At 33.0% G+C, this 72,089-nt stretch overlaps 5 protein-coding genes across 7 annotated transcripts; 2 read left to right on the forward strand and 3 right to left on the reverse strand.

The window, feature by feature from the left end:
• Nucleotides 1-8,622: 8,622 nt before the first annotated feature.
• Nucleotides 8,623-21,323, forward strand: SUVR5 (histone-lysine N-methyltransferase SUVR5). 3 transcript variants are annotated; one of them, XM_039025377.2, is made up of 11 exons: nt 8,623-9,226; nt 10,529-10,831; nt 10,952-11,062; nt 12,308-12,418; nt 15,653-18,418; nt 18,844-19,005; nt 19,446-19,562; nt 19,685-19,788; nt 19,872-20,009; nt 20,464-20,551; nt 20,760-21,323. In XM_039025377.2, exons 1-11 carry the CDS (start codon nt 8,729-8,731, stop codon nt 20,841-20,843), a joined length of 4,482 nt encoding a protein of 1,493 aa, XP_038881305.1. In that variant the 5' UTR covers nt 8,623-8,728; the 3' UTR covers nt 20,844-21,323. The 3 variants fall into 3 exon arrangements, with proteins under 3 accessions (XP_038881305.1, XP_038881307.1, XP_038881308.1); XM_039025379.2 differs by having other exon boundaries at nt 19,685-19,782; XM_039025380.2 differs by having other exon boundaries at nt 8,679-9,226; nt 10,524-10,831.
• Nucleotides 21,266-23,045, reverse strand: LOC120072858 (transmembrane family 220 helix protein). The gene is made up of 3 exons (XM_039025382.2): nt 22,846-23,045; nt 21,832-22,170; nt 21,266-21,531 (listed from the first exon to the last, which is right to left on the reverse strand). Exons 1-3 carry the CDS (start codon nt 22,934-22,936, stop codon nt 21,455-21,457), a joined length of 507 nt encoding a protein of 168 aa, XP_038881310.1. The 5' UTR covers nt 22,937-23,045; the 3' UTR covers nt 21,266-21,454.
• Nucleotides 23,046-27,509: 4,464 nt separating this feature from the next.
• LOC120073152 (BTB/POZ domain protein) lies at nt 27,510-32,148 on the forward strand. The gene is made up of 3 exons (XM_039025805.2): nt 27,510-28,225; nt 28,366-29,694; nt 30,790-32,148. Exons 2-3 carry the CDS (start codon nt 29,059-29,061, stop codon nt 31,762-31,764), a joined length of 1,611 nt encoding a protein of 536 aa, XP_038881733.2. The 5' UTR covers nt 27,510-28,225; nt 28,366-29,058; the 3' UTR covers nt 31,765-32,148.
• A 6,398-nt stretch (nt 32,149-38,546) lies between these two features.
• Nucleotides 38,547-44,269, reverse strand: BLH4 (BEL1-like homeodomain 4). Its single transcript, XM_039025844.2, has 5 exons — nt 43,987-44,269; nt 42,606-43,891; nt 41,188-41,573; nt 40,031-40,091; nt 38,547-39,250 (listed from the first exon to the last, which is right to left on the reverse strand). Exons 2-5 carry the CDS (start codon nt 43,788-43,790, stop codon nt 38,780-38,782), a joined length of 2,103 nt encoding a protein of 700 aa, XP_038881772.2. The 5' UTR covers nt 43,791-43,891; nt 43,987-44,269; the 3' UTR covers nt 38,547-38,779.
• Nucleotides 44,270-69,559: 25,290 nt separating this feature from the next.
• On the reverse strand, nt 69,560-71,083 carry LOC150037294 (uncharacterized). The gene is made up of 3 exons (XM_090311952.1): nt 70,651-71,083; nt 69,873-70,382; nt 69,560-69,735 (listed from the first exon to the last, which is right to left on the reverse strand). Exons 1-3 carry the CDS (start codon nt 71,081-71,083, stop codon nt 69,560-69,562), a joined length of 1,119 nt encoding a protein of 372 aa, XP_090168078.1.
• Nucleotides 71,084-72,089: the final 1,006 nt, after the last annotated feature.

Below are 72,089 nucleotides of genomic sequence, written 5' to 3' on the forward strand. Positions count from 1 at the left end.
TTTTTCCCCTTTTAATTTTCCCTTTACTTCTTAAAGAGAGAAAGAGAGATAAAGAGTATGAACAAACAAGAAATTTGCTATGGCAAGCAAGTCTCTGATCTCTCATATTATTCTGTTTAATGTTAAGAACAAAGTCAAAATCTGGGGAATTGGGCAGTGGCCTCATGTGGGTATTAATCTGATTGGTTAATACTTCAAAATTTATATTCAAATCTGGCAAAATAGTTGGGTTTGTATACTAATTACTCCAACTCCACATGATAAATTTCCACCTAATTTACTATTGATTCATATGTATATTTTTGTAATAGTTTGGGATAACCAATCGTGTATTATATTGTCATCTTTCAATAAATACATGCGAGACTTTTGGCCCACCGATTTGCAAAATTGATGTTAAATAACTCAATTCCACAAATTTCAGTGATTTTTTTAGAATAGATGATATTATTATACAACAACAAGAAGGATCTCATAGCCTAGGATCAAGGCAACAAAGCAACAAAGCACAAACAAATACAAGGCAACAAAACACAAACAAAGCCAATAAGAAAAAACTTGAACAAACCAAACATAAACGTAAAAAAAACCCCAAAACACCATAGAAAAAGCCAGAGAAGAGAAACCAAAACCCCACAACTAAGGACAACAACAAAACAGATAGCACAACAAGTTCAACAAGAAGAAAAGTAACCATAAACACACTAGATAAGACCAAAAAGATCAACCCGTCAAGAAGCAGCTCAAGCACGAACCGTAGAAATCATAAGCCAACTTCGACTTTCTAACTCCAATTCCAACATATTAATTCTAGATTTCAAAACTCAACTCTATTCCCTAATAGCCTATCATAGTTTTTCTCTCTTTTTTTTTCACTTAAAAGGATTCTTATATATCTATGACTTTTTTCTCAGATGATGCTAAATCATAACAATATCCTTAAACTTTGTTTTTGTTTAAAAAATATCCCTATGCAATATTACCCTTAAACTTTGTTTTTTTCTTCTAAGTATCCTTGATATGTTTGAAATATTTACGAGAGTTAGAAGGATAATATTATAATTTTGAAAAATACAGGTATATTTTATAAACAAATGACAAAGTTTAAAGATATTATATATATATATATATATATATATATAAAATTAAACATAAATGGTTAATATATGGAAATTTGGTGGCACATGCAGTGTAAGCAATGAGAAGTTGGAGTGAAGTAAGTTAGAGTAAAAATGAAAAAGAAAATAAAAGGTTATGAAGAAAAAGTAAATGAAAATGGGAAAAAGAAAGAAAGAGTATTGATTGAAAGAGGAAAAAAAGGTGGGTATGGTATTAGAGTATATAGTATAGAGTATAGAGTCCCAACATAAATGATATAATATTAAAGAAAAGTTGAAAACTTTTCCAAATGCATTTGGACAATCAAGTCAATGCCAATCATATCCAGCAAAAGGCATCTCTATCTCTTTCTCTTTCTTCTATCTAAAAAAATGGAGGCAAGTTTAAATGGCTCCAACAGCATATGTTAATGTCAGAAAATGACCATATAGTAGGACATGGACATCCTCTTGCATTCTTACTATATCCTTTGTTTCATTTATCTCAAGAAAATTTTCACGCATCAAAAAAATATCAAATTATTTATAATAATAATAATAAAATACTTATTAATATTGATATATTTCTATCGACATCTATTACATAATATCAATAATAGATTAGACTTCTATCATTTTCTATTATTGATAGACACTGATAGACTTCTATTACTCTCTATCAAAGAAAATTAAATTTTGTTATTTTATGTAAATAGTTTATTCTTTTTTTTTTATGTAAATCTTCCTATATATAGAAAGAATCAACATTATGTTTTATGTTTTCAGGTTTATTGAGTTCGGTAAATATATGTTTGGCAGATAACCCGAATTCTATTTCTGAATTTCAGATTATGTGGTCCAAACAGTGAAAATTCTGAAAACAATATTTTTATGTTTTTATTGTATACAGATTTTGAATTCCAATTTTTAAAATGCATAATTATACTAGATAAAGATAAAACCTTTAGAAATACAATATATCGTGCTAAACTCAATTCATTTTTTAAAACATATAATATGTATTTTGTAATGTATTATATATTTTTTAATATTACAAAATAATAGTTGTATAGTTTTTTCAACATAAATCATGTTCGTGAATTAATTAATGATAATTTGTTGTCAATCAAATATTAGTGGATAACTGTAACTAATTTTATGATTTATAAATATATAGTATCAAATATATTTTAAATAATTCTTTAAATTAGAATTCAATTTTTGAATTTGCTACCAAATAATATCTAAAAATATGAAATACGACTATGTTTTCATTGAATTGCTTGTTTTCAAATTCTCTACCAAACAAGTCTTTAATATTCTTTTGATTTTGGCTTTAGATCTTTCAATTTTAAATTATCAATATTAATTCTTGAAAATAAATTGGCCTATTATTGAAGAAAAAAATATAGTTATAGTATTCAACTCTCCAAGTTCGATGTTTAATCTTGGGCATAAAAAATTGGACTAAGCTATATGAAAATTTTAGTCGGCTTCAATTTTGCTTTTAAAATGTTCAATATTTTATCTAAATGTCTATAATAACGTGCACAAATTTCGACCAAACTATATGAGAATCATAGCTGGTTTCAATCGTGTATTTATTTTATATTTTAAAAGTTTGAATGTTACATTCTATTTTTAAATTCATCCGAGATTTAAAAAATACAGTTAGCAATTTTTTGTTAAAAATGTATGACACAATGTACAAAATGAGAAGCACAAATTCAAACCATCCAAATTATATATATATTTATTTTCTAATGGGTAATTAAAAAAAAAACTTAAATCATAAATTTGGACGAAATAATTTTAAAAGATTTAATTTAATTATAATCAATTCAGTTTCTACATTCTTCATATGTTTTGATTTTATTTTCAATTTAATCTGTATAGTTTCATTTTTTTTTTAAAAAAAATAGTATTTATGGTTTTGCTAAGTTTTTTCTTTTTTTTTTTTTGTCTATATATTGTTTATTGATAATTATCTTTCTCGTTTGACACTTTTTAAGTAACTGTGTTAGTAGTTTATCTTTGAGATTTAACTAAAACTTAAGGGTGGAATTGAAACTAAACCAAATAATAGAAACCATAATAGATACTTCAAATATCAAAGGAACATAATGATAAGTTCAAATTGTGGAGAATAAATTGAATCTTGTAAAATTATAGGAATTAAATTATAACTTTATCTAACTCATATAGATCGACATAAATATGCAATTGAACTAAAAAAAAAAAAAAAAAAAAAAAGAAAAAGGATTGAAATAGATTAAAATTGTCATATTAATCCCACTCCGTTATCATCCCTATCAATATCATTATTCATTACGTATTGGAAGTGTAGTGAAAAGAAGAAAAAAAATGTAGATTTATAAATGACACTACAAATACAAAGTCATGTGAAAATTTCTAACACTACGAAATTACTATATTTCATTTGTTCACAGAACATGATGGTCTCCATAAACTATTTTATATCATTGACGACTCACATTATTTTTGAAAAGATGTTGACGTAACAAACAATAAGTTAAAGGAATATTAACACTCAAATATTATAAAAAATGGGTCGATACCTCTTCTAAGAATGATTTGAAACATCCAAGAGGTCGTTAATTAAATAAGAATATTTTTCCCCACAGTCATAGGGTTGAATCTTGTGGTGAATTTAATTATGTCAAAAAAGTGTGTGGCTTTATTGAAGTTTGGCAAATGAACCTTTTTTTTTTTTTTTCTTTTTCTTTTTCTTTTTCTTCTCTTAAAAAGTCTATCACACAGAAGACAGATCACTAAGCACATTTCTTTCATCTTTTCTTTCCCCCCATCATTTCTCTTGTGTGTAGCACTACATGGACTAAAGCTTGAAACACTATTGATGAGTTTCACAAATTCCCCACTTTTATTTCATAAAGAATTCTAATGTTATGTTTCTAAAAAAAGTCCATTGTTTTGCCCAAATTCTTATTGACATTTGTAAAAAACGGCTTTGTTTGATTATATTTTTCTCATTTATTACATTTTCAAGTGTTTAATTTAAAAAATAAATCATTTTAGATAAAATGGAGTGTTTAGCAACCACTCAAAACAATTTTTAAGTGTATCTTAATGATCAAATGTTATAAAAATATTTAAATAAAAATAATTTTTTTAAAAAAACATTTTTTTCATTAAAGAGTTAAAATTAATTTTGTCAAGTTTAAAATTACTTCAAAATCTGTCTATAAACATTCAAAATCATTTTAATATTTAATCTTGTACTTTTAAACGTGATTTTCATACTATCGAAAATATAAAACTCATATGCTAATGCTGATTGAAATATTGTGTATTTATCAAAGTATTGGAAGTATGGAGTAAATTTTATAATATTTTAAACAAATAACCAAAAAAAATAAGAGAGAGAGAAATTGAAGCTACAATTTTTGAGTAGGAGTGAAGCCAGGAAAATTCTTAAGAAGGGGGAATATTTTAGACTTGAACATTTGTATATTTCAATTATGAAAATTTAGAGTGGACAAATTAGAGAAAACTACAAAAATTATAGATATTCTTTTATTTATTTATTGAACTGAATTATGACAAAACTAAGTGCATTCCTTCCTCTCTGCTTCACCCGATTTAAAGGAGGCAGTATTTAATTTGCTTCATCGTTTGAATTATCAATAATGCAAGTGTTTTTTTTTTTTTTTTCAGATAATAAAAAAACAATAATGCAAGTGTGAATTATTTTTATTTATAGGTTGATTTTATGAGCTCATTTGGTTATTATTATTATTATTTTTTTTGTTGAGATTAGGATTCTCTCATTATTATTTGTTGTACTAAAAAATGTGAATTTATTAATCTAAACCTAACTCAACTAATTTAACTATATTCTAACTAAGTTGTAGAGTTTAAAAATTGGATTTTAATAGAAAAAATAATAAGAAAGAGTACATCATTATTGTAAATTAATTAATTTTTTCAATAATATTTTGACGAATCAAAACTATTTGGTTTTTTTTTTTTTCTAGTTTGTGTCCAATAGATCATTAAATTTTGAAACATGTGTTCTTACAATTTTTATTTGTACTTAATAGGTTAACGGAATTTTAAAAGTATTTTATATGTCTTTGAACTATATTTAATGATCATTTCGCACTTACTTTTTTTTTTTAGAAAAAAACAGAAAAATTAATTGATATATTAAAGGTAAAATTGTTTTTTTTGGTCAAAATAAACCAAACCTTGAACTAATTTTGGGTTGAATGGACTCACAAATTTTAGAAAATGTCGAATTGGTCAATGATCTATTAAAAAATCGTAAACCCAACTTTTTTTTATTAAAAAATCTTAATTTCAAATTTACTTATTTGTTTAGTTATCGTTTCACAATTATTTTGTTTTTTAAAATTAAGTATATGGACACTACTTCCACCTCCAACTTCTTCTTTGTTAGGTACTTTTTACTGGTTTAAACCAAACCAAATTTCAAGAACTAAAAAAAAGTAGCTTAAAAAAAGTTATTTTTATTTTTGGAACTTGGCTAAGAATTTAGCTATTGTACTTAAGAAATATGTAAAATATTGTAAGAAATGTGAATGAAATATGCTTAAGGTTAGATTTTTAGTTTACTAGTGAATTAATAACCATGTTGATAATTTTAGCAATAAGTGGTAGATGCAAATTTGGTATATGTTAGGATAAGTGTTTTTTTTTTTTTTGTCTAAAAAGGAAAGTACCCATTTAGGTAACAATAATCTTATTATTATTTTTTAATCTTTTATTATATAGATGTAGGAGAACTTAAACACGGATTCCTTGATCACTAATACATTCGTATACACCTTGAGTTAGATATATTTGAGATTAGTATCTATTATTCACTTAATTATGAATTTTTTTCTTGTTTTAAAACATAAATCCATGTGTAATTATATGATCTTAATTTAATTAAATTTGAAGAATAGTCATGGCAAGCAAATGAAAGGAGTGAAGCCCATACAAATTTCCCCTAACTTTTTACACACTCAATTGTGTTTTGGAAGCCCCTCCAAAAATTATGCAATTTTGACATATATAGCATGAATGGTTATTGGTTTCTTCACGGTGAAATGCAAGGTGAATGATAATATATTTATTGACATAGGACCCTAGCTGCCTCTTATTTCTAGACTACTACATGAAAACCTAGGTGCCTTTCATATTTTTAGTATTAGAATAATGCATCATACCTAGTAGAAATAAGATATTTTTAATAGATTAAAATAGCTATAGCATATCGCAACCACACAAACTCCTAAGCATAACAAATATTTTGATGCTACCAATTGGTGTTTTTGTTATCGCTCCATTTGGGATTGCTATAACTTTTGAAATAATTGTTGTCAGCTTCAGATGTGAATAAAAATAAAATAGTATTTGATAAATTTTAATTTCAAATTAAAAAAAACTAGTTAAAATATTTGGTAAATTAATACTAAATTAGCGAACAAATAAGTCAAATGAGTTTATTATTTCAATTATTATCATATTGTTATAATTTAAATATAATATTTTTACTTAAAATTTTATATGATTTAAATTCCAATTAATTATGTGTAATATAGATTATTCGATAAAAGTTTTTAAAAATAATTGTTCTAATGATATTGTTAATATATATATAAATCGTTGGGAAAGTAACACATTCTTAAGAAAGTTAAATCTAAAACATGTATTTATAAACTTTCATAGGTTAGTTAAAATTTAAAAGTGATTATGGTAAATTAATAAATAAGTTATTTTACCAAACATGATATGCGGTTAAGATTTTTTCTTCATCAATTTTTATGCAATCCCAGATAAAGCTCAAACCACTTCTTTTGATCATCTTTCATCTTCGTAAATCTGATGAAATGTCGAAGTCCTTTTTCAACCAGCATTTTACGTTGTCAATATTAATACTCGGGTCAACATACTTGTATATTTTAAATGATAACAAATTACAATATAAGAAACAAAATGTTGAGTAGGATGATACAAATCGACCATCCTTAATTGACCATAGGCTTACCCTCATAAAAAAAGAAAGAATGGAAAACCCACTTTTCTATCTATAAAGGTACATAAATTAACACTCTTGTGACTTTTGCTTGGCATTTTAATCATTTGTTTTCCCTTTTGCTAGTTGTAAAGTCAAGTTGAATCATGCATCTTTTTGCATTCATTTAAATGCATATTCTTGTGCAACTTCATGACTGTTAACCCTAGCAGAATTCACCCTTTTCCAACCACTATTATATGCATATCATTTGCTAGGGTTGAATATATAGGAGATACCCATTTTTTCCTACTTTTTTTGTTCTCTCCAATTTTACTTTTAAATTGTTGCCTAAGCCATATTCTTTCATTCACATTGGCAACCTTATGACATGGTTTCATTGAAATTTTATACCATGCATGCATTATATTGAGTTATTTGATTTTATTCCAATCATTGACAACAAAAAAACAATTTGTATCACTATTCCTATTGTCTAAGAATTAAATTATGATTCTATAGTTAAAGTAAACTATAATTTCTTTGGCATTTTTTAGTTGGGCTTTTATGAACCTATTTTCACTATAAAAACCCAATTAAGTGATTTTACCATTCAAAATAGCTTTTTTTTTCTTTTTTCTTTTTAATGGTTGATTAATATTTTTTTACGATCCATTACTGAATATAAAATATAACTACTCTTAAAAACCTTGAAATTATTGAAAAATATAACTCAAATAGTTAATGTACATATGATTAAAATATCTGCCTCTTAAAGAGATGAGTATGATGTTTGAGTCTTGTTCTTTCACCCATTGTACAAGAAATTGTAATTCAACTACAAGAAAGTTAGGGTTGAAAATTATAATGAGGTGCGGCTTTCCCCTTTCTTGATTGGTTGTCTTTTGTAAATAATCTGGACGGTTGAGATTGATTAGCCCTTATGACATCTTTTAATAAAAGGTATTTCTTTCAAATGCATATCTCCCTCTTAATTTATAATCTAATATTTTAGAAAAAAAAAAATCAAACCCTACAACAAAATTCATTCAAAGAGGGTTCATTTATTTGTTTTTTTTTCCATCATTAATGTTTGAGTTGGCTTAAGTTCTCTCAAGTATGAATTGAAATGTATAATTTAAATATAAGTGAATGAAACATTTAAGTTAAAAATTACTTTTTTTCCTTAATTTTTTTTAGAAATAACGATTTAGTCATTTTACTTTAATTTATAATGATTTAACTATTGTAATTCAAATTTATAACGATTTAGTTTATATTAAGTAAAATCTCATCAAACATCAAAGTTGTATGTATAAGAAAATTTCGAGTAAATGTATCTAAATTGTGAACAAGGATTGAATTGATACTTATTAACAAATTGTTGTAAAGTAAATCGTAAGAAATTGTTAACAAAAAATTGAAGGATAAATATGAGTTGTTAGAGAGAGGTAAAACTAGAAAAGAGTATTTAAAAGAGAAAAAGGGTAAAAGTGGAAATAAGAAATTACAGACATAATGGTGACACCGTTGGGGAAATTGGGTTATGAAAAAGAGTTGTATTTTGGGAGGAATGAGCAAAAAGGAGTAGAGATAATGGTAATTACAAGCTTCTTAAGTTACGATTATGGAAGTGGTTCCTTTGTCGGATGTTCAACATGTTGAAGAAGAAGACTCTGATTCTGCAAAGATTTCTGGAACTGCTTTGTTCTATGACGGACAATCTAACAACTGCATCGATCGTCAACAACAACCAGCGCCGATGGCAAATGGTGGACTCAGTGACTTATCGCTAAATGTGGGGGTCGACCAAATTAACACTAAATGTGATTTTCAAGGGCCTCCTGAATTTTTGCCTGCTTCGGGGCACTGTAGTTCGGATTCATATTCTAACTATCTCATGGATGCTCAAAAAGCATCTTGTGCTTCCCCTGATTCTGAATTTGATGATGCCAACACCGATAATTACTCCACTGAATCCTGTTTAGCATCTGAAAACTCTCGTATAGTTGTTGATACCATTGAAGATGAATTAACTACCAACAGCAAGCCAGAGGAGTTGTCTGTTTCAGGGCCACACCCAATGTGGTTGGAAGGGGATGAATCTGTGGCGCTTTGGGTGAAGGTATCTCCCTACCCTAATCTCAAACTTCTCAATTTATTCCTTCACTAATTTCTCTCTATGTTTTTTCTTTTTAAAATTTTTATCTTGGGGAGTTTAGGGGTTTATCCAGTATGCATGTATGTTTAATCTCATTCTTTTGGTTCTTCTTGTTGGGATGATGCTAATTCAACAAACTCATAGTGTTACGGCAGTTGTGCTCTGTGCCATGCTAAATTGCTAATCCAAATTTTAAAGTTATTATAATGCTGTCAAATCAAATGTTCTCTACTTCAGTATATTCAGTTCTTGTATGAGCCTTGACATCCAATATGAATATAATTAACATTACATGCTTGCATAATGATGATTGTTAGGCATAGGCTTCTTTTGAAGCTTAAGCGAACTTGGTATAAGAGGGGCCACCTTCCTGTTTGTGGTCTTTATGTTCGATTATCCTCTAGGCTTCCACCCATTTTAGCAGCTTCCTATCATTTTAGCAGCTTCCTATTTTCAAGTCCTCCTGTCCTGCTCACAATTCGTGTTTTGATGCATTATCATGCACACTCTTGATCTTCACAAATGTGCAAGAACTTAGCCCTTGATCAGTCATCTTATTGGATTTCGTTTTGGATGTTTATACAAAAATTTCCAGGAGGGCTCCTATATTATTTTCTAGAAAGGAATTCATGGAATCAAGTAACCATAATTGGTTATGATTAAAGAATTGTTGGAGTTGGTGGAATTCCTGGATGGATGAGTTAGGTTAAGTCTTGCTGTGGTTGGACTTAGAAGCAGAAATTCATCTTTGATTTAACAATACTGACGTCATCATGTTTTTTCATCAATGAAAAGGACATAGCACTGAAGTAGAGTGGTGCGGCAAACAATCTATACTCTAAAGTGCATATTACAACCATGATTTTGGGAGGAAGCAAAACTTCAATTGGTTAAAGAAAATGTCATTAGATGTTACAAACTGAGTTGAAACCAGAAAACAACTTTTAAAGGATAGTTACTCAAACATGCACACTAACCTTTTGCTCTAAAAAACTGTTCTTCAAAATATTTCCGAACAGCCTATTTTCGTTCTGAATGGTTATGGAACCAACATTCCAGATATTCTTCACTTTATAGATTCTTACAGTGGTTTTTCATTCCCAGTCATCCTGGGTTCATATTGCCGATATACATTATAATTATATTGAAGATACCAGTATTTTAATATGTTTTGTTATGAATAAAAAGTGTCTTCTGTTGAATTGTATCGACTAATGGATTATCGTTTGATTTTATTTTCATTTTGAAAATTCTCTCCAAGTATAGTGGAGAGGGAAGTGGCAGGCAGGAATTAGATGTGCAAGGGCGGACTGGCCACTATCTACTCTTAAAGCCAAACCTACACATGACAGGAAGAAGTATTTTGTGGTCTATTTTCCACACACAAGGAACTATTCCTGGGCAGATGCGTTGCTTGTTCGTTCTATTGAGGAATTTCCTCAGCCTATTGCTTACAAGAGCCACAAAGCTGGTTTAAAATTGGTTGAAGATGTAAAAGTTGCAAGGAGATTTATAATGAAAAAACTTTCTGTTGGAATGCTGAATATCATAGACCAATTTCACCTTGAGGTTTGTAATATGGTCCACGCTTCTGTATTCTGTTTATCATTCCAATGAGTTAGGCAGTTACTTGAGTTTTTATTTTCCTGCTTGTTCATTTTTTAGCTGTGTTCAATTTAATTGATGTAGGCTCTAATAGAGAGTGCACGTGATGTAACGACTTGGAAGGAGTTTGCCATGGAAGCTTCACGCTGTAATGGTTATTCCGATCTTGGTAGAATGCTCATGAAGCTGCAGAATGTAAACTTCTATTCTTCTTGATGGTATATGAGATTGAAATAACAAAAAGTTCATTTTGATTTCATGGATTGTTATTTCCCATTTTTGGTGATTGGGAGTTTATGCTGCTGAGTGCCTTTTCAATTGAAACTGATTCAGATGCACCTGTATATTTCTGGCCCTTAGATACCTTTCGTTGTGGCATCTTTTTGTCATGATATAAATACTAAAGGCTGACATAGATTATTCACAGGAAAGATCAAGGAGAAGCATGCGTTTCCATCTAATAACTCGAGTGCAAATATGATGCAAGTGTCGGCGATTACATGACAAAATAGTTAGAGTGTAGACAGGTCACTTCGATTTGGTTTTCTTTAGAAGGAAAATGAAACTGCGCTATTCAGTTAGTCACACGTGCATACCGAATAATTATCTTCTTCTTTTGTACAAACTGTTTAAAATTGCATTGGTTTTGGTTTTCTTCAAACTGTTTTGGTTTCCGGTTTTGGGCCTCACTCGTATATTTAGTTTGGCTCAGATAATGATCATTTATAGTTTTGGACAGCATATATGACTTGGGAATACCAGATATATGACGCGTGCAATGCATGTTGGACTTTTAGGTCCTATTTATATATATATATATATATATATATATAAGACTTGTATTTATTGTGTTTCTTAAATTTGAAAATGCATTTAATAGCATAAATTGAAAATTGTTGTGGTGTTGAACTTTCGAAACATAAAAAATAACTTTGTTTGGCAGAATCCAATTTTCTATGCCTATCTATTATAGTGTTTGAGAATGTTTTATACATGAAGCTTCATTTTTCAGAAAATTCATTTTGTGTTTTCATAATTTTGAAATCTTGAACTTGGAAACATTAGAAGAATACCATTTTTGAAATAATGCTCAAATGTGAACTCAATAAATTTGTATCATGGGTTCTAAGTATTTAAAACATCCCTTGTTTCCAAAAACATGGAAATGAAAGAGGACCAGATTCCCAAAGCCTCCTTACATTTCAAAATTCTGATTAGGATTTTTGTCGGGCTCAATTCAACATTTTTCTCTGTGTCACCCATAGTTGATTGAAAGGTTCGAGTTTATTCCAGGGTTTGTCTCAACTATGCCCAGGAAAGTTTTCTTTTTAAGATCTTTCTACAGTGTTTGGACCTACGCTTCAACTTCTCTTAGCTCTCCTATTCCTGTGAATGATTTCTCTTTTGGATAGTGATAACCCAATGTTCTTCCATTTGCAGATGATAGTGCAGTGCTTCATAAATTCAGATTGGCTTCAAAATTCTTTGCATTCCTGGGTACAACGATGTCAAAATGCTCAAACTGCAGAAATGATTGAAATGCTCAAGGAGGTAACACTTTACGTTACAATCTGGTTTTTTGTCTCCATATTTCTACTTGCCTCAAACATGTTGTTTTGATGGAAAATGAAGGGGAAAATGCACTGATTATATTATTTTTATTCCATTATGTTATTTTTGTGGAGAAGGGAGGAAAATTGCAGGGATAAATCTGTCCTTTTTTATTTTGATGGGAAAAGGCAACGATTTTCTTTGGGAAATTGTCAGAAATAGCCTCTTCAAGTTTCATCTTTCAAAACTAGCACATTTTTTAAACTCATTACAATAGTTTTTCTCAATCATCGATATTTACATAAAAATTTAACTTTTTCTAACTTATCGATTGTAACGAGTTTTTCTCGATCAATCTCGCCTGAGATCGACCATCAATATTTACATAAAAATTTAACTTTTTTCTAATTTATCGATTGTTTTGGACTTTCTCGGTGAAAGCTCAGGCAGTTAATACCGAGATTCTATCAATTTTTCTAAATATTATGCAATTTTTCCAAATTTTATATCAAATCTTACCTATTTTTTCAAATCTTTCAACCCAAACATCAAATTTGCCAAAAATTAAGTAAGATTTGGGAGATATAAAGATCTCGGTATATTTCGGACAAAATTAACACCGAGATTCTATATATTTGGGCTTACTCGGTGAAATCTCGGGCATATTAACACCGAGATTCTTTATATTTTCCCAAATCTTATTTTTTATTTACAAAATTTCAAAATCATAGTGCATTTGAGCTCCATCTAAAAAATCATAATTGGTAAATTCATTTAGAAATTTGGAAATTCACATAATTACGGAAACAAAAATTAGGGTAAAGATTTGAAAAATTATGTAAAATTTTGATATAAAATTTGGTAAAAATAATTGAATTTGGATAAAATTTCAAAAGATATAAGATTTGGAAAGATTACATGATATTTGAAAACATTAGTAGAATCTCGAGTTTAATATTGCCCGAGATTTCACCGAGAAGGCCCAAAACAATTGATAAGTTAGAAAAAGTTAATTTTTTTTAACTAAATCTCGATGGCCGATCTCGCTCGAGATGGACCGAGAAAAACTAGTTTAATGAGTTCTCAAAAACTGTGCTAGTTTTGAGAAGTGAAAACTTGAGGAGGTTATTTCTGACAATTTCTCATTTTCCTTCCGTCCTTTTCTCTCTCGAGGAAAAGGAAGAACAACCAGTTTTCTTTCACTTGATTAAAGAGAAGATAATGAAGTTGTGTAACATAGACGTTTGTATGTAAGTAGCATAATGTCAATAATTTGTACTCTTGAACTTGCTTAGTGTTGTACACTTTCTTGAGAGTTTGTGAAAACCATCACCAGTTGCCCAGCCCACCCACCCACTGGATGGCCTTCTCGCCTAAGTGTGGTGTAGATGGTAGGATATCATCCAGTCAGTCTTCACACTCAAGATCAAATGTTTTGGTTCTAAGTGAAACCTTCAAACTAAGTGGGATGAAGGTAGGATGAAAATGAGGAAGAAAGGGCTCACCCAATGCTTTCTTGCTTTATATGTAAAAGGCACTTTACTGGAACCTTTTAACTCGATCTCTTATGATTTCCATCCTCTGTAAGCTTCTGCCAGAGGGACTATTTTCCCTTGGATTTTGATAGTTTTCCCAGACCCTAATTGGGGCTCTAATACAAAAATTATCATGGCCTTTTGAAAGGTCAGTAGCCCACATCGGTAGCCTTTTCCTTTGTCTCTCACCTGAAATGACCCCTCTCTAGCACGTGACCTAGATGGAAAGACCTCACCTAGTCAGCCCTCATAATCAAGATCCAAGTGTGTAGATTGGTCCAAGTGGAAGCCTTATTCCCAAGTGTGATAAAAGTAGAATAAGAGTTAAGGAGAAAGAACATGCCCTCGGATTCTTGCTTTAGATGTACTACAACTTTTCTTGATCCCTTTCTGACTTTTATTAAAACTTAACAAAGGAGCAACCCTCCTTATTAGTCTTTGGAACATAATCTTTGATGCTCTATCGCTCAACTCTATCGCTCACCTTCCTCCTCCCTGCCTATAGAATAGCAATGGGTCCTCTTTAAATAAAACCCTGCCCTTAAACTAGTTCAGAAGATCTAAATTGCCTCAAGTTAGGTAATAAAAGAAACAAGGGACTTGAATATATATATATATAAGTTATAACCCTATCTGATTAATTAACTAAACCTTTTTAAATTAAATTCCCTATTCTAAGCCCCTACTGTGGAGTCCCCATGGTTTGGGTGATTCATGATTCTCTTCAACTGCATGTTTATCAGGTCTTCCTAGAATCATGGGGGGTTTATTGCAAATGAATCTCTTAGTTGGTGGCTTCCTTAATCCATGCAAACTCTGTTACATTTCCGTCTTGTATAGGATCTCCTGGGATTTGGCTTCAGATCCAGTTGTGCAAATTATGAAATCCAGCTCGTTCAATCATTGGTTTTCTAGCCCACATGTGCATCACATGCTTGTTGCTTACCTCGTCTGCCCAGCCCAAGTGTATTCGTAGCTGCCTCATGTCTCGCACCCATTTGTTGCTTTGTTGTTTACTTGCTTGTTTGCCCCATGCGCTCTGCCTTGTGCATGGTGCTGCACCTGTGCTGTCATTCCTGATACTAAGTCTACTCAGTCTCCTTCCAACTCTCTGGTTGGTCTATAGTATGATTCTAGCCTCTTTTTATTATATTAATAAAAAGTTTTATTTCCTCTCAATATATATATTATATATATATATATATATATATAGACAGTGTGCTCAGATCTTTATGTATATGTATACATAAATATATATATACACACACATATATACAGCTAGCGTGCTCAGATCTTTGTGTATATGTATACATAAATATATATGTATATATATACACATATATACAGCTAGCGTACTCAGATCTTTAAATAGTTTGGAAAATAGAATTAAAATTGGATTTTCTGTACTAGTTTGCTATCAGCTAGCGTGCAGCAGCTCTAATAGCTTGTTGGATCCTCTTTTACTTTTAATTCTCTTTTATAATTCTTTTGTGGTAACTTTCTGGTAATTTCTCTTGAAGTGCTGTGTAATTTTGTAGAGACAGCATCAACTGCCTAACTTTTTTCTGAATTAGGAAATAGAGAAATGTGATATTGAGAAATAAGCTTAAATGATCCAATTTTGATGGCCAAAAGCTATTGCTATATCAGAAAGTTTAGTGATCTAATTTCTCTCTCATTTTTTTCTCTGTTTTTTTAGGAATTGGCTGATGCTATTTTGTGGGACAAAGTGAAGTCTCACGGTGATGCACCAGTGCAGCATACTTTCAGTTCTGTGTGGAAAACCTGGAAGCATGAAGTTACAAAATGGTTTTCCATATCTCCCACCCTTCCCATTACGAGAGACAAAGAGCAGCAGACTGTTGAAGCTTTCTTAGCTACAGCTCTCCAAGTTAGCAGGAAGAGACCCAAGCTTGAAGTTCGTCGTGCAGAGGCACATGCTTCACTGGTGGAATCAAAGTGCTCAGACCAAGCTATGGCTGTTGATATTGATTCTGTTTTTTTCAATAACCGAAACAGTTTAAATGCTAAATTAGCATCTGAATCTCACAAGGGAGAGGCAAGGGAGATCGTTACATCAGCAGGCTCACTCAGTACTGTACCTTGCAGGTTGACTGGGATTGTGGTTCAAACTGGAAATTTGGATCTAGCCTCTTGCAAGGATGTGGAACTGATGCCTCGAGCTGAAGTAGTTGCAGAAAAATCCTTAACTTACGGTAACAAAAACAGACAATGCATAGCTTTTATTGAATCCAAGGGAAGGCAGTGTGTTAGGTGGGCTAATGAGGGTGATGTTTACTGTTGTGTGCATTTGTCCTCTCGTTTCACTGGCAACGCTGATAAGAAAGAACAGACTCGTTCTGTTGAATCACCAATGTGCCAAGGTACTACTGTTCTTGGAAGTAGGTGCAAACATCGATCCCTGTTTGGCTCCTCATTCTGTAAGAAGCACAGACCAAGGAGTGAAACAAAAACGGAGTCCACTTCCCTTGGAAATAAGCTTATTGAGAAGCAACAGGACATTTATAGTGTAGAAGACACTAGTAATAAAGAAAATCCCCTTGGAGTGGATGAGGCTGACGTGATCAATAATGGAAATAGCTCATCTGACAAGCTTGAACATCATGGAAAAGATTCTATTGCCTCAGAGCTTCGACATTGTATTGGGTCTTGCGAACATATTGACAGTAATCCATGTTTAGAAAGCCCAAAACGTCATTCCTTATATTGTGAAAAACACCTACCTAGCTGGCTTAAACGTGCAAGAAATGGTAAGAGTAGAGTAATATCGAAGGAAGTGTTCATGGATCTTTTAAGAGACTGTAACTCACAAGAGCCAAAAATACATTTGCATCAAGCCTGTGAGCTATTTTACAGGCTTTTCAAAAGTATTTTATCACTGAGGAATCCAGTGCCTATGGAGGTTCAATTTCAGTGGGCACTTTCTGAAGCTTCTAAAAATTTGGGAGTTGGGGAACAATTTTTGAAATTGGTAGGTCGTGAAAAGGAAAGATTGAAAAGGATATGGGGATTTGATGCGGAAGATGCACAACTTTCCTCGCCTTCAATGGAAGCGGCAACTTCAGGGCCATTATTAACTTCAGGTAATTGCGGTGATGATATGAGTATCAGATGCAAAATTTGCTCAGAAGAATTTCTTGATGATCAAGCACTCAGTACTCACTTCATGGATGGTCATAAAAAGGAAGCACAGTGGCTGTTCAGAGGTTATGCTTGTGCCATCTGCTTGGATTCGTTCACCAATAAGAAAGTTTTAGAAACTCATGTGCAGGAGAGACACCATGCACCATTTGTTGAGCAATGCATGCTTCTGCAGTGTATTCCTTGTGGCAGCCATTTTGGGAATACCGAACAATTATGGTTACATGTAGTTACTGTTCATCCGATTGATTTTAGATTGTCAAATTCTAGCAGGCAGCAGAATTCTTCTTCTGGTGAGGATTCCCCAGTCAAACCCACGCAGTGTAATATAGTTTCTAAGGCTAAGGACAACAAGAATGTAGGAGGTTTACGAAAGTTTAACTGTAGGTTCTGTGGTTTAAAGTTTGATTTACTCCCTGATCTAGGTCGCCACCATCAAGCTGCGCATATGGGGCCAGGTTTAGTGAACTCTCGACCTGCAAAGAGGGGATTTCATTATTATGCTTATAAATCAAAATCTGGGAAACTTGGTCATCCTAGATTTAAGAAGACTAAGGCAGGTGTGTCAAATAGGATCAGAAACAGAACAAAAGCTAGCATGAAAAAACATATACAAGCTTCAAAGTTACTAAGCACAGGAAGTATAAATCTTCAACCTCATGTGTCCCAGTTAGCAAGTTCTCGTAAATTGACCCAAGGTTCAACTGTTGCAAAGGCATTGGTTTCTGAGATTCAGAAAAGAAAACTATCGCCTACCAATATTGACATTTTGTCTATTGCTCAGTCTGCCTGTTGTAAGGTCAATTTTAAAGTCCTTCTGGAACAGAAGTTTGGAGTATTACCTGAATATTTTTATCTTAAGGCAGCTGAATTATGCAGGGAAAAAGGCAAAGTTAACTGGTATATCAAGGGATTTGTTTGTCCTAATGGATGTGAGACATTTGAGGATCCTCTTTTGCTTGCCCATTTGATGCCTCATCCAAACAGTTTTGGTGACAATGAGAATGCACACACTCCCGATCCTGTGAGTAGCAAATGGAAAAGTCATGGATGCAGTTATGTCAGCGGTTCTCATCTTTCAAGCCAGCAGTTTAGAGAAAAAGCTGTCGTTTTGTGTGAAGATATAAGCTTTGGCCAGGAATTAGTTCCTGTGGTCTGTGTAGCTGATGACTGTCAAAGGAACCCACATCACATGTCTCTGGCTAACTCTGGTGCTCAAAATGTTGGATACTCCATGCCTTGGGAGAATTTTACCTACATTAAGAAACCATTGCTTGATAAATCCCTCGCCATTCATACAGAGGTAGTCATATATGAAATACATTTTGTCTTAAGGCAAATGCTAGACTGATATAAATTCTTGAATTCAATGGACCTTTTTTTTTTCTTCAATATGAAAATTATGTAGATTAAATCTGAGTTCTCCTTATTGTGTTATTGTTCATGAGACATTTCTGTACTTCCTTCTGATGTTTATCACCTTATGATTTAACTACCAAATGGGTTGGTATAAATTTCCTTGTACAATATGCATATGCATCCTTAGTTGAGAGGTCGACAGATCATTCATTCATATCAAATAAGATAGTGTGTATTGTTCTGGCTTTGGTGGGGTTTAATATTCCTTTATATAACTTCTGAGCATCGTTTCTGACTAAACCAAACTATGATTGTAAATTTTCAACGTACACAATGTAAAGTCACTTTTATGTTTGATATCATGCCCAGAGTTTGCAGTTCGGATGTGCCTGCCCTCATTCACTCTGTTCTTCTGAAACATGTGATCATGTATACCTCTTTAATAGTGATTACGAAGACCCAAAGGACATTTATGGGAATCCCATGCTTCGCAGGTTCCCCTATGATGAGAATGGTCGAATTATTCTGGAGGTATGTTTTACATTACTTTCCAGCCAACACAGTCACGTTTCTTTAAGTACTAACGTTTTTTGATCTACTGTCTTACACTTTATATTGTTTATTCCCACCTCCCCACTCTTACTTTAGTTTTTTTTAATTGCGAGTTTGTTAAGTTTAATTTAATTCACTTTATTCATGCTCATTTGTTGCTTGACGACTACAAATTTGTTATTTTTATTTTATCTTTATATGAAATATGAATGTGTTCAAGTGCACTTTCTTGACCTTAAATAAACTTGCAATCTCTTTTGATTTTGTTCATTCATCTGCTGTTGCATCATCTTCTCTGGATCATTGCGAATCTATTGGCCTTGATTCTTACGATCTCTAAATTTTAAAACCTTAATTTGTTTTGTTCCAACCATTTAATGTAAGATTAGTCTTATATTTAGTTTTTTTTCTTTCTGCAGGAAGGTTACCTTGTCTATGAGTGTAACGAAATGTGCAGCTGTAGTAGAACCTGTCCAAATAGAGTGTTGCAAAATGGTGTTCAAGTGAAACTTGAAGTCTTCATGACGGAGACAAAGGCAATTTCTTCTTTATGCGCCTTATGATATTTTTTTTTTTCCTGCTAACTTATGTATTTACCTCTAGTTTCCTAGCTGGTGCTTTCAGAAGTTTCTTATATGAAGTTGTAAAAACAATACAGGGATGGGCAGTGAGGGCTGGTGAAGCAATCCTGCGTGGTACATTCGTCTGTGAGTATATTGGGGAGGTGTTGGATGAGCAGGAAGCAAACAGGAGACGGTACAGGTTTTTATCATTTTTTGAAGTTCTCTTTTTCAGTTTTTATCTTTTATTTTTCTCTATATATGATTCAAAATATCTTTTATTAGGTATAACAGTGAAGGCAGCTGCTATTTCTTGGATGTGGATGCTCATATTAATGACATTAGCAGATTAGTTGAAGGATCAGCCAGATATATTATTGATGCCACAAATTATGGAAATGTTTCGAGATTCATAAATCACAGGTGAGCAGAGATTTGTGTTCCACATATTTTTTCCACTCGTTCAGAAATTTGGTAATTTTAGCACGTAATTCTGATTCTTTTGTGGCCATTTTAAGACCAACCAATTTGCTTGGCAACAAGTTTATTCTATGCTCGGGGATCATTTCTTTTGAATTTCCAGAAAGCTGCTAATCAGTTCCTTCAGAACTTACTTTTACCACATGTTATATGCGAGATACATGATTTATGGAATAGGCTTCTGGCGTTATTTACCTCCTAACTTTTTTATGTTAAGTTTCTTCATTTATCTAATAGCATTTAACTGATTGTACTGGTAACAATTATATTAATCATACATTTTTTTTGTGTTATTTTTCAATGTGAAATTTTGAGATTCAGTTAATGTTGTAACGTGTATTTTTCAAGAGATGTACAAATCTACTTTATTACAATTGAATTTCTTCATCGTTTGCAGTTGCTCGCCAAATCTCGTGACTTACCAAGTTCTTGTCGAAAGCATGGAATATCAACGATCACATATTGGATTGTATGCAAACCGGGATGTAAGTGCTTGCTTCAATAGTATGTTGGATTTCAGAGCATATTTCAGTTTCTAATGATTCTGCATCTAGTTTTAACTTTTGGGATACATATTCCAATCAAGTTTAGAACCTTTTATTGATTTTCTACTTATTTTTATGTAACCAAGAAACATTTTATACACGCAAAGACAATCTCCATATTAAGACTCCTGTACATGTATTCGTGCAGATAGCTACAGGTGAAGAGCTGACATTCAATTACCGACGCGTACTATTGCCCGGAGGAAATGGCTGTGAATCTTCAAGTTGCTGAGGCCTCATCTGAAGAACAAGTACAGCCTATCATTTGAGGGAAAAAGATCTGGAGCTTTAGATTTTGGAACGAGAAGCAAGAGGGGTTCCGAGAGTGCATGCCCTGCACCGTTTTAAGGTTTATTCCCTCATCTAGCCAAGCAACTCCCTCAGCCTGGAAACTATACCGTTGAAAATCAGAGGAAAATGGCAAAACAAATCTTCTGTATGTAGGAACTTGTTACCGGTTGAAAAGATGTCGATCCCTCCAACCTTCTCTAGTTTGTAGTTTCGGATTATCTTACTTTCACTACTGGATCTACTTAGTCTAGCAAATTGTAAATGCTTCTTTTTGGTTTTCTAAAGTTTTAAGGAAGTTTTAGGAATAAAAATGTTCCTTTTTTCCATTTTGGCTGTTGTGATGGGTTGTTTTAAAGTGTATCATAATTTACAACTGTGGCAGATCATTCAATTATTGATCAGAAAAGACCAATTTTACGGAGATTTTGCATTATAAATTGGAAAAATACATGGAACTAAAGCAACCAATGTTGAACTGAAAAAACATTCTTTCCAATCTTCCATTTTCTCCCCCCTTTTGAAGTTTGTAGAGTAAGATTTGTGCAACATGTTTCAGAATTTCATTTTGCCCTTTTGCACCAAGAAGAAAATGGGAAGTCCATAACTAAATGCCACCAACCATGCCATTCCTGCGATCACATTTTCATACTCAAAATGACACATTCCAATTATAAGCATCCTTTAGGCTTAAAAACAGAACATAAATTTCTAATTTATCATAGCTTATACCAAAGATTAAAATAGTTCGAATAAAATATCATTTTGGTTCACGTATTTAAACGATCAATTTTATGGGGATTAGAACTGAACAACAAATAGTATTTTAACCAAATAGTTATTAATGCAACATTCAGGAAGGACTAAAATGAAATTTAAACAACAGAAATCTGTCTTGAAACAAAAAAGTGAAGAATGAGCTATAGCATTACCATATGTGAGATATCTTGGAAACTCTCTTTTACTTTTACTTGTTCTGTGAATTCTTGTGGATGATGATGATGATGATGATGCAGCTATCAGATGTAAAATCATGGAACACACAACCAACCCACTTCCTGTTTTCTCCCTCACCACTCTCTCACTTAAATCTAGAGAGAGAAAACCTGCAATACCATTCATATAATCCTCTGCTACCACCTTCACCCACAAACATATTCCAAATCCCATTGTTGCCTTAGCAACATGTTTCATGGCTTCTATGGAGACATACCATTTGAGAAGATTCACAGCACAAGCACAACCATAAAGTGGAACCCATAAATACCAATCTGCTCAAGACAGCATCAGAATTAAGAAAAATTATTCAATGACTGTCACAAGATGGACATTTTTTAGTAATCTTGAATAACGGTTTAGATGCACGTTTGAATAATAACTCGTCAAAAACGGTGCTTTTTGTTGCACATTAGATGCTAAAGCATGGGTGTTTTGTATCTATTGAGTATAAAATAGGTTGTAATTGTTATTGTATAGCGGTATCTGAAAACATGTCTTGGAAGCGCCTTAACTCTCATACTATTATCATAAATATACAAACAAAAATAGTAAACGTCTAAAAATATACGCATATGATTGCATTGCGATGCCTAAATACATACTCTATTCTAATAAATCATTGTAGCGAGTAGTTAAATCATAGTCTCTTACTGTAAAAATGGTTGCAGTACGTGTAACGAATAGTGAAAAATTCACCCATTCACATGTGATGTTCCGGGTTTGAAATACATTTCATAACTTATTTTATTAAATAGTATAATTGATACATTACCCAAACACAATTTCAATTAGTTCTCAAATGGAGATCCAGTTCTAGTCTAGTTTTTCATCAATTTTTTTGTTTTCAGATCATTATCAACAGAAAACAGCCTAAGATTTTGAAAAGTTTGGATCTTTCATTCCCAAATTTGTTGATTAAAGGAAAAGAAGAGAAGGGTTTGAAATACCAGGATCATTAAACTGAACAGCTGTGGAATAAGCAAACAAAAACCCCATTAACAGAGAGCAGCCGCTGTATAATTTGGAGGGTGTTGCCATTTTCTCTTCTTTTTTCGAAGCTTATCCGATCCAACAGCAAAACCCTTTTTGGTCAACGCCATGCCCTTTTTGATTTTGGTTTAAATATGATATAGTAAATCTTAAGTTTAGTTGTATCAGACATACATAGCTTAAGGTTTCCTTTGTCAGTTGAAAATTAATATTACTCACATGGGTTTGGTGGAAAGTTGATAAGTAATCATCTCTAAGGTTTTGTTAATGAAAATTTGATGCAGATCTTGTGAAGGGCTTCAATTAATCAGTGTGTATGACAACTTGATTAAAACAAGTTTGTAATCTAAGGTAGCCCAATTGAACTAAGATTGATTAGATATCACAAAACTAATTCAAATTTCTTGAGTAGTCAAACTATTATGAGTTTTCACTAAATTGAGGAGTGAGAATATAATAAGAAATGATGATGATGAGTGAGAAAGGAATATATGGAATTAGAAGGGTGCAGGAATGGGCATGTAATGCCTTATGATTTGGCAACAAAAGCATTATTATTCTTTTTGCATGGTCCTTGCTCTGTTTTTGTTTGAGGATAAAAGATTCTTTTTTCATATGGTTTGTGACATTTGCTTATAAGTGGCAGGTGAATGAAACAATAGAAAAGTTAAGAACTTGTATCAATTGGAGTAAAAAAGGCAGTTAAAGTTGCAGTAAATGTAGTTGTTATACCAAACCAAAAGCTTTTATGGTATGCTGTAATATGTCACAAACGGCTATTACAAAAGAAAAAGAAAAACCAGAGATAGGAGAGTTTTGTTGTGTGTTATGTCATAATTGAGAGTATTGGAGTGCTTTTTCACTCCTTTATTTATTTGGTGTGTTTTTTTTTTTTAAATTAGTATTTTTCGATGGTTAGGTAATATGTTAACGTATAGTCACTCTCATATAAATAGAATTAAGATGACATAGTTATTGATATATGTAGATAGTGATAAGACAATCAATAGAGATCAGACACTTGTATGACTTCGATTAGAAGTCTAAGATTCTTTATACGTATCTTTGTTATATGAGACTCGATATTTGTTGAATGAAGTTTATATTATCTTGATAAAATATCTAAAAATGATTGAATGGTTTTAAGAGTACAATAATGTATATATATTCAATGTACATCATTCTAACAAAGTAGTTATTAGTATCATCAAATGGGGCTTGAGGGAAAGACATTATTTTTGGAGTAAGGCACCTTTCACAACCTTTCTTTCTCCATAATGTGGCCCCTTCTACCCATGTAGTTTTTTATGATGAAGAGAATTAAGTGGAGACAATATACTAAAGTTATTGAAGGGGACACCACTTTTCAAGTAAAGACCCACCCAAATGAACACACATGAATATATTAGGACTCCAAAATTAGATGGCTATAGATGATGTTGGAAATGGTTTATCATTTATGAGCCAACCTAGATGGAAGGCTCTAGAAAGTTATTGATGTTATTAAAGATGACTTCTAACTAATGAAGTTTATCTTAACGAGAAGGATTACTTTGACAAAAACTAAATAATAGTCTAGTCAATAAATAAGTCGAACATAACTTAACAAGTTAAGATATATGTCAACAATCTTGGAATTAGAGGTTTAAATGTTCTATTCCTATTTCTAGTTGAATTTAATGTGAATATACTTACAAAAAGTGTTTATCCTACTATTATAAAGTTATCAATAAACCATTTGTAGATTAATATTATTTCATGGTATCAAAATAAGAGATGTAGAAATGAAAAATAGAGTTTGTGCATTAAAAGTGAAAGGTATTTTTGATATGGAAAAGGGTGATTAAGTTGATAGGTTAGAAATTAAATAAGAGTATGTTGAAAGGAAATGTTTGCCAACGAGGCCACGACCTATGTAACATTTGGAGTAGTCACCATTGGCCCATTTTTACACCAAATCACTACTCAATTATTTCCCTCTCCTACCCCATTTATTTATCACAATACCCTCTATTTCTATTTCAATTCTTTTTAAACACATTAAATGAACTCTCTTTAATGAAATGATTAGAGTTACTTCCATTTTCTATTTCTTAGAAGTATTACTCATTATAGATTTGATCTTCTGACTTGGAAAGAGATAGTTTATGCTAATTACTATATAAGTTATGCTCTCCCTCTAGTCTATGGTGGAGATATCCAAAACACCCATTGAGTCGGAGTCCCCAAGTTCGAGGTGGGGAATCCTCGAATACACGAGGAATGAAGAGGGAGTGGAGATTTTTTTTTTCTATTTACAATTCGGAGCCAAGGAAGGGGATTATATTCCTTGTCCTGACCCTAGCCCCGGGCTTGTCCCGTATCCCTACCCCCTCCTCGACTTTTGTAGACTTTAATTAGGATAATTATGGATGTTTTAATTATTTAAGATTCCTTAGATGTTGTAATATTTAAGATAGGGTGTTCTAGTTGTTGATTTTTAACCTTTACAAATCATGAGAGTTTAACACTTTAATTAAATTGCATGTGTATTATTGTTTTTATTAGCAAAATTGATAATATTTTTATTTAAATGAAAATTACATTGAAAATGTTTAAGGAATTATTAAAAAAAATATATTTTAAACTGAAATAAAAAAAAATTGTTAGAAGAAAATAAAGACAGAAAATTTTTCTCCAAGAGAACCGATCCCTGTGGGAAAATTCGGGGGATGAGGAATGGAATGTGGGAGTGGGGATGGGGATGGGGAAGACTTCCTTGTCTCTGCCCTACCCTGTAGACATCTCTAGTCTATGGTACAACATTATCCACTTTGAATATGAGCTTTCCGAACTTTTTTTTTTTGTTTCATCCAAGAAGACTCATACCATTAGAGATAGTTGCATGATATCTTCCTCTTATTTACTCAATGTAAAATTTTAGTTGCATTTTTGACAAGGTTACATTCATTTTTCTATTTCTATTATATTTTTTGGATTTTTTTCAAATATATGAAAATAAGCCAACTTTTTTTTTTCAAAGATAGCAAAATGTCATTTAGAATAATTATCCATATTTTTTTTGTGATTTTATTTATTTTAATTTAGTCTATGTTTTCTTTCTTTGTGAACATATTGCTTTATTAGTCAAGCTTATTAAATTAAATAGTAATGGAAAATTTATGAACACCATGTGTAAGCTAATGTTGTGGTACATTAACATGTTAATATGTTATGAAGTTGTGTAAAATGGAAAGCTGAGTAATACCAATAAACTTTTGGTTTATTTTTCCAACGATAAAACTTCAGGTGTAGTAGTTTTATGTGAAAAACAACCACATTTTATTTTTATATTTAGACTATTTGAACGTTACTCTAAAAATAAGTTGTAAAATTGTTGCCTTCAACCAATTAAGTTATTGTCAATCTAACCATAATTCAACGGATAAACACATCATTATCATCTTAAAAATTGTAATTCGATCTTCATCTGTAGGATTTACTTTTATATATTTATTGAATTATTTATTCAAGAAAGTTGAAGCTTAAAGTGGGTCGAAAATGCTATCAAAATCATAGCATGGGATGATTATATTCATTTAAACCTATTGTATTATTTCTTACTTCCATTAAAAACAGAAATAATACAAGTCTCAATAATTGCACTCAAGTTCCATTATAATTCATCAACCACAAAGCCTAGAAATCAAAAGGAGAAAGAAAAAGAAAAGAAAAGAAAAGAAAAGAAAAGAAAAGAACAAGTCAAAAAGCTTTTCCAAGACAATGTTTCATATTTTGTCATCTGATCTGTATGCATGATGGTGATGTTGTCTACTCTGTTTTTCCTCTTTATTTCTCTGCAAAACCATAAAGAAGTGAGAAAATGAAAAAGAAAGGGAAGGAACAAAACAACATAGCAAATATCTTCAAGAAGCTTTGAATTTTAATTATAACTTAAAATATGGGCCCCAAAATGGAATTTTGATTTGGAATTAGAGAAAGCAAGTTTTGATTGGTGGAGATCATTATGAAATTTGAGCTTTGACAAATGAGCTTGCTTTGGAAGAGATGAGGTTGTTTCTTCCCAATTATTTCAAATCCATGTTAATTTGCTTTCACAAGAATTTCTTTTTTTCTTTTTCAATCTCAAATCAACCACCTATGTTTCAATTTCAAACTTATTTTATTGGACAAACTATATTTTTAGTCTTTGGAGATGGATGTTTGATTCATGATGTTCGACACTTCCAAATTTTAAAAAGTTAGATTATACCTATTTTTATATTCACCAAATTGTCTAATTTTAATTTACCACGTTATAAATTATTCTTCATTCATTTTTTTTATGGCGTAAAAATGAGATGGATAAAGTAGGTGCACAAAAGTATTGCCCTTTAAAGGAATGTTTTTGATTGGTCGGGGTAAAAGTTTCTATTTGATCTTTTATAAAAACCGCGATAGACAGTATCTGTGTCATCACGATACAAATAGATACAGATTGTAGTTCATCATAGTCTAACGTAGATAGATAGTAAAATTTTACTATATTTGTAAATTTTTTGTTTGTTTTAAAAACAACCCTATCTTATATCTCAAACCCATTACATTCTTTTAACTAAATCTCTGTTCCATAATTCAATTTGGCGCACCAAAGTCATCTATATTGCTTCTATTTGTTTTGTTTTTTATAACATCAATCGTCATGAATCTTAATCAAAGTGTTGAACTTGGTTTGCAAGTTTTATAATTTTGAAATGAGAGTTATCAAACAAAACATGTAAGAACAAGAGGTATGAAGTGAAGCTCAAAAAAAGACATTTGCATGTTGTTAGGATTTATGGACCATCCCCATCATTTCAATTTCAATTCTCCAAATTTTCGTCATCATCTTCCCCCCACCTCCCTTATGAAATCCATAGCTTTCACTGAGAAAATCGAAGAAAAATATTCTGTTTCTGGAGATACCCTTTTCCTCCATTATTGCTCTCACTTTGAGCGCTCAAACTGAGCAATGTCTTGAGGGCATTTCAGTCACTGGACTGACATCAAAACATACAGATATTTTACCACTGTACCCACCAAAATGAAAATGAAAGCGAAGAGCCTTCTCATTTTGGGGGCATTCCTAGAATATCCACAAATGCAACAAACAAACACAGCCATTTGAGAAACCCAAAAAAGTTTTAAAGTAGAATTGGAAATGATGAGGAAGGGCGTGCCTGTTCTGTTTGATTACTGAGAAAGCTTTGTGGGTGCGTAACAGAGAGAGATTGCAGAGAGAAATTTTTATTTTTTTAGCAATTTCTGAGAGACCCACATGGAGATACAATCATCAAAAAGTGAGATGAAGGCAAATTGGTAAGTGATAAAGTAACAATCCATACCCACCTCTTCATTTCACTTTTTTTTTTTTTCTTTTTCTCTTTTGTGGGTCTTCTCATTTTTTCTTTAATTCACAAAGTTAAAGCATCTCTTCTCTTAATTATTTCACTTACAAGGCTTTGTTCGTTGGTTCCCTTGATGCTTGACACCGGAGCTCCCTTTTCAATCATATTACGTTGTCCTGGTCTCGAATAAGAGGTGGGTTTTCTCAGAATTCTCAGCTCACTTTGGCATTGATGTTATTTCAGTTGAGAGAAGATGGTGATGAGTTTTGGGTCTCTGGGAAGCTTTTAGATTCTCTACTCTGTAAGTGAGCGAATGAAATTCAGTGCTTGTGTGTTTGAGTTTTTTAGGTTCTCTTTAAAAATAAATGTCTGAGGTTGCGAATCTCTTGGTGATGGTTTGAATGCTTTCGATTTTGAAACAAATTAGGGGAGAAGGGGGAGATACGGATACTAAATGCTTTTGGCTGAAGTTATGGTTTTCTTCCGTTTCATCTTTTTTCTGAATATAGATCGTATCTCGTTTGATCTGATCTTCTTATATCAGAAAAATTATGAATTGGGTATTTCAATTTTAGTTTGAGCTGCAATTTGTGTATATGGGTTGTTCAATTCAAAGCTTGGAATCTTTGATTCAGAAAGTAGGAGACTGTAAGTTTCCAATATCTTGCTTTTCTCCTTTTATCTTCGAGCACATATCTTTTTCTTCACTAGAAAAATTTTATGGCTGTCCTCGGGTGCTTTCGATCTTTTGTTCTTAATGATCCATTTTCCCATTGTTAAACAAGCTGCAAAAAAGCAATAAGAATGGCTGAAATAAGGCTAGCTAGATTAGAACAAGGCCAAACCAAGATTAAAAATGTGCCAATTGCTGTAACCCCAGAAGGTTTTTGGTGCTGCCCTTCTCCTGTTGTTTTCCAAAAAACCCTCAAAAGTCAAAATCCCCTAAACAAACCCAAACCTGCCTCCCCGCCCTCAAAGATCCCTGTTGAGAAGAAACTAACACCGGTGACTGATAGAAAGCCAGCGCTTTCAAGATCACGGTCAGCTGCTGTTTCCGATGATGACCGAAAAGGCAATGCTGATACTTCTGGTTCTGGCTATAGTGCCCCAGAGGTTGTACACAGGACATCACGGCCTAAGGTTGAAAATATGCCAAGGAAAATAGCTATCGAGTTTGGTGAGCCGGGGACAAGTAATATAAAGGTTGTTTTACTTGGGAAGCAAGGATTTTCAGTGAAGTTGAGTGTTCATAGAAACGTTTTGATGGATAATAGTACTTTTTTCGCCAATAAACTTTCTGATCAAGAAGGTCCCTCAATGGAAATTGGTGATTGTGAAGATGTTGAAATATATGTTGAAACTGTGGGATTGATGTACTGCAAAGAAATGAAGCAATGGCTGATGAAGCAAAATGTTTCTCGTGTTTTGCGGATTCTTAAGGTAAGAAGCAGATTCTTATAGTCACTGTATGTTATAATCACAAATTTCAAGGATACCCTTTGTCTTTCTGTGGATTCATGTTCATATGACGTTTTTGATATTTCATTTGATTGTTTGTTCTGCTTCCTGATTAAAAATTAGAAATCGCATTTTGATGAATAGAATCTTGTCCTCTAGGAAGACATGAGATGTTTGTTACCTGTTGTAATCCTGGTTATTCAATAACCAAAATTTACTGAAAGTTCTTGCTAGATTGTTAATAGAATCATTGAAGCACTAACCATCACAAAGTATAAGATTCTGTAGATGACTTGCTTCTTTTTGAAAGTACAGTATGTCTTTTACTTTTTAGGCCCCTCGGTATCAATCACATAATTGAGCACTCTTGCAAACTTAGCTAAGTAGTTTTAAGACCTTCAAAGTACTAAAATTATTATTCTGTTTCTCTTGAATGCTGTTTAGCTCAATTTAAAAAACTCTGTTCTTCTTGGTATTCGGACAGGAAAAAAAAAGGTAGCTTTGTGATGTTGTTCTGATATGTATGTTCGATTCTTAAGATCCTTGAAGAAGCTACTGATAAAATTCAAACTAGAACCAAACTACATTGAAATATAAAGGATGAAATCTTACCTGATAAACTAAGTGTTTTGAGGTACTCGGACCCTCCCCTATTGATCTGTCTTTCAAACCCTAATTCACTCCGTTGAAATAGTGCTTGCTTAACTGCCTTCCCTTCTCTACATATAACCAAAAATCATTACCATCTTCCTAACTAATTATTAAACATCCTTAATAATATCCTAATAGTACGTTAATGGTATTCCTATCCAACGTGGTGTGTATATGTTCTTACTTTCTACTCTGTTTCACTTGAAAGCTGCAATTATTGGTAAGTCTATTTTGAATAAAATTTAAGGATCTTCGCAAACGTTAATCATGTAGTGTTATCTTTCATTGTCTAGGTAATAGCTGTGGTGTATTGTGTCATTGCTTATACATATAACTTGCCATTTTGAAGATCCCGTTTTTATCTATGATCATGAATTCTTTTAAGTGTGTGGAATGGCATGAATACCTAAAATGCTTGTTTTGCAGGTTGCTGAATTTCTCGGTTTTAAGTCATGCATGCAGTCATGTCTAGAATATTTGGAAGCAGCCCCTTGGGTTGGTGACGAAGAAGAAGAAAAGGTTGTCACATCCATCCTACGACTTCAAAGTGAAGGCATCGGGGTGAGCCCAGTATTGAAACGAGTGTCTGCAGATGTGTCTAAGCCCCATAAAGATACTCTTTCCCATATCATCGAACTTGTTCTCAGAAGCAATGAGGAAAGAGGCCGACGTGAAATGAAACTGGTAGTACTGAGGCTTCTTAGGGAGAACCAGAGTGTATCAAGCAATGCGAGTGCAGCTGACATTTGCAATGAAATTATTTACTCTTCTTGTAGAAGCTGTTTGACCTCGCTATTGTTTCTGTTCCAGCAAGCTGCTGAAACAGATTTTACTGACAGATCAGTGGACAGGAAAGAACCAGTGCTGAAGCAAATTACTCTAGAGGCCGACAATCTCTCGTGGTTGCTTGAAATATTAGCTGACAGGCAAGCGGCCGATGAATTTGCAGTTATGTGGTCGAAGCATCAGGAACTAGCAGCCCTCCATGCAAAGTTGCCTATTGTATCTCGCTATCATATTAGCTGCATAACAGCTAGGTTATTTGTTGGGATTGGCAAAGGAGAGCTGTTACCAGCAAAGGATACCCGTAAATTGTTGTTGCATACATGGTTAGAGCCATTGATCAATGATTATAGCTGGTTAAAACATGGTTGTGGGTCATTTGATCGAAAGGTTGTGGAGGAAGGAATTGGTCGGACGATCCTCACTCTCCCACTGGAGGATCAGCAAAGCATTTTGCTGACTTGGTTAGGCAGTTTTCTGAAGGTTGGGGATAGTTGCCCAAACCTCCAAAGAGCGTTCGAGGTTTGGTGGCGTCGGACGTTCGTTCGACCTTACATTGAGACACAAGGAAGCATTCACTCGCAAGATTGCTCAATCACACCCCAGTTGGGGCCTTGAGGATATGCCACTGCCACCATACTTGTGGAATGAAGCAAAGAAATGTAATGCTGAAGCATTTGCATTTCTCAGTGAGGAAAAGATGAACAAAACTGACCATTTGTTGGGCAATGTAGGTAGCTGCTGAGTTCATTGCTTAGTTGTGGTTTATGATGAATGAATTTTGAGGTCGGTCGAGAACGTTGTCGATGAAGTGAATTGCTCTGTTGTGAGTTAAATTTGTATGTAGTGTAGTATAAGCTGGCTGTGCATTTATACTCTGAATGCACCTTTTATTGAAGTAAAAATCAAAGTGTTGTCTGCTTTTGCTTCTTTAAGGGAGGTTATGCTATTGAAATTTACTTTGTAAAACCAAGATAGAGGTATTTGGGTTTGTTTTCTGTATATTTCTTCTTTATAACTGTGGTATAGAGCTGGTTAATTTAGGTCTCGTTTGATAACCACTTAGCTCTCATTTGGTAATCATTTTAATTTTGGTTTTTATTTTTTTTAAAAATTAAGTATATGAACACTACTTTCACTTCCAAATTTCTCTTTTTGTAATCTACGTTTTATTCTAGTTTAAAAAACCAAGCCAAATTTTAAGAAATAAAAAAAATAGCTTTCAAAAAGTTGTTTTTGTTTTTGGTTGCTAAGAATTTAACCATTGTACGTAAGAGATATGCAAATTATTACAAAAAGCATGGATGGAATAGACTTAATCTAAAAAAACAAAAACAAAAAAAATCAAATTGTTACCGGATGGAGCCTTAATTTTTGTTTTTGAAAATTGTGTTTACTTGATTTAGATATTAAATAGTGAGAAATAAACCAACAAAAATTATTATTCTAAGAAGGCTACAATATAAGTGATAATTTTACGAGGTTAGACTGAATAGTTGTTGTAGAGCATGCAAATTTTATAATCTCGTGCTCATATGAGCCACTTATACAGTAATAAGTAGAGATGTCCAATTCTCACACGGGAACGGAGATTCCCCGATTAGGCGTAGAATGGGGGAGTGAGTGGGGAAAAAAAATTCCCCATGAGCTAAACGGGGACGGGGACGGGGAATGAATTCCTCGCCCCCGCCCCCGTCCCCGTCCCGTTCCCCATCCCCTCTCGATTAGTTTCTACATATTTATTTAGTATAGTTATCTAATGTTATGTTATTATTATTATTATATAAATATTACATTTAAATTTCAAATTTAATTATTTATTACGAAAGATAATGAATATGTTTAAATTGAATATTTAAATTAAGATTATATATGTGAATAATTTGATTTATATTTATTTCTTTCTATTAAAAAAAATTGAATTAGCTTTTTTAGGCCAAAATTTGAGTAATTTATCTTTAAATTCAAATTATCCTATAAAACTAACCATAATAACCCATTTAGTATAAAGTTAATTATTTAATTACAATTTGCTCATATTAGTAATTTAAATTAATTGACTTTCTACGAAAAAAAAAAAAAAGTAACAGGAAAAAATTCCCGTGGTAACCCGATCCCCATGAATTCCGCCCCAATCTCCATGGGGAATGAAATGAAGAGTGGGGATGGGGAATGACATCCCCGACCCCGCCCTGCTATGTGGATATCTCTAAGTGAGAAGAAAGTAGAATTTCTTCTCACTATTTATTATTATTATTATTTAATATTTGGTAAAAAAAAAAAAAAATAGATTCCTTAAAATCAAAGTTAAGCCATGTAAGATACATGGAAAATTTTCTAGTACTATGGTAATATAGAAAATTTTCCATACTACCTCCATTCATTGTTTATCTAAAAATAACATATATATATATATATATAGCTTAAAATATTATTTTAGTTTCTATATTGTATTAGTTGTTCGATCCATTTGATAACCATTTGATTTTAGTTTTTCTTTTTTTTTCTTTTTACAATTTCTTTACCACTTTTTAACTTTCCTAATCAAATACTTAATTCACACGCATATAGGCACCCGCGCGTGCGTGCACACTTGCACACACAAAAGCCCCTATTGGTACCCATTTGGTTTTTTATTTTTATTTTTAGAAATTAAGCCTATTTCAATTACATTTTTTACAATGATTTGCTTGCATATTTCTTAAATACAAAGGTTGAATTCATAGCCAAATTCAAAAACAAAAATAACTTTTTGAAAGCTACTTTTTTTACTTATCAAAATTGAATTGATTTTTTAAACCATTAGTAAAAGTAGATAACAAAGAAAGAAATTTGGAGTGTAATAGTGTTCATAGGCTTAATTTTTAAAAAACAAAAATAAAAAATGAATTATTGTCAAATGAAGGTTAAAATGTCTAACTTCAGTTGTTGTACTTTTGATAAGTTTAAATATATTTTTTGGAAGTTCAACTTTCTTTCTTTTCCAAAATTGGTTAAATAATATAATAAGAGAAATTCTTATAAATAGAAAAATATAAACAATATTTACATTTTATAACCAAAAGTTTTAGAAGTATAAATATTTTTTTCTTTGCACTTTTAAAATTTTTTATTATAAAATATAAGTATTTTTTAAAATATTTTTCATATCTAGAAAGGCCATGAATAATAATAATAGTTTTAATATAAGAAAGCACACTATAAATAAGTTCGAAAAAAGTTATTTTAGATACTATAAAGGCCAGTAATCAATTAAAAAAGGGAATAATTTAAAGTATGAACTAATTTAAGGTGAGAGCACAACGAGTTCAATTTTAAAGTAGCGGAACAAAATGATATTTTAATTTTATATTCCGAAATTAAAAAGAAAAAAGAAAAAAGTATTTTGTGAAGAGCAAAGTGTAGGTAACACAAGACGAATATTTGTAAGAATGGGAAGTGGGCATGTAGGTTTGTGGTGAGAATTGAATTATAGAGCCCTAATTAAGTTTGGGCCCAGAAGAAGACGACGACAGCAGAGATGGAGGGCCCAGATCGGCCCAGCCCAGGTTAGCCAGCCCATGTAGGGCCCAAAACATAATAATTATGAAAATTTGAGGAAATTGACGTTGATTTGTTAGTTGGTTTGGTTGGGTTTGGATTCATGTGCCATGTGCGTGCCTACTTTTGTAAACAAGACAAACAAACCATTTGCAGATTCAGACACAAATCCCTTCACATTTCACCCTTCCTAATTATATATATATATATAAATCACTGGATTTTCCCCCCTCATCATCTCTCTAAATTATTTACTTTTTACTTCTCTCTCACACAAAACAATATTTATTTCACATTCAATGAAAAGCTAAATTTCTGACCAACCCACACTCCCAAGAAAAAAAAAAACTGTACTGACATGCATTAATTAAAAATAAGTATAAAAAAGAAGAACCCATGAATTTTGAGCAAATTTTGAATTCATAGTGTCATAGTTGATTTTTTTTTCAAAAAAAAACCAAAATAAAGAAAAATTGGAACAATAATAAGAGATGAAACGTAGGGAAAAAAAAGTTTATTTTGAGCTAAATAAGTTGTATCAAATTTAGTATATTGGATCAATTGTAACTTGAATTTCCAATTTGATTCGTTTAACCCACAAATTTGAATGATTATATCAATCAAAACCCTAAATTAAAGTTTAAATTAATGAAATTTGAAAATTTTAGAGTTAAATGTAAAGTTTAAATCAATGAAAATGAAATTTTTTAGGTTAAAATTGATATAACATGTTGAGTTTAGGGTATATATATATATATATATATGAAAAAACAATGTTGAGAATTAAAGATAAACAATAAAAAGAGAGACAGGAAGGAGACCCACCAAATTTGGCGGTATGTGTCTGAGAAAAGGGCTAAATGGTTTTATCCACTGTGTCTGTGTCTGTGTCTGTGATATTAAAGAGATGAATTTGGGTAAGAAACTCATAGAAATGGCCATTATATATATATATGAAAGGGAATACAATTTTTGCAGTCAATGGTTAAATCATTTTTTTTTCTTTTCTTTTGTGCAAATCAATGTAGCTAGCTAGGGCTGTATGTTTTTGTACAGTACTTGTACTACTCTCTCTATTTTTTTTTTTGGTTTTTTTTTTTAATCTAACCTTCCCAACTATAAAATGTTTGATGATGTCTCTTTTCAATTGGTTTATCATTCTATGAGACCAAACTAAACCCTTTGAACATGAAAAATGAGAAATTTGTACGGATGGGTCAAATTATGAGACCCATTCGGAAATTGATCCACCTTTCAAAAACACTTGAAAATTGATCTCTTGAGTCAGTTGCGTGCGAAATTACTGTTTTAATCCCAAAACGCGCGCGAGGCTAGACGCAACACAAATTTCTTGCTTTTTCCTCTCATTCTTTCATCTCACTCCCCAATTCACGCTGTTCTCCATCTTTTTTTCTTTGATTTTTTTCCTTTCTTTTGAATTCTTCCTCTCGTTTCTTCCTCTCGCTTCTTCATCTCGTTTCTTCCTTTAGCTTTTCCTCATCAATTTTGTAGTTTTTTTCCTTTGAATTTTTTCCTTCATTTGAATTCAAAAAGAAGAAGAAAAGAAAGCCAAAAGAAGAAAAAGAAAGACAAAAGAAAGAGGAAGAAGAAAACAAAGAGGAAGAAGAAGCCAGTGGACTGAAATTTAAAATTTAAAATGTTCTATCTGTCCGATGAAAAACGAGCGAAAGACACGAGAGGAATGAGTCCAAAACGAGATGAACGAGTGAGAATCTACAATGCGTGTGCGATATCAAACATTTTGGGGACTAAGCAGGCATTTCACACACAATTGATATCATCAAAATGCCAAAATTCGAATGTTTTTTAAAGTTGGGCCAAATTTCGAGTGGGACTCGAAATTTGACCCATCTATACAAATTTCTCATGAAAAACATGGTAATAAATATACAACAACAAAACCTATACACAATTAATGAATATTGGGAAACCATGCAGTAGTAGTACTCCAATTTGAGAATTTTTTTAAAAAAATGATAAAATGTCCAAATTTTTGTCCTTTTTTTTCCTCTTGTTTTTGAATTTGATTGAGATTTCTAGTGGTCCTTCTATACAAATTATTGTTACGCTCATGTGAGAGACCTATGTTGCAATTAATTTGGTAGTTTACGTTCTTCGTACGTAAATAGATGTGATATACATACATTTTCTATCTCTCCTATTGGTACAATGTCCTCCTCCTATACCAAACTCTTTAAAATACGTTTAAAGAAAAAACTTTTAAATTGTGATAAATAATATATTTTCCTTAAAATAGAAAGTTATGAGTATATATATCCAAGACATTGAATGAAATGGACCATAAACTAAAACATTTAACATTTAACATTACACAATTTAATTAATAAGATAACACAACACGAGATTTTTTAGTTGAAAATAACCTTCCAAATTTATTTCTTTTCTTTTTTTTAATATATAATATGAAAATATACATGCATATGCTATTCAAATGTAATAATTAAGATACATCAAAATGATTACATTACATATCATTAATTAGCAGCTCAATTTTTCTTATTAATGATAATTAATTAGTTTCTATAAACATCCATTATCCTACCAAACAAAGAAAAAAAGGGGGTTGCTTAGTGTTTAGGTAGTAGTTAAAATAAAAACAATTAAAGTTTATGAAATTAATAATTAAAAAAAAAAAAACAAAAACAAAAGTAAGTGGCAACACAAAGACATATATTAGGTAATAAGTTGTTATTGCTTTGCATATGATTGTTTTGTGATTTAAGGAAACATAAGGTTGTGTTTGGTGACAAATAATTAAAATTGTAAATTAAAATATATGGCAGTAATCAAAACTCAGTATCTCTTTATATAGTTTGGTTGTTATTATATGTGGATGCAGATAGAATATAGTGCCCCCAAAACAATAACAAATGTAGCTTTCATGGAAAAGAACTACCAAATTGGAGAACCTCTTTGAAAGGGAAAAATAAAACTATTGCAAATGTTGTTGATATTTCTTTATATGTTTTTTCTTCTGAATGTGACAACTATCTAGTTTCTTATATATTTATGGTTATATTATGATTATTCATGTACTTACATCAAACTTTTTTTTTTGGTCCTTAATTATTGCCACGCGATCATTAAAATGTGAACGTGTAAATGTAACAAAAATTTATTATAGTATTGATATAAACTTTAATGTTGTAGAGTTAAAATACAACAAACAAATTTATATAATACCTAATTAACAACAAAAAAAATTATCGTTATTGCATGTCTTTCTTGTCGTTAGAGATTCAATTTTTCAACTATGCAGTCATTTTGTTCTACTAAAATAAATAAATAAACAAGTGAGATTGTTTGGGTATTTAGTAAAGGGAAAAAATTGAAAATTTTGAAATATCCTAAGAATATTAACATGTAAACATATTACTAAGAATATAGATACAAGTTGTGTTAGCTTTTTCTATATGGTAATAATCTATATTCACTTTATATCATCATATAATTGTGGTTAGATTTGAACTACAGACCTCTTGGTTACCAACATATTCGAATGTCAATTGAACTATGTTCGAGTTAGCATTTGATGTGAATTAAATAGTTAGATAGTAGAGAAAATTATAATTAATATATAATTTGGTTTAGTCAACAATTATGATGGAAAAATCCAACCCTCAACTAAGAAATATATTAAATACTTCTTCATTTATAGACCTCAAAAGGATAGTCTAATACACAAAACACTACACATAAATATCTTATTTTTTCTTACGTACTTAGAAAATGATTAGCAAATAATCATATTCCACAAAATTATTACACTCACATCTTACCAGCCTAGAAAACGAGAGTGAATGGGGAAAAAAAGATAATTAAGAAAAACCTACTATACAATTAACAATAATTTAATCAACCCCACAAATTGCAAAGCCCTAATTACACAAATTCAGCTACATACGTACATTGAGATTCAACCATGATACATCAATTAATTTTCTATAAAAAAGAAAAAGGGCCAAAAATAAAAACAAAAATTAAAAGGGGAATTTCAATTTGTTGACGATCATTATCCATATATAATCTGAAAAAGTTTAAAATTTCCTTCTCAAGAGTGACCAAAGTCTCTTATGGAGAAAGAAGGGTTATCCACCGCAGCGGCAGGCGCGGAGGTGTTTCCGGCGTGACGGAGGCCTAAAGTAAGGGACACATCACCGGTGGCCGTATTTGCGGTTCCAAATCTTATAAGTGTTGGTCCAGGATTATTCATTTCAGCTGCCGCAGTAACATCCTCAGACATGGTCCCATAATCTTCACTACTTCCATGTCGCCACACATTATGAAGATCTGAGTACTCATGCGCCGCCGTGAAGTCCGCCGCTACTTCGTCGACGGTGGTGGTGGGTGCTGGATTTTGTGCATTTATGGGATTGTTTTGGGTTTTATTATTACTATTGTTGTTGTTGTGTGGGGTGTCGTCTTGTGATTGATCTGTATCAACTTTGCCTTCAAGTTGGTACATTTCTTCCACCATTGGTTTCCACAACCGAACTCTTGCATTAATGAACCAATTCGAGACCTGCCAAATTTCAAAACCCAACCAAAACAATAGTAATTATTACGTCAAGTGTTTTTTCCCCTTTTTATTGTAAATTAAATTAATAAAGGTGATGCACTGGGTAATAAGTTCTCTTAAGAGACACATTAATGGCATACAAATTTGGCTTTTTCATACATATGTAACAAAACCTCAAGAGGACCACGTCTTAACCATTAATTTTGGATTATTAGATGTAAGAGAGAGAAATTACTTACAAAAGTAACTTGAATTTTGTACAAAATTTAATCTACATTCAATTATGTGGCAACCTCATTTAATAACTTTTCATTTATCTCGTTGGTAGATGAAGAAGAGATATACTAAAAACTTTAGTGAAGAATCTTCTACTTACTACTATTATATTATTTACCATGAAGAGTGATAAAATAATGAACAAACACATAAAACAAAGAGACAATTCATCTGGGGATTTTGTTGTCCTCCTTCACTTTCGCCATTTTCACACACAATGATGTCATAAAAGAATAATATCGTAAAGAGAGAGTGAGAGAGGGGAAAAACAAAGTTTGAAAATTTCCATTTTCATTCACATTATTACCTAAGGAACTTGTTTGTTTCTTTGTTTTACGTAAAAAGAAAGATTCTTGATATATTTATATTTACTCATCTTTATGGAGTCTATTATAGAGAAGTTTGCGTAAAGATAAGTAGAGTTTGGGATGCACTTAAGAATTGCTCTTTTTTGTTTTTACGGGAAAATAGAGGGTAAATAGTGGGGGAGGAGAGAAAGGAAAAAACCTGATTTCTGGACAAACCAGTCTGTCGAGCTAACAGAAGCTTGTCTGCGTCGCTGGGATACCTGAAGAAAAAGACCATAAAAAATCACAATCACAGTCCTTGTTTCTTTTGCCCAAACCCCTCTTTTTCTCTCTTCATTTTCTGTTCTTTCCCTTTTTTTCTTTAGGATGTGATTTAACACTCACCATTTTCTGTACCCTTTTTCTCATTGATCGTTTCACCTTCTATGTACCTTACCTGCCACCTTATCTTTTTCCCTAATTAAAACCATATATACGTGCATGGACGATAATTAGATAACATGGGTTCTTGGTCCAAAAACAAAAATTGGGAATCTTGATGATCCCATATTGTAAGTATTGAAATTTTTGTCTTTGGACCGAATACCCATTTATGCTTCATGGATTTTGATATCATATTAAATAATATAAGGTTTCATTTCAAAATCAAATCGGTAACTAGAGGATTAACTCATCTATCTTATAAATATTATGAGGTGATTCCTTGATTTTTCAATGTGGAATACTCAATAACGACCATGTATCACTCCATCATCATTAAATTACCAATCAATTTAAATGAAATTTTAAAAACACAAAATCCTTCTATTCACATCAACCCAAATTATATACTTACCTAAAATATATATATATATATATATATTAAAACTTGACTAAACATTTGATTTAAAAGAGAAATACTTAGATGTATTTTAAGTTACATCAATCATTTTGTATCTCATTCCAACAATAAAAGTGAAGAGCCTACAAAATATTTATAAAAAAAAGAAGAAAGAAAGAGAGGAGATTGACATGTAAGTATAAAAAAATGAGTGAGTGACTTAGAATGCACAAAATATTTTTTTTTAACAATAATCAAGTGCAGTCTAGGCTGTAGGCCATACCTAATATGAGACTGCTCTTTCTCTACACAAAAAAATAAATAATAATAATTTTTAAAAAATTCCACGTGGCAATTATTAATTGGGTACAATAAGGATTGCACCTAAAGTATTTTTATAATTTTTTTTTTAATAAAAAGGTTATAATTAACAGTCATTAAAACCCAACTTTTTGGTGTAATCAATGATGAATCCATGAAAAGGGGGCAGTTATTTCAGATCAGAAAAAGGTAAAATTATAAATTGTATTACGTACGGGTGAAGAAAATGCTCGAAAAGCCAAGCTCTGAGAATGTTGACTGATCTTTCAGGGAGGCCACGCTGTGGCCTCCAAGCTTCTTGTTCCATCATCCCCATTTGATGGAAAGCCCTTTGTTGCCGAAGGCTTTGTTCAAGAAGCTTCAATCTTGGTGTCTCTCCTTTTGTTATTCCTGATCCTCCATTCCCTCCTTTCTCCCCCAACGCCTCGTAGCTCTGCTTTAGCTGCTCCGCTATCGCATCTTTCAAGCATCGAAAGTGCCTCGACATTGCCTTCTGTGTCAACGTCGTGTAGGGTGCTGCCGCCCCGAAACCCATCACTAGGTCGAACGAGTTCACTACCATTTGCATTTGCTCTCGATATAGGTTGTACCTACGTTCGACCTGGATACATGGTTAAGAATATGAATAAAAGATTAAGAATAATACTTAAATGCGTCTCAAACAACATCACACATAAAAAAACGATTAAAATATTTCAAAAAAATATGATTGGATAATTTGATGAAATACATAAAGATAAGTTGTCTAAGATGCCCTTCATTATTTTTTAAGGATTAATTTAATTTTTATTTTATTTAATGTTTGTTGTGTGGTCCCTTTCCATTTATACAAAAAATGGGAGGAGGTTAGAGTTTGAATTGGTAGAGTGAAAAGGGGAGAGTTGGATTTGGATTTGTTTTAGTTTTTAGTTATTTTATGTTTGTTATAAAGTAATTGAACTATTTAATTAAGCTACAAAATGAAGACAATGGATGATAATTAATTAAATAATTTATTTATTTATATCAAAGGAGTGATGAAATAGGATAATTATTAACATAATCTCCTTAGTGTTTCTCGCCATTGTTTCTTCTTCAAATACAGCCAAATCGACAGACTTTTTGTTTGAAAAAAAAAATCGAAACAAAGGATTAATGTATTAATGAAATCAATTGCTTGTCTAGCTTGCTATATTTGGGTCAACTATATAAATGTATTTAATTTTATAAACCAAAATATTTATATACTATTTATGTTTGTTGGTTCATAAGCCAAAAATTGTAGGTTTCAACTGCATATATATCTTTACAAAGTGGGTACCAATTAAATCTTGTAGAAGAAAAAAAAAATAAGGTATTAAATCTTATGAAATCTAGCCCTACAACAACCTGGTCGCTGTTTTTAGCTTATTATTTTCTTTGGAAAATCATTAATTGATGATCATCAGCCGGCTTATCAAGTGGTTAAACTTCATTAAATCATTAAAAGAAATTAACAAATACCCAGAAATTCATTGATAAAAAGATTGAATTTTTATGTGTAGTTTTTGACTTTTGAGATAAAGATATAGGAGAAATTGAGAAAAAGAAAAAAAAAAAAGAAGAAGAGTATAAGGAGAGAGAGAAATTGAGAAAGAGAGAGAGAGATTCTTACCTCATCAAGCATGGACAATAGTTTGACCTTTCTCCGTTGATGCTCAATTCTGTCAGCAGCCGATAAGGTAGGTTGATCCTTTGATGTCGAGCCACCGGGAGCGGCGGTGGAGGTGGTGGCAGTGGCGGCAGTTTCGGTGTTGGGGTTTAGCTTAATATTGAACTTGTTTTTCTTCAATTGAACTTTGCCAACACTACAAAACTCCTCGAGCAATTCTTGTGCAGGTTTGACATATTTTGAATTCCTCAACACATTTACAACTCCTAAAGATGACCCAAATCCAATTTGAACTTGATGGTTGGGATTCATTATTTGTGAATTAGCTTGAAAGCTATGAGGAGAATTCTCATTATTTCTAAAAGAATATTGCAAAATTGATGATGTTGATCCACTTCCTCCATCCCCTCCTCCTCCACCATGGACTTGATTGTTGTTGTTGTTATAACTATACAAAATCCCACCATCCCTAATTCTTAATTCATCCGCTTTTGCGACGGCGACGGCGGCAGCAGCAGCGTCCTCCAAGTGTTGTAAGGAGGAAGAGTGAAGTGAGAGTGAAAGACCTTGACTTTCAACGACAGCGAATTGTCCGTAAGCCGTTTGATCTCCAACACTAACCCCACCTTCGAAACCCTGAAGAGGGTTCGCAGGTGGATTCGGGAGGAGCATGTGGAGAGTGGAGGAGGTAGAGGTTGGCGAAGGGGATCGGGGTTGTGGTTGTGGTTGTGGTGGTGGAGGAGGGTTCATCAAGAAAAGTTGCATGGATGAAGCCGAGGCCGAGTTGGGAGGGTGTAAAGTTCGAAAATTGTCTGAGAATTCAACGGTGGCCGCGCCGGGGGAGGGAGTGGGAGGGAAATTGAACATGTCGGATAACATGGTCCCCCCACTAGGTGTGGAAGCATAGACATGATGATGAAGTTGTTGTTGGTGGTGCTGGTGGTGGTGCTGGTGTTCGTCTATTCCAATGACGGATGGTGGAGGAATCGAATCGGAGAAGGAGTCGAGACGGAGCTTATCAGGGCGGTTGTGTTGAGGGATGGCGGAGGAATTGGATTTGTCCAAGGTGACATTAGAGAAGGTGAAGATTCCTTGATGATGATGATGATGATAATCGTGGGACATAGAAGAATTGGCACAACTAGTTGCCTTATTGGACAAAATTAATGGACCTTTAGCGAGTCCCATATCACATAATAATAACAATAATTCTTCTTCTTATATAATTATTGTTCTTCTTCTTCATCGGATCCAAATACTCCACATAACAATATTAATAATAATTCCACCTGCAAAAAAAAAAAAAACAACAAACAAATCGAATCTGAATAATTCATCAATTAAAGAAGAACAAAAAAAAAAAAAAAAAAAGAGGAATGAGTACCTGGATTGGGAAGAGTGTAGAGGAAAAAGAGACAAAGTTGTAATAGAGATGAGTTTTTTTTTTCTTTTTCTTTTTTGTTTTGGGTATTGAGAGAAAAAAAAAGAAAAGAAAAAGAGAGATTAAAATTAGGGGAAGAATTGAGGAAGAAGAAGAACTCACTGAAAATCTCTCTCTCTCTTTTCTCTAACAAAACAGACACAAAAAAGAGGGTCGCTGTTCTTCTTCCTTGCCTTCCTCTTTCTTATTACATCTTCATTTTTTTATTTATTAATTTTCCTGCTCCATTTGTCTCATTTGAATTTGTTTATTTTATTTTGAGGAAAGAGAAAAATGTAATAAAATTTTGTAATGTTTTTTTTAACATTCTTTTTTTTTTTTTTTTTTTTTTGAGAGAGAGTGTGTGAGCACACTTTCCAATGTTTTTTTTTTTTTTTTTTTTTTCTATTTAATGAAATCAATAATTATTTGTTTCATTTATTTCTTTGTCTTACTCTTTTTCGATTTTTTTTTTTTTTTTGAATTTTTTCCCTTCAAGCAAAGCAACATATTCATTTGGGAAGAAAAATTTGATAGTAGATTGATAATTTCACCTTAAATTTTGGTTTTTTTTTTCTTTTTCCTAATATCATAATTAAAAATTAAACTTTTTACAATTAGATTATTTGTACGACAATAAATAAAAATTGAATCTCCAACTTTGAAAGAGAGTATATGTCAATAATTGTTGACCTAAGGTCATTTTGACATATTAATAATTTTTTTTGAAACATTTTAACTTAATTGGTGTTATACACTTCTAAGACCAAGATTGCATCTTAATCAGTAAGTTAATTAAGATAAAATTAAATATTTCAGTCAATACTTCATGAGTAGTTTTTTCTCTATAGTAAATTTAAACAATTGTGAGGTGACATCAAATCATCAAGTTTGGAATGTTAATTCGTCGTATTAGAGTGAAGAGTACTTCATTTTTTTTTTAGTGTAGCACTAATATTTTAGAACTATACGCAAATTGGTGAATATTAGTAAATACAAAAAAGTTCTTTTATATGATGAGCATGTAATAGAACTTTAACATCAAATGTATGTATATACGATCTTTTGGTATTTTGATGCTAATTTTATTTGTAATATTTGTAGTTGAAATATACATATACATACACATATACATATTATATACTAATGTATTTTTATTATATATCTATTGAGTTATATTCTTATTAGTATATGCATAAACATTTTGGTCTTTGTTATCAAATTTTGTTATTGCACTTAATAGTTTTTTTTTTTTTTTTTTTAATGAGAGTGTGTGAATTAATTAATTGCATTTCAAATCATTTGTGTATCAAACTGGCATTTCAGTTCATGCACATATATCAAACTTCAAATTTGTACGATATTGACTACCAATGTAGCATCAGATCTCTTGGCCTAACTAGACTTTAGTTGAACAATAATAAATCGATTCGTTTCTCGAATGATGTTTGACCGCACCTTGTTTGATATAATACATTTTAACCCTCAAATCAAAATAAACATTAATGAAGATATTAGGACCAAAAATAAGTTAACTTGAATGGTTCACACTTCACAAGAAGTTGGAGCCTTACTTTCACTTCTTTTATTTAGGTTTTTACTTCTATGTAATTTCTCTGTGCTGTCCTTTATAAAGAAGAAAAAAGATTTTGGGACCAAAATTTAAAAGTACAATGATTGAAATTTAAAATTGAAAAAAAAAAAAAAAAGAAAAAAACTTGGGTGGGAAAATAAGATTTAAATTTAAAATTCTTTCAATTTTGACATTTTATTTATTTATTTTGATATTTATCAGAATTACGGAAGAATACCACTTTAAAATTGGACCCGTGATGGTCATTTTAGCAAACCCCCTTTTGGGAACCGAATATAAAAAAAGATGGGGACAACACATAGTCATCCCAAAGCATTAACCTCCAATTACAATTTAGCTCCTCCGCAATGACCATAATGCCCTTGTCAAGACCTTAATTTTATCTACCTAAATTTTAGTTGATAGGGGTGGTTTGGTCATTTGGTAAATAGTGTTACATTTTAATATCTAATATTTTTAGGAAGCCTAGTAAAATATTGGTAGGAAAGAAAATTGAACTAAACTGACAAGTATCACCTCACCAGAAAAATAAAACAAATAATTAATAAGAAAACAAAAAACAAACCCTACCTCATTTGAACATTACTATTTATTTTTAAAAAATGATTTTGTTTTTTAAAAACGGTAAATCATTTTTTAAAAACGGTTAAAATTATCCAAACCACTTTATTTTGATTTTGTTTTTAATTAAGTTCAGCTTGATTCAAATAATAACATTTTTAGGTGGCTTAAAAATATATACACTTAGATCTGAATTCTCAAATATTTAATTTAAGAGTTATTAATATTTTAAAAAGAATTTTGTTATGCAAAAAAGATCTTAAATAATTGAGCTACAACTTGAGTGGACGAAAAATAAAAATATTAAGACGTGGCATATATGTTAGGGTTAATACAAAGATTGGTTTATTTGAGATGTATGTGTGGTCCAAAAGCAAACATATAAGTGCCCTTTTTTAGGGTTTTGAGATGAGATGCCCCACCTTTTTGATGTGGTACTTCCTTTGTTTACATTTATTTCTTCTTACCTATATATATATGCTACTACATCTAAAGGCTTAGCTATAGTCAATTTTAGTTATTTTATATGTTTCACTAATTTATTCAAATAATAACTCCCAAATTTGTAGATCATTAATATCAAATATCATGGCCCTCCAAGTTATGTTTTGTACCATCTTAAAGGTACGTACAAAATTTTTAATTAATGATTTAATAAATTTTAGAACATAAGTTTGAGGTGATGGGTTACCGTAACTCTAATTATTCAAAAAAAATATTAACAGAACTAGTAGCTTCATTATATACTATAATTATAAAATTGTGTTTTTTAATTATTTTTTAGTAATTTACACATCATTTAATAATTGTTTGACTTTTTTTTTTAGTTTTTGAAAATAGAATCCATAAATATTAGCTATTCAACTTATGAGTTTCTCTATTTTGTTATCATTAAAAAAAAAAAAAAAAAATTTAAGCAATTTTTTCTTAAAATTGTGAAAACACGAAGAAAAAAAATATAAATTTAAAGAACGAAAAAAAAAAAGCTATCAAACATGACCTTGATGTCTTTTTCTCATATGAGAAGGTGGGTAGGATGAAAACTTTCATGTGCTAATTATATACAAATAATTTAGGTTCTGTTTGATAGAGATTCCAGATTCTGTTTATGTTTTTAGATTTACTGAATTCAATAAATATGTGTTTGATAGACAACCTGGATTCTTCTTCTGAAAACTATTTTTGGATTGTATAATTCAAACAATGAAAATTCTAAAAACATTCTTTTGATATTTTCTTTGTATCTAGATTTTGAATTTTATATTTTAAAATGCAAAATCATATTAAATAAAGATAAAAACATTTAGAATACAATATGTCATGTTATAAACTCAACTGTTTTTTTTTAAAAAAATATAATATGTATCATGTAATGTATTATAAATTATATAATATTATAAAATAATAATTATATATATTTTTATAATATAAATCATATTCATAAATAAATTAATAATAATTTATTGTCAACTAAATATTAGTGGTTAACTACAACTAGTTTTATGATTTTCGAATATATGGTATCAAACACATTGCTCTTGTTGATTATTGTTACCTTAAAAAAAATACATTTCAATTAATTGTTTAAATTAGAAATCTAATTTTTGAATATGCTACCAAACACAAATTTAAAAACATGAAATATAAATGTATTTTCATTAAATCTCTAGTTTTCAAATTTCTATTTTCAAATTCTCTATCAAATAGAACCTTAATTACTTTACGTAAATCTCAACTAATATATGATCAGTTTTTTTTATACCTTTGTTTTACTCTTTTAAATGAGAATGGAAATGGTAATAAGACTTTTTTTTACATATTTTTTATTTTTAGAAAGAAAATGGTGTAAGATTATTATAGAATGTTTATACTAAAATTTTTAAATACGAGATTTTCTTTTAAAGATGAGAAAAAAAAAAAAAAAAAAAAAAGAAGCAACTGCAAAAACCGAATTGAGGATTGACAGCCTAACCTTTGGAATCTCACGTGTGAAGTTTTTGGAGTGGCCTCTTCACGTGAATCCCACCCTCCCCTCACACGCTTGAAAGCTACACCTCATCATTTGTAATACCTAATTTCATTATGGTTTCCAAAAAGAAAAGGGAAACTAATCTCATTATTATTATTTAAATCAAAAAAGGAAAAATTTTACATCCTCCATATCACGTGCAGAGTCGGCTTCGCACGTGTGTATGTCATTTATTGGCTTATTTTATTGCCATCTCTAATCTCGGTCGGTTGCTTACGGTTTTTCTTTTTCCTTTTTCATCTCACTTAATTAATTATTATCTAAAAATAATAATTTTAATTTGAAATTTCGATGTTTTATATGGGTAGTTGTAGTTGTTGTTGGAGGTTTGATTATAATATGGTAGGCTTTTTTTTTGCTGCATTTGCCTCCCTTTTATTTATTTATTTTCAAACTACATTTTTTTCAAAGAAAAAAACACTCTTAAGTTTTAAGTCTTAACCCTTTTTTTTTTAAGTTAAATATATCCTTGGTCAAGTTATAAATTTAAACTCGAAATTTTGAAGTTTGAATTTATTTAGTTCCTAATTTTTAAAAAGTGTTTAATAGATCATGGATTCTTAATTTTATGTCTAATAAATCTCTAAAACATTAAATTATGTGTGTAGTAAATCCTTAAAATAAAAAAATAATAATAATTTATATGTAATAGATCTTGAATATATTCTAGTTTAAAAGTTAATTATTAATTATAAAAGAAAATGTTGTACAGTAACATTTTCAATCAAATTATCATATTAGTTTATGAAATTAAATTGTGGATCTAAAAAAAGGTTAGGGACACGTGCCCTTTCACATCGTTTTGGTTTTCATTTATATGTATATATGTATATTTGTTAAATACAAAAATAAGTATTTATTGAATATATATTGTGTGCTCTCAAAGCTTAAAAGATGACGCTTGGTGTAGTGATTGTTTAGTGCAATATAGTACCTTGGCCTCTTGAGTTCAATCCAAGTGAGTTGTAGATAATTTTTTTTTAAATATTTTTTATTTTTATTAGTATCTATGATAGTTCTAAAATTTTGTTATATTTTATAAATATATTGATTCATTTTTTTATATTTAAAAACAACTTATTTATATACCTATTTTTAATGCTTAAAATTTCAAATTGTATATATATCTATATAATTTATAATTCTCTAGTAATGGGCTAGAAAAAAGTAATTACATTTTTATTTTTTTTTAATCACACATGTGTACATATTTATGTATAAATATTTTTTAGTGGTAATTATTTGAGGTTGGTTTGGTAATTATCTGATTTTTTTTTTTACACTAAATTTATAAACACTACTTCTACTCCCAAATTTCTACATTTGCTATCTACTTTTTTATCTATGGTTTCAAAAAAAACCAAACCAAAATTTTTAAAACTAAAAAAATAACTTTTAAAAATTTACTTTTGTTTTAAAAATTCGGCTAAGAATTCAACCATTGTACTTTAAATAAGATGCAAATCATTATAAGAAACGGAGAGAAATAGGCTTAATTTTCAAAAACCAAAAACCAAAAACAAAATGGTTATCAAATGGGACATTAGTTATTAGTTTTTGAAAATTAAGGCTTACAAACACCATTTTTACCCATAATTTTTTTGGTTTTTTTTAAATTTATTTTACCATTATTTTAAATTACATTTAAGTTAGTACAAGTTTAATCCTTAGTTTTTAAAATTATGGCTAATAAATATCTAAACTTTCAATCATAACTCTAATAAGTCTCTTAAAAATGATACTAAAAAAAGCCCTTAAAAATGTCTAATATATAACTTTCAATCTAGTATCTAAAAACCTTATAAAATATTAAAAATGCTTAAAAAGTAATTGTTGTATTAGTCAAATAAAATTAATTTTGTTTTTATCTCTATGTTCAAATATATATATATATATATATATATATATATATATATATATATATATTATAATTAAAGCTCAAATTTTCAATTTTGTAGCCAATAGGTACATCATTTTTTTAAATATCTGGTACTATGTATAAGCCACACAAATCGAGATTTCAGTGACCTATATTATATTTTTTAAAATTTAAGAACTATATATGACACAAATTTAGAAGTTAATGGACTAAAATTTTAACCTTAGGTAAGTTGTGCCCCTAACATGAAATTTCAGATATGTCCTTATTCGTATGTTAGATAGTTTTGCTTGCTTTAGTGATATTATATGACTTGAATATTATATTGATACATCTAAAATTAAATTTATATGTAGTTATATACCTCTTAGATAAAATTATGAATCCACCACTTGATTATTCATTTCTAAATACAAAAATACAAAATCTGTCGTGATATGGAAAGTCTGTTTTTTTATAAAAATAAAAATAAAAAACTGAAAATGGGTTCTTTTGATAACGATATTATTTACAATTTTCGATTTTTATCATTAAAAAAATTAAGCCCGTTTAAGAGAAATTGTCTAAATAGCAAAATTGTTGAAAATATTTACAAATATAGCAAAATGTCATAGTCTATCAGTAATAGACATTGATAGATATTTATCAGTATGTCTACCAGTGTCTATATATATATATAATAGTAATTTATCGGTGTTCATCACTGATAAATAATGACATTTTGCTATATTTATAATTATTTTGATTCATTTTTTTATAGTTGAAAATAATAGTTCGTTGAATGATATTTTTATAAATTTGTAAGTTACCTTTTAAACATTATATCACGATAAGATTGATTGTGAGGAGGATATATAAGAAAATAAATTGTGTTAGTTGAGGGAGAGATGGTAGAAAATGAATTATTAAAATGAAAGGCAATAATTAATAAGCTTTAATTATAATGATATTTTTATGTGGGGAAATTGATGACAAGTGGAAGATTTGTGTAATAAAATTACGTCTCTGGGTGGAGAGAAACAAAGATTCAATTTTGAGAAAGAGAGAGAAAATAGAAGAAGAAGATGATGAATGATTGGAAAATCTGAAGTTTGTATACAAAATTTAATTGAGGTACGAGGAACCATTCAACAACATAAATATAACAAAATTATGTCCTTCTGACCAAATATTTTGAAATAATTATCTAACATTAATATTCTTCACTAATTTGTGAATTATACTATTTCTTTTAATAATACAATAGGGATAGGTCCGAATTCGAATTATATACTTCTCGGTCGCTAACATAATCATATGTAATTATGTCCGTTATGACTCGTATGAATTATATTAAAAGTAAAATAAATTTTCAACATTTCATTTAATTAATATTTTTATTTTCTTTTTGTAATATATTTGTACAGTCCATGAGGTGCAAATATAAACTTAAAAATATTAAAATAAATGTTAGTAAAATGGAATAAACTTAAAAATTTAGTAAACTTAAGTCATTTTGAAAGTTTAAGAATTGAATTTCATTTATTTACTAATTAGGAAACGAATGAATTGGAATCGGAATGAAAATATTATTTATTTGTTGTTATTTACTATGAATTGTTTGATGTTGTTTACTTATAAACGACCATGAAACCAAAATATGAAAATATAAGATACTTTGTATATATATATATTTAACTAAGTAATTAAAATGCAGGACTACATAATATTTGTAGATAACTCTTATTTAAAATAAAAATAATAATCAATAATAAATTTAATTATTGTATTACTATTTTTTTTAGTAATTTCTAAGAAAAATTAATACAAAAAAAATAATAACTAATTAAAATAAATGTAGATCAACTAAAAAGTATTAAATTAACTTTTTGCTTAATATATATTGGGTGATGTCATTATATGTTATCTTATACAGCCTATTTATTTTGACAAAATAATTAATAATTAAATATTTCAAACATTGATTATAAAACATTTAATTTTATAAAAGGATTAATTAAGAGAGAGAAAGAAAAGTCAGGGTAAAAGAATTAATAAAAAAGGTTGAGTCTCAAATGAGAAAAAAAAATGGTAAGGATGTAATGAATAGGTTGTGTGATTCATATAATAAAAAAATGAGAATGAGATTGAAATTGATTATTATTAATGAAAGTTTAGAAGAAGAATAAGATTATACCATTTTAATTTTGTGGTAGCAGATATTCCCAATCAGTGGGTAGCTAACAATTACATTATTCTTGCATTTTGTTTAACATTTTTATTTCAATATAATTCCCATTCTCTTAAAAGCCCTACCATCAAAAGAATTAAAAAATAAAAAATAAAAAATAAGAAAAATCTTCACAAATTAGTTTCTCGAGACATCTAAAGTTAGAAACGAACATATGAAAGTTTAACCCTCAAAAAAGATTTGACATTTGAAATTAATATTCTACTTGAGTTATAATAAAGAGGATTTTTCAAAACGAAGATAGTTCGAATCCCCTTTTTACCCACATTAGTCAATTCAACTTCATTTAAAATAAAAGTATATAATTGGGAGTAAGTTTATATTATGATTTTATTAAATTAAAAAAATCAGATGAAAAATATATGCATTATTTGGAAAAATTATTTGATGGTAGCCCCATTGACCAGTAACCAATACCACATTTAAGTCTCCAGGTGTTGCATATGATAAGTTAACATCAAATATCTACTTGGAGTTTATTACAAAATCTGTTACTATATTATTTCATTTTATTTTATTGAATTATGTGTTGAGTGAGACTGGTGACTCTTTAGAAGCTTTTTAATGGAGAGCATTACAATTTTGAAAATGATCATGACCAATTTTTTTTGTAAATACTTAATTTTGGATTTCTTACATATATGTATAGTGATGAACTAATTAAGCCAATTAAATGTGTTACAAAATACACAAATTAAAGTCGCCAGATAATGAAATTTTGGATTTCGTAATGCCGTTGTTGTCTGTTTTGCTGTAGCCTTTGTTTGTGAGGTTTTGGATTTTTTTCTCTGCCTTTCTTCTTGGTGGTTTGCGGTTTTGCGTTTTTGTGTTGATTTTGTTTTGGTCTTATCCTTTTAAGCTTGGTTTTGTTTTGGTCTTATCCTTTTAAGCTTGGTTTTATTTTGGTCTTATCTTGTTGGCTTTATTTTTGTGTTGTGATGCGACGAATTATTAGTATGTGATGAAGTTAAGTTTATGTGCTAAGCTTAAAATGGAGCTAGTTATATTGACCAAGGGACCTTTCATTATTTCAAGAAAAACGCAAATAGGATAGGCTTACAGACCCCTTGGATAAGTAGCTTAAGATAGTGAGTGACTGGTTTTCAAAATATTTGCTAAGTGTTTTACTTATGAATGTTCAACACATAGTTACTCTTTAATGTTCATTGCATGCTTTTAGTAAAATAAATTGAATTTAACGCATGATCAATGTTTCTAAAGACAATTTTTATATGAACTCTTCATGTGTTTTACTTGAGTTTTCATGTCATGACTTGGCATTTGAATGAGTTATTGTTGAGGATGAATTGGTTTGTTGATATGTGTTGATGGTCAGGCGATGATCATGTGTTGGTCTGAAGAATATACATTATGCGTTAAACATGTATGTGATGATCATGTGTTCGTGTCAAATTTTTCTTTCTCTCTTGCCAAGTATAACAAGATCGCAAGTTTCTCTAGATGATTTGAGGTCGAATACGAAGACTTGCAACTAAAAGATGAATGTAAAGTAATGTGTTTGAGGTGGAGAACAAAAATAAAAAGAAAGAAGCTGATTAACTATGCATTACTCCTGCTTCTAGCTAAACAGACTGAACAATTGAAGTTTGACTACGAAAATCGATAGGGATGCGGCAACTGTTAACGCGTAATAAGATGCATGGAGAAGTACGGTTGGGGAGGAGACATCGCCAAGTCCTTAAGTTTGGTTGCAAGGGTAATCCCAGCTCACCACACTCACGCATCGCACACCTCTCATTGGTCAACCACATGCATTACATCTCTATAACGCATGAATAATGTTGTGTTGAGCATAACGTTATCCTATCTCTAGGAACACTTCTTACTTTGCTTAGTGAGTTCCACAACTACTTATCCTTTCGGGCAGTTGGTTATAGCTACTTAATTCTATGAGCGACCATAGACAAGCATTGCGATAGCCTTACACTAAGCAAACAGGATTGACTCACAGCACTTGCGCGTCGCACATCTCTCGATGGTCCGCTACATGCATTATATCTCTATGACGCATGATTGAGTATGCGAAAACTCTTGTAATCCGCACTTATCTCATGGCAGTGAAAGAAAAAGATGATAAAGTAGGAGAAGATGATGAAAATGATATTGAAGGAACTAAAGAGATGCATTGATTACAAAGTATATTAATATTTTAAGACAAAGTGTAATACAATACAAAGGTGAGAAGAGAGATGGAAGTCTAGATGTAGGCAATCTCTTACTTCCATCAGATGTGTGTCAAGGCTGCTGGTGGTGCAATAGATGGGCGGTGGAGTAGTCCCTCTCAAGCTCTATCTCCGGCGAAGCTCTAGTCGTCAATTAGAGGAAGCTGTGGAAATGAAGAACTCTCACATAAATTCTTGCTCATGCTTTTGTCCGTGATCACAAGAATCTGCCCAAGGCAGAAGTCCCGGATGCTTGAATTAGGCTCCAAGGCTCTATTTATAGAGCCAAATGTTGACAACTTTGATAATCCTACTCTGAATCACTGCCATTATTGACGCGGTAGGTGAGAATGTCAGCGTTGCATCATGGTCTGACTGCTTTTCAGAAGGTCTGTTGAGTAGCTCAGACATCCCGAGGTATGCGTTCATATTTGTTTCTTCTGCAATATCAACACATTCTACCCATTCCTTGTATTCATACTTCTATCAGGACTATCAGTCTGTAGTTGCGGTAGTGCATACGACCAACTTTGCTTCATTGAGATCAACTTATGCGATCAGCTCCTGTGATAACTACAAAATAGACATTCTAACGCAAGAAAACGCATGATATGGGGTTAACGGGGATTTTTAGTGCATATCAACACAAGTTCATTATTTCACATGAATTCTTAGCAATATCAACACATATTCTGCTCATCAACCCTCATTTTTCTAAGTAAAAGGCTGCAATAACTTGTATTTCTACAAGCTATTAGTTATCTATTTATTTTTGTAAGTTTGAAAGCATGTTATTTAATGATGTTAACATGTTTGATTATATGAAAACCTACTCCTAAGCTTTGGTACCAAAGGTATGGTAAGGTACCTAGTTATATGACGATCCTTGCTACCAAAGGTATGGTAAGGTAAGCAGGATCCTAATCAGTTCTACGAGCACGTAAGTGGTGACGAGAAATTAGAAGTCAAATTATTCAGCAACTAAAATCCCTTGGACACAATATGTGATGCATGTTCTTAAGATATGGGTTGATAGTCATGTGTTGATGGTCATGCGTTGATGGTCATGCATTAGAATGATCATGTGTTAACAAATGTATGCGATGACCATGCATCTTGTCACAAGTTTTCTTGCGCTCATGTCAAGTATAACGCGAACGCAAGTTTCTCGGGTGATCCGAGGTCGAACACGGGGACTTGTAGCAAAATAAATTCAGTAATGTGCATGCGGCGGTTTGAATAAAAGAATGGAAGGGAGGTTGCTACATTAACCCTACTCCTATTCCTATCTAACAGACAACGCAATGAGAATATGCATGTGAGGTAGAGACACGAAAACTCTTAACATGAAACAAATGAATGGGATAACAGATAAAATGCGGAGATGTCTTCATTGCCACCCTTAAGAGTGACCGCAAGGGCAACCTTAGTCAACGCAAGCCATGCAATCATGCTACACATATGTGAACCTAACTCTATGACGTATGCGGTGGATCTGCGATAATGCCGAGAAGTCTATGCCTGCCTAGACCTCCATAACCCACTCACTAGCTCTCGCCGCATGAGCGTGCTAGCCGCATACCACCTTATCCTACTTCCTGGACGTATGCAATATCCTATCTGTAGGACGCATATGCCGTGTGATAGCAAACGAAGCTTATCCCTAAGTTCCCCATTCTTGCCTATACGTTCTAATCCGCTCTCTCGAGTCTTAGATTTGGGTTTTAGACAACTCTTTCAAGTATGCCTAAATGATGAATGAAGCGCTTATAGGACAAGGTAACTGCATGAACTTTGCTGACCTAAGATTGTTCCTATCCCTAGTGAATAATGCATACATTGCTTAATGCGACCAACCACTTACCCTCCCAGGCAGTTGGTTATTGCTAACTTTACTCATAGACAAGCAATACGTTAGCCTTTAGACAGGCGTCGCCGCAGCTTCACACCAAGCAAATAAGGTTACTCACACACTCACGCAACGCACACCTCTCAGTGGGTTGCTACATGCTTCATATCCCTAATCCATATGGCTAAGTATGCGATACCCAAGCAATCTCACTGAGTGTTGCAATGAAAGTAAAGATGCTAAGCAAAGAAGATGGAGATAGAGTTGAAGGAGACAGAGAAATGAATTGAAAACAAATTATATTAATTCCTTAATCACAAAATGTCATACAATACAATATAAGAAAAAAAAGAAAAATGAAATGACCGGCTGGAAGCAAAGACTTGCTTCCAGCAGATGTGCGTTAAGGCTGCCGGTGGTGCCATGGATGAACAGTAGAGCTGACTCTCCTGAGATCTAGCTCCGGCTCGAAATGAATGAAGGAGGTGAAGAACTCTCAAGCCTCTTCTCACACATTTTGTCTGGATCACAAGGATCCGCCCTAGGCGAACCTCAGGCGAAAACCTTGGATAACTTGAATTTCTGCTTATCGGCTTCTATTTATAGAGCTTGGATCGCCGACAACATTAATGGACTGCTCTGAGTCTGACATTCAGCGCGTTAGTCCTTTTTTGAACCTCTACCGCTAACGGCATGGTAGGAGAAATGTCAACATCATCTTTTGATTTTCCCAAGGTAGATGCGTTGATGCGTTCATTCCACCAACCTTGAGTTGATCCCTTTATCATGCGTTATCGCGTAGCCGCAATCATTTAGTGACCGCATTCATTAAATACCGCAACTCTATATGATGACCGCAATCACTTGACGAGTGCAACTCCCATGTGATGGATGCATACGACTGATTACCGCAACATCCATGCATTGATCAACGCGTTCACCTTTGCGATGGAATGTTTCTCGGCATGCGGTCGTCTATGCGGTGGTCCGGTTTCCGCGTTTGCGTCCACTTCCTGTATTAGCTACAAAATAGAACATTAAACGCATAATAACGAGTTAGCCGAGATTCATCATGCTGATCGACACAAACTCATTTTCTCATGAATTTCTAGCATAATTGCCGCAAATTCTGCTTAACAACCTTCATAATTCTAAGTAAAAGGCCTAGGATGACATGCATTTCTGCATGTCATCACACCCTCAAACTTAAAATCATGCTTGTCCTCAAGCATGCGTTATACTCAAGAAATTCTAACTCACCTTCATGCTTTCCTTTGCGATGACCAGCTTCTCAGAATATGATTTACACACACCTCTGACCATCACCGCAATGCTCTCCTCCACTTTGGCTGCTTCTTCAAAAAGATCTTTTCTAAGTTTAAATCCGGCAAGCCTTTGCTCAAAAACTTTCATTCATTCACGCAATTTTTCGTTTAGCTTTTGAGAACGCATTCGTAAAAAATACTTCAAAACTTTGCGATGACTTATTCAAATGCGGCGTTGAACCTGGTTACGCCCTTCGTTGTGGCTTACCCCCACGTGTGTCATGTGGGCATCCAACTTCAGTTGCATTCCATATTCAACTCAACTCTTGTCTCATTTAATTTGGCTTGCACCGAACAGAGGAGTTGCGCTTATGCGCTGGTCCTGGTGACTTACCTTCGTTTTGGCTTACCCCCACGTGTGTCATGCGGACATCCAACTTCGAGTAAGTGCCTTTCACGCTTAACTCTTATCAACTGGTTCCCCATTGCGTTAACAGTAGAGTTATTATTCTAAAAAACTTGTTTTTTTTTCAAATGATTGCAATGCAATGAACGCAATTCTCCGAGACCGCTGCCACCCCCAAACTTAGAGGTTGGCAGCGTTCTCACCGAAAAGCTAAAAACAAAATTAAAAGAATGCGGCAATAAATATTTTTGAACAAAGGTTTGCATAAAATAAAACTTAAGACTTTCAAAATTTGAAGAGGCTAATAAAAGTAAAGAACACCTTGCATTGATTAGTTAGAAGATGTAGTGAATTATACGTACCATCATAAAAACATCGCAAAACAACGCAATCGGGAAAGAAAGAATTTTAGAAGGATAAGGCATACAAGATAACAGGAAAAGACCTTAGGCGGAATAACGCATGCGATCATGCGTTGGAGTTCACGCGGCTGAAGCCATGCGTTGGAGAATGAAAGGAATTCTTCCGTTGTTCTGCGAACCGAGGAGACTTATTGTTGTACCTACAAGAGCAAACGTACCACACCCAAGGAAGCAACCATATATCCAAAATAACAATGAAAATAAAAATAACCTATACTAAGAAAGCAAAGTAAAGATAGAGTAGAAGACGTCCTTGGAAAAATAAGAGTGTTGTCACCGCAAGGAGTCTTCCATGCAAGAGATGGTTCTCAACTGCTCGGGTCAAGTTGCCTTGACCATTGGAACTTCCGGCAATTATTGGGCGCATGTTGGCCACCATGTGCTTAGAACTGCCTTAAGCTCTTTTGCGACTGATTGCCCTTTTACCTTGGGGTCAATATTGGCTTTTAGTGCATCACTTACACTTCAATATTGTTTGCAACCTGGTCGCACAAGCTGCAATACTCCCAAGATAAAAAGTTTGCTCGTAGAGACACAAAACTTAACAAACAATTAGCTGCCAAGTCCCCGACAACGGCGCCAAAAACTTGGTGACGGGAAATTTAAAGTCAAATTATTCAGCAACTAAGATCCCTTGGATGCAATATGTGATGCATGTTCATAAGATATGCGTTGATAGTCATGTGTCGATGGGCATGCGTTGGAATGATTATGCGTTAACAAATGTATGCGATGACCATGCGTCCTGTCACAAGTTTTCTTATGCTCACGCCAAATATAATGCGAACGCAAGTTTCTCGGGTGATCCGAGGTCGAACAAGGGGACTTTTAGCAAAATGAATGCGGTAATGTACATGCGGCGGTTTGAATAAAAGAATGGAAGGAAGGTTGCTACGTTAACCCTACTCTTACTCCTATCTAACAGATAATGTAATGAGAAAATGCATGCAAGGTAGAGACACGACAACTCTTGACATGAAACAAATGAATGGGAGAATAGATAAAATGCGGAGATGTTTTTATTGCAACCCTTAAGTGTGACCGCAAGGGCAACCTTAGTCAACGCAAGCTATGCAATCATGCTACACACACGTGAACCTAACTCTAGAACGTATGCGGTGGATCTGCGATAATGGCCAGAAACCTATGCCTGCCTAGACCTCCATAACCTGCTCACTAGCTCTCACCGCATGAGCGTGCTAGCCATATACCACCTTATTCTACTTCCTGGACGCATGCAATATCCTATCTGTAGGGCACATACGCTGTGTGATAGCAAATGGAGCTTATCCCTAAGTTCCTCATTCTTGCCATGTGTTCCAATCTACTCTCTTGAGTCTTAGATTTGGATTTTAGACTACTTTCCCAAGTATGTCTAAATGATGAATGAAGCGCTCATAGGACAAGGTAACTGCATGAACTTTGTTGACCTAAGATTGTTCCTATCCCTAGTGAACAATGTATACATTGCTTAATGCGACCAACCACTTACCCTCCCAGGCAGTTGGTTATTGCTAACTTTACTCATAGACAAACAATGTGTTAGCCTATAGACAGGCGAGCCGCAGCTTCACACCAAGCAAATAAGGTTACTCACGCACTCACGCAACGTACACCTCTCAATGGATTGGTACATGCTTCATATCCCTAATCCACATGACTGAGTATGCGATACCCAAGCAATCTCACTGAGTGTTGCAATGAAAGTAATATGCTAAGCAAAGAAGATGAAGATGGAGTCGAAGGAGACAGAGAAATGCATTGAAAACAAATTCTATTAATTCCTTAATCACAAAATATCATACAATACAATATAAGAAAAGAAAGGAAAATGAAATGACCGGCTGGAAGCAAAGACTTGCTTCCAGCGGATGTGCGTCAAGGTTGTGGTGCTATGGATGGGCAGTAGAGTTGACTCTCCCGAGATCTAGCTCTGGCTCGGAATGGATGAAAGAGGTGAAAAACTCTCAAGCATCTTTTCATGCATTTTGTCTGGATCACAAGGATCTGCCCTAGGCGAACCTCAGGCAAAAACCTTAGATAACTTGAATTTCTGCTCATCGGCTTCTATTTATAGTGCTTGGATCGCTGACAACATTAATGGACTACTCTGAGTCTGAATTTTGCGTGTTAGTCCTTTTCTGAACCTCTGCTGTTAACGGCATGGTAGGTGAAATGTCAACATCATGTTTTGATTTTCCCAAGGTAGATGCGTTAATGCGTTCGTTCCACCAACGTTGCGTTGATCCCTTTATCATGCGTTAGCGCGTATCCGCAATCATTCAGTGACCGCATTCGCTAAATACCGCAACTCTACACGATGACCACAATCGCTTTACGAGCGGAACTCCCATGCGATGGACGCATACGGCTGATTACCGCAACATCCATGCGTTGATCGACGCGTTTGCCTTTGTGATGGAGTGTATCTCCGCATGCGGTCGTCTATGCGATGGTCCGGTTTTCGCGTTTGCTTCCACTTCCTGTATTAGCTATAAAAATAGAAAATTGAACGCATAATAACGGATTAGCCGAGATTCATCATGCTGATCGACGCAAAATCATTTTCTCATGAATTTCTAGCACAATTGCCGCAAATTCTGCTTAACAACCTTCATAATTCTAAGTAAAAGGCCTAGGATGACATGCATTTCTGCATGTCATCACACCCCAAAAAATGGACCGATTTAGCCCATAAATTCCTAGCACAATTTTCGCATTTCTGCATGCTAAGATTGAGATGTCTGCTTCAGCCCATAAATTGACCGATTCAGTTTGCTAACTTTTTGCTCTTTACCTTGGGCAATGAATCCTTCGGGTTGCACCATGTAAATGGTCTCGTCAAGATTGCCATTCAAAAAAGCCGTCTTGTCGTCCATTTGCCAAATCTGATAATTATAATAAGCTGTAATGGATAGGAGGATGTAGATCGACTTTAACATGGCGACAGGTGAGAAAGTCTCCTTATAGTCGACTCCCTCCACCTGGATATAACCTTTTGCCACAAGTCGAACCTTAAAGGTTTGCACCTTCCCATCAACACCCCGTTTGCGCTTGTAGATCCATTTACAACTTATATGTCTTACCCCATCAGGCTAATCTACAAGATCCCATACCGAGTTGAAGTACATCGGCTCCATCTCGAGATTCATGGCTTTGACCCATTCATCTCGGTCAACATCCTTCATCACCTTTTTATAGGACAATGGATCCTCAACGTCGCCATCTGTCACCATACCTAGGATTTCCGTGAAACTCAGATAGCGATCAGACGGGTTTGTAACCCTCCCACTGCATCAAAGTTTCTTCAACTCTTGAGGTGGAACCGACCTACCAGATGAACTATTGTAAAAAATTCTGGTTGATGAAGCAAGTCCTTTAACAACTCTTGTTGAAGTTTCAATAGTTTCTTTGGAAAGCTCACTTAACACGACTTTACTACGTAAACTTTGCTCCCTGATATGATCTTCCTCCAGGAAAGTAACGTTCGTGGAAACAAATGCCTTATTTTCGGATGGATCATAAAAATAACCTCCTCGTGTACCTTTGGGGTAGCCTACAAAGAGGCACAACCTTGATCGTGATTCCAACTTTTTGGGATTTGCCTCAAGCACATGTGCTGGGCAACCCTATATGCGAAAGTGACATAAACTAGCTTTATTCCCATTCCACAACTCTATAGGTGTTCTTAAGACACTTTTAGAAGGAACATAGTTGAGAATGTATACCGCAGTCTCCACTGCAAAACCCCAAAACGAGTCTGGTAAAGAAGCGTAACTCATCATCGAACGAACTATGCCAAAAAGGTTATGTTTCTTCTCTCTGCTACACCATTTTGCTGAGGTGTACCCAGTACCGAGAGTTGGAAAACGATTCCATGTTCTAATAAATAGTCCTGAAACTCATAATCCAAAAACTCTCCATTTCGATCTGATCGAAGTGTTTTTTTTCGTCTATCCAAAGTATTCTCAACTTCGACCTTAAATAATTTGAACTTTTCAAAAGATTCAGACTTTCGTTGCATCAGATAGAAATACCCATATCTCGAGTAATCATCAGTAAAACTGATAAAGTACTCATAACTTCCTTGAGCTCGCACATTCATAGGACCACAAAGGTCAGAATGTACTAATTCAAGAGGCCCTTTGGCTCGATAACCTTTTCCAGTAAAAGACAGTTTAGTCATCTTACCTTCAAGGCAAGATTCGCACACTGGTAAAGAATTTTCCTCTAACTCGCTTAGAAGGCCCTTCTTTACCAATCTCTCAATCCTACTGAGATTGATATGCCTAATCGAAGGTGCCAAAGTTAGGAATTTTCTTTTGGAGAAACTTGTTGGCATTTAGATTGAGTTACGACAGATTTAAACATCTCTATGTTATGGAGGGAACTTAAGGCTAAAGGTTTAAGCACATACAAGTTATTTTTCAGTTTAGCTGTACGAATTTCAACACCATCCTTACGAATAAACGCTTTATTCAATTTAAAAGAAATAGTGTAATTGTATTGTAACTGACACTTTACAGAAATAAGGTTCCTTTTTAGTTCAGGAACTACAAAGACATCTTTTAATATAAGAAACCTATTCTGTAAAGATAATTGGATGCCTCCTACTGCCACAGCTGAGACGACGTGCCCGGTGCCTACTTGTAACGTCATCTCACCAGCCTCCAGCTATCGCCAGGATCTAATCCCCTAAAAAAAAGAACATACATGATTAGTGGCGCTCGAATCTATTATCCAAGAAGAATTCATCATTCTCCACTAAACAAATTTCTAACACAGGTAAATCACCTTTTTCTACCTTGGCCTTTAACTGCCTTCTTTTCCTTCAGATAACGAGGATAATTCCTCTTCCAGTTCCTTCCTGGTTATAGTGGAAACATTTTTCTTTCTCAACTGACGGCAGACACTTCTTCTGGGCAACAGATGGAGGGTTAGCAGGCGCATTCCCTTTTCCTTTACCACTCTTCTTCTTCTTCCCCTTTCCAGAGTTAGAAGTTGAAGGTGCAAACTTTTTTCTTGAGGTCGAACCTTGATAGTTCCTTTTAGAGGACGATACAACATTTGCCTCACCTCTTTGTTTCTCCTTATTTTTCAGCAAGGATTGGTAAGTCTGCAACTCATTGAGGAAAGTGGTAAGGGAGTAGTCCACTTTGTTAAGAATCGTATTGCTAACAAAGTGAAGGAAGCTCTTCGACAATGAATGCAGGATAATGCTAACCTGATTGCCCTCATCGATTTTAGACCCATTCATCTCCGCCACGTTAAAGTGGACCACCATATTCAGCACACGTTCACGAACAGAGGTGCCTTCCTCCATTTTGGAGCTGAAGATGTGTATCAGAGCCTCATGCTTGAGCTGTCCAAATGACTGTCCGAACATTCCCCACAGGGACTCTATGATCTCATGTGCTGAGACCATGGACTCGTGTTTCTTGGCCAACACGTCACTAAGACTGGCCAAGATATAGGCTCGAGCCTTATCGTTTGCCCGTGTTCAATGCTCGTACATCACCCAAATATTTCCAGTAGCGTCCTGAGGTGGAATAAGAGGACATTCATCTATTAGGACAAATTTCAGATCCTCGATGATGAGTATCGTCACGAGCATATGTTTCCAACTTGAATAGTTTTGGCCATTCAGTTTTTCGGCGCTAAGTAAACTGATAGTGGCTTTAGCCATTTAAAACCATTGCTGAAAAAAGCGAATAATCTTTTATACGACTTTGCAAAAAAAAAAAAAAAAAAATCACATTTTTTTAACCAATTAGTTTTAGCAAAATAGATTCTAAGTACACTAAGTGATAAGACTTATATTTTGTAATGACACCTCAACGAGGCAGAACAAATGTCACCGATGGGGTGATCAGATGTCACTTCACTGGGATGAGACATTCTCAACCATTAGGCAGAACCAACTCTTGGAACTGAACCTAGTAGTCACCATTTATTCGGTCCAGAACTATTAACTTTTAACAATCCTGCGTAAGTGTAACCCCTTGTTTTCGGCCCTAGAGTCTCACCCTGATGTGCCCACCGTAGGGAAAAAGCAGGCTAGAACAAGAGACTAAGAAACCTTATCCTCTTATAGGAGATCAAATAAAGAAACGTGCTACATAGCCATTCTATAGGGCGACACACCCAGGATGCTAGGAGGCGATGCGCAGAAACTTTATTCAATCTAACGAGAGCGACCGTGGGATATACTGTCGCACTTCCAGCTCCCATTTACTATGAACATTCTCTTCATCGACCTTGATATTGATCTACCTAAACACCATCCTTTAGGGGGACACTCCCAAGGTGTTACGAGGCCGAGGATAGATCCTCATGGTGTGAACTATGAGGGAGAAATGTGAGAGGTGTAAATGAAGCATCAAATGCCCCAAGTACCTCCCACTGAATGTTCTACCTAGGGGTTTATTAACCTAGACAATCCGACTACTGATTTTAATCTAAATCATTTATGAAGTTTGCTCAAAAACAACTTTTGTCTTTGAAATTAAATTTTTTTTTAAAAAAAAGTCCAAGTAGTCACATTAACCTCTTTAATGGACTGGCCTTAACTTGCACACATGCATCAAATCTATATAAATCACCTTTTCACATTAACCTCTTTATAAAATAAACAACTAAAACACTCATGCCACATAAAGAAGTATTGATAACGCTTATAAATATTACATTAAATACATAATGCATACATAAATATAACCCTTATATTATATGATGCATGAGCATGCACTTATGTAAATTAAATCATGCTTCACTAAATCATAACACTTATAATAAAGAGAATATGCATGACCTAAGGTGATATTTATCTATATGTGTATACCATATGACATAAAAAAACAAACATCACATGTATAAAACCATGGATTAATGTACCGGGATGAACCAAAACAAAATCGAAATGGGAAAACAATCAATTTACATAATTCAACCGAGCAAACCGGTTCACAAGCAAACCGAGGCTTGAACCACCAGGCAAAGCTCCGATCGTTTAGTAAATGCCTCTAAGTAAACGATAGTGTAGCGCACACTAGAAGATAACATAAAAGCTAAACGGCCGCATAGACAACAATGAGGTCGTGAAGCCTGATCGTCTAGACGATCGCTTAGCACGCGAAAGGTAAACAATTTACCATGCAATTACTCCGCGATCGTATAGTCAGTAACTAAGTGATTAGGTTTGCTGAGCTTTACGATTGTCTAGTGCACGCGCACATTAAACGACAGTCGGGCATTCGATACACAGCGATCGTCTACACGACACGGCCAACACTTAATCGTATTCTTCTGCGAAGAACAACAACCCTTGAACGACTGAAGACTCAAACTAACTTTGAATTTACAGACTCAAAAGCAATTAATTGTGCCAAAAAATGCAGGGGCCTTTACAATTGACTAGAGAATTCAACAAACCGATGTTATATCCCTGAAAACTCCATTAATCCACACATCCAAAAACGAATTAACAATTAAAACAGAGAGTAGACATGTTACACCCACCATGAATGTAAATGCAATTCTTTTGCAGCAATGAATTGGAATATCAGAAACTGAGTGCTCTGATGCTAATTGAAGGAACTCTTATTCAAAAGTACCTACGAGCCTAAGCGGATCTTTCTAATCCATTGTGAAAGAATTACCACATATACATTCAAACATACCAATATGCATTAATAATGCTAAAGAGATCAAGAGATCATACTAGTTGAAAACTTCTTCTTCATAGCGAATCTAAAAACCCAATCGTCTACCTCGAACAATCACCACACGAACAGAAGGAAATGGAGATGACACCACCACTTAGAGCCCTCAGTATTCTTAGAGTGAGAATCCAAAGTGTGGGCTTTGTTTGGATTTGGTAGAGGGAAAGAGGAAGAGCGATCCACAACGATCAAGCAAGTGGGAGATAAGCTCGTCTATCGTATAGACAAGATGCTCGATCGTTTAGGTGAAGTATATGATCGTGTAAAAAAAAAGGGTAAGCGATCGTCTAAACGATCGTGTAGGAAAAACTAAGTGATCGTTCATAAGATCATTTAGTAAATATTGGGAGCTAAACGTTCGCTTAGTAAAAGGTAAAGAACGTTTAGTTAATAGAGCGCGAAGGGGTAATCGGTAAGCGATCGCTTAGCAATATCGTATAGGTAAGCGATCGTGCAGGCACTGGTTTTCTAAGCGATGACACACTTTTTAACACAGTGTCCGAGCATTTTATGCTTAACACACCATGAGCTATTTATGCATCTCAAAATGATCTTTCAACACACTCATCCTTTATGAAAACAGAAGAGATGCCTTCCTATTTCCCTTTTAACCGTTCAATGAATGTGATCTCATCATATTCATAACATATAAATTAAGGTCATATATTAATTATATTATTTTTCATCACTAGATATAAATCATATTTATATCCAATTTCCTCCAAATTAATATATCTCATACGCAAAATTAATTATATCATATATAATTAACTAGTTCAATTATATCATATATGATCGAACTCCCTCTTGTCAATTTGAACATTTCAAATTGACCCAAAACTTGACTCTCAACTTATATCTAAGCTACCAAGAGGACCTTATGGACCTAAGGCTCGAAGCTCCAACGGTACGTGAATAGCTGACTAAACTCTTTAGTCACGATATCCATTATCCGTTAACTGCCAGGCATTCCGCTAAAGACCGACAGTTGAACTCTTCTTGCCATAGATAGATTTTTATATCCATTCGATATAACCAATCATCAGTACGATGACCCTTCACATATGCTTATAATTACAACAGGCCAGTTTATCGTTTTGCCCCTGTAATTACATCTTCCTCCTTAAGTACCACTGATCCCTCTAATGAACAATACAACATAGTCATACTATGTGTGAACACCTCTCAAGCCATGAGAAGGTGTGTGGCCTTACATTGTTCAAGCCCCGGGATCAGCCCTTAAGAGAGCAATCTATCTACTTACCTCTATGTTGACGAATGAGTGAACCCCATCTTGTGAAGCTGAGTTCCCAGTTCCTAAATTAGACGAATCCTCAAAGTGGTAGGGTTGAGTGGACGCTCTGGCCACTCGTACCCATGCTAATCAAAGGACTGCCCTCAATGGTAGAAGTTCCCAACTCACTCAGGATTGAGGTCATGTTACCTATGGTCATCCTAGTGAAGTGAAGTCTCAATCATGAACGGAGTTATATGACAAGATATTAACACTTCGAGGTCAGGTCTTATACAAACACTTTGTATAGGATGTCCTCGCTTGCATGTCCACTATAATGATCAAGATAAGACCATCTATGACAAGTCATAACATTGTAACAATTCCACAAAGCGGTCCACGTCCGTGGTGTTACCAGGATAAAGTTTCCCACCTATATCCATATACTACAGACTATTTTGGTTGTCACTTAAGACATGATCCACTTGTATGTCACTTCATACATGCTTAAGTTACATAAAGACAACCAGGGATATTAAGTTTATTGGTTTGTGGTAAAATAAAAAACATCTAAATGATCAAAATCAAGAAGTGAAATAAATATCATATATATTATACATCACAAGTGTTCTTACAAAGTTGTTTACAAACTACAAGATACGATACTTTAGGGCACAAACCCCAACAGATGGTCCAATGATTAGTTTGCCTTGAAAGCAAGCATCACATTATAATTCATTAGATTGAATAATGTTCTGGCTCTTCAATGGATGTCCATTTAAATTCTCAATAATTATTCTCATCATTATATGTAACAACAGCCGTAAAATTTGACGAAATGACCCCAAACCCAAAAACTTTTCTACCAATGACTTTTTTCTAAAAACTTTTCTACCACTGATCTTTTCTCCATGCGAAATTTCAAAATTACCCACAATTTTTAAAAAGCCTTCAGACCGCACGGTGAACACGTCTCTACGAATACTTTAAGTGAGCATTTAGATATTACTGAGCGATCAAATAGATATTACTCAGCGATCAAAGAGTGTATTAAGTGATCATTTAATATCTACTATAGTTTTTATTAAGCGATCGTGTAGAGAATACTAAGCGATCGTTTTGTTATCTACTATAGATTTTATAAACGATCGTTTAGAGAATACTAAGCAATCGTTTAGCTAACTATTCCGCGATCATTTGGATATCCATTATGCAATCGTTTGGCTAATACTAAGCGATTGTTTAGATAATACTAAGCGACCGTTTAGCTAATACTAAGCGATCGTTTAGCTAACTGTTATGCGATCGTTTAGATATCCATTACGCGATCGTTTACTAATTTATAAAACGATTGTGTGGCTAATACTAAGCGATCGCTTAGGTTTTGTTATGTGATCGATTAGATAATACTAAGCGATCGTTTTAGTTGTGTTAAGCGATCGTTTAGATAATACTAAGCGATCGTTTAGCTAATACTAAGCAATCGTTTAACTAATACTAAGCGATCGTTTAGCTAACTGTTATGCGATCATGTAGTAATTTATAAAGCTATCGTTTGGCTAATACTAAGAGATCACTTAGGTTTTGTTATGCGACCGTTTAGATAATACTAAGCGATCATTTAGGTTTTGTTAAGTGATCATTTAGATAATACTAAGCGATCGTTTAACTAACTGTTACGTGATCGTTTAGTTTTCATTTAGATAAATTTGTGCTAAATTTGTAGAATACAATTGGTGTTGTACATTTAATTAAGCAAATAAATAACTAAGCGATCATTTAAATAAATTTGTGCTAAAATTACATATTGTACAGTACAATTAGTGTTGTACAGAATATAATTGGTGTTAAAATTACATATTGTATAGTGTAGATTTGTACAGAATAATTGGTGTTGTACATAATATAATTGGTGCTAAAATTACATATTGTATAGTGTAAATTTGTATAGAATAATTGGTGTTGTACAGAAAAATCGAAGCGAAAGCGAAAATTATATATTGTTTAGTCTAGATGGGTCAATGTCAGGTGTTATCAACGTTTATCTGTACATTTTCTTGTTATGTCCTGTCTGACCACATCGTGTATACCTGTGTATTTGTCATTGCTCCTTTCCAATTGAAGGTATCCTGACGGTTTGACGTCGACCTACACTTACTATCTTTTACGGTGGTAGAATTGGTTCAAAATCTCCAACCCATTCTTGACTGTGTCCGATTGGGAAGATTGGTTCGACATAAGTACCAAGCACACACTCAACTTTAAACCACTTTACACATAATGTTTGAACATTAATGTTTCTCAAGGTCGCTGCAGATATTGCATGGGAGCATGGGATCTCTAGGAAATTAAACTCCATACACGTACATGTCCGTGAACGAAGATCAACCAACCCTCCCCACCCCCCCCCCCCCCCAAAAAAAAAAAAAAAAACCCATCGTCCACATTAATTATATGCATATCCACCGGAGAAATACGATATGTTCTAGATATCAATTTTGATTCCTTAAGGATACTCATTGTGTAATCAGCTACAATTTTTGTGCATGCCATTGCATGTATATGTCGGTTATAGAACCAACCTTGTAGCCACTCGCGGATATGCTCTAAAAGCTTTGTTATTGGTAGTTTTTGGGCATCTTTCAACACTTCATTGAGGCATTCTACTATATTTTTCATCATCTTGTCATTTCTACAATGGACTTGATAAACCCTTGCCCACCGTTGCAATCTTACCTCCTCAAGATAGGCCGTCACACCAGGATATTGATGGAGCTTAGCCCAATACATATGAAATTTAGACATTCTATATACTTCTGCCGCTAGGTAGAAATGTGGGTTTATGTTCTTATTCTTGAATTTGTCCACCAAATTGTTCCGAATATGGTATATACACAGGGCATGAAATGCATCAGGAAATATCCTTGCAACCGCCTTTGCAATTGAGATGTGATGATCTGATATAATCACTAGATTGGGAACGTCTTCTATTGAAGCCTTCAAATGAGTTATGAACTAAGTCCATGATGCATCGTTCTCACCATCTACAATACTGAAGGCTATAGGGTATATATTGTTATTTCCATCAATACACGTTGTTATTAATAATATACCTTTATATTTCTAATGCAAATGGGTCCCATCAACAAGATTACTGGCGAATGCAGTTTAGAAAACCTCTAATACACGGACCAAGTGCCATGAAGACGTACTTAAAGTATTGTCTGTTTTCTACTTCAACATAAAATATGGTACCTGGATTTGCAAGCTTAAGTGCCTCATCGTATGCCCTAACAACAACATATGATCCTTCTGGCGACTCTCGTGCATACACCATTCCATACTCTCTAGCGCAATAAGCCCATCCGTAGGTAATGTTCACTTGTTCGTATTCTGGTCGGACATCCTCAATTATATCTCTTGGGCGGTAGGTTCGGCCAACTTGTTCGTATTTCGACTTTATTAAGTGCCCAATAACCCAACTTTTTACTTGTCGATGATTACCAGTTCTCATTTCAAGAGAACATGTATGTTCTCTAGGATATTTGGTCACTTTAAAGGAATCACTTTCTTTCATTTTTTTGGCACGGACCCTCCACTTGCATTCCTCCATAGAACATCGGACAATTAGTAAGCTCTCCGTTGACTTTTTTACGCGGTAGTCAAAGTTCTTTCTTATTGCAAGCATCGATAATTTAACTTACAAGTCATATTTTGAAAAGAAAAATTGACCGACCTTTATATCCTCGTCATTCAGACAGTCATGAGGTATTATGACGAGGTATTCATACGATGGGCCCTCTGATGGTCCGGGTATATCAACAAATGGTTTGGTTGGAACGGTGGAATGCATAAAACCGAAGGCATCACAACCGGTGGAATGAGAGCAGGTGGGGTTGGAACATGGGTGTTAGGTGTTGAAGAAGTTTGTCCATATCAATGTTCAGTATTGAATTGTGAAGTACATCTAGGTTCATTGTTCCGACCAAACCAAGCGTCATTTCGGTCATCCGTCAAGTTACATGGCTCAATATGATCATCAATTGAAGACATGGTATGAATTGGATTGGGTTGATCGGTTGGATTGCAATGTTGCTGTATTCCATGACTGTTAGCAGGTGTAACTGATACAAATATTGGCATCCGGGATGCCTCACTACCTTCTAAAAAGAAGCTAAGATCTTCATCGTCAACTATGTCAATTGGGGGAGCCGGGACCAATAGATTGTAGCAACATTTGATGTGTATATCAAACATATCCGGATCAATATTCAGTCGTTGGTGCATCATACTCACTAATTCACGGATTGTTATATCATTTCTGACTTTCAGACCTTTCATATGACCACCAACATAATTTCTTTCGGACTTAACCCATTCCCCACCAAATCGTACAAAGATGCGAAGTAGTGCCAGTGATCTACAATTATATAAACAAATTATTGTTAAGTAAGTGATCGTGTATAAATTACTAAGCGATCGTGTATAAATTACTATACAATTGTTTATAATTTACTAAGCGATGACATAGTAATTTACTAAATGATCACATAGTAATTTACTAAACGATCGCATAGTAATTACTAAATGATCGCATAGTAAATTACTAAATAATCGCATAGTAAATTACTAAATGATCGTTTATAATTACTAAACGATCGTTTATAATTTACTAAACGATCGCATAGTAATTA

This window comes from Benincasa hispida, chromosome 3 (genome assembly GCF_027475165.1).
Source record: "Benincasa hispida cultivar pf3 chromosome 3, pf3_genome.v1.1, whole genome shotgun sequence".
NCBI classification, from domain to species: Eukaryota; Viridiplantae; Streptophyta; class Magnoliopsida; order Cucurbitales; family Cucurbitaceae; genus Benincasa; species Benincasa hispida.

Bases quoted from the DNA above. Each gene is read 5' to 3' on its own strand.
- LOC150037294 (XM_090311952.1), bottom strand. From the start codon at position 71,083: ATGCTTGCAATAAGAAAGAACTTTGACTACCGCGTAAAAAAGTCAACG. The intron at 70,383-70,650 runs GTACCATATTTT...AGGCTTCAATAG, and splicing joins ACTTAAGCTTGCAAATCCAG to AAGACGTTCCCAATCTAGTG. The intron at 69,736-69,872 runs GTATTTCTCCGG...TTAATTTCCTAG, and splicing joins ATTGATATCTAGAACATATC to AGATCCCATGCTCCCATGCA.
- LOC120072858 (XM_039025382.2), bottom strand. From the start codon at position 22,936: ATGGCAACACCCTCCAAATTATACAGCGGCTGCTCTCTGTTAATGGGG. The intron at 22,171-22,845 runs GTATTTCAAACC...TGTCTTGAGCAG, and splicing joins TGTTCAGTTTAATGATCCTG to ATTGGTATTTATGGGTTCCA. The intron at 21,532-21,831 runs GTAATGCTATAG...ATGTGATCGCAG, and splicing joins TCCAAGATATCTCACATATG to GAATGGCATGGTTGGTGGCA.
- LOC120073152 (XM_039025805.2), top strand. From the start codon at position 29,059: ATGGCTGAAATAAGGCTAGCTAGATTAGAACAAGGCCAAACCAAGATT. The intron at 29,695-30,789 runs GTAAGAAGCAGA...CTTGTTTTGCAG, and splicing joins GTGTTTTGCGGATTCTTAAG to GTTGCTGAATTTCTCGGTTT.
- BLH4 (XM_039025844.2), bottom strand. From the start codon at position 43,790: ATGGGACTCGCTAAAGGTCCATTAATTTTGTCCAATAAGGCAACTAGT. The intron at 41,574-42,605 runs GTAAGAATCTCT...CCATGTATCCAG, and splicing joins TATTGTCCATGCTTGATGAG to GTCGAACGTAGGTACAACCT. The intron at 39,251-40,030 runs GTTTTTTCCTTT...GAAATTTGGCAG, and splicing joins CTGGTTTGTCCAGAAATCAG to GTCTCGAATTGGTTCATTAA.
- SUVR5 (XM_039025377.2), top strand. From the start codon at position 8,729: ATGGAAGTGGTTCCTTTGTCGGATGTTCAACATGTTGAAGAAGAAGAC. The intron at 10,832-10,951 runs GTTTGTAATATG...TAATTGATGTAG, and splicing joins TAGACCAATTTCACCTTGAG to GCTCTAATAGAGAGTGCACG. The intron at 19,006-19,445 runs GTATGTTTTACA...TTCTTTCTGCAG, and splicing joins ATGGTCGAATTATTCTGGAG to GAAGGTTACCTTGTCTATGA.